This window comes from Papio anubis, chromosome X, assembly GCF_008728515.1.
Source record: "Papio anubis isolate 15944 chromosome X, Panubis1.0, whole genome shotgun sequence".
Taxonomy (NCBI): Eukaryota; Metazoa; Chordata; class Mammalia; order Primates; family Cercopithecidae; genus Papio; species Papio anubis.
The window spans coordinates 93,532,035-93,604,123 of record NC_044996.1 but is presented as its reverse complement, the minus strand read 5'-3'; the positions used below and the strand labels follow the sequence as shown (position 1 = coordinate 93,604,123).

At 41.4% G+C, this 72,089-nt stretch overlaps 2 protein-coding genes across 4 annotated transcripts; one reads left to right on the top strand and one right to left on the bottom strand.

Moving 5' to 3' along the window:
• The first annotated feature begins 41,829 nt into the window (after window positions 1-41,829).
• Window positions 41,830-54,135, top strand: LOC116271840 (P antigen family member 1-like). Its single transcript, XM_031660595.1, has 3 exons — window positions 41,830-41,941; window positions 51,080-51,196; window positions 52,764-54,135. Exons 1-3 carry the CDS (start codon window positions 41,830-41,832, stop codon window positions 53,096-53,098), a joined length of 564 nt encoding a protein of 187 aa, XP_031516455.1. The 3' UTR covers window positions 53,099-54,135.
• A 4,743-nt stretch (window positions 54,136-58,878) lies between these two features.
• On the bottom strand, window positions 58,879-66,646 carry XAGE5 (X antigen family member 5). 3 transcript variants are annotated; one of them, XM_009197632.3, is made up of 5 exons: window positions 65,804-66,646; window positions 64,537-64,616; window positions 63,932-64,037; window positions 61,939-62,064; window positions 58,879-58,992 (listed from the first exon to the last, which is right to left on the bottom strand). In XM_009197632.3, the coding sequence occupies exons 2-5, from the start codon at window positions 64,606-64,608 to the stop codon at window positions 58,970-58,972; spliced, it is 327 nt and encodes a 108-aa protein (XP_009195896.1). In that variant the 5' UTR covers window positions 64,609-64,616; window positions 65,804-66,646; the 3' UTR covers window positions 58,879-58,969. The 3 variants fall into 3 exon arrangements, with proteins under 3 accessions (XP_009195896.1, XP_009195895.1, XP_021788635.1); XM_009197631.3 differs by having other exon boundaries at window positions 65,768-66,645; XM_021932943.1 differs by lacking the exons at window positions 64,537-64,616; window positions 65,804-66,646 and having other exon boundaries at window positions 63,932-64,521.
• Window positions 66,647-72,089: the final 5,443 nt, after the last annotated feature.

Sequence of the window (72,089 nt, the reverse complement as noted above, 5' to 3'; positions counted from 1 at the left end):
ATGCGACTGGAGAGGAAACAGAGCTGATCAGTGAGAGGTGGGGTGAGCACTACATCCGTCCGGTTTGGGCAAAAGTGAGGTGTCCTTCACAGTGTCACACCCTCCTCAGTGCCCAGCCCAGAACTGCCTCTCATGGCCCTCTCCGGACTCACTTCTCATGGCCAGGAGGTGGCACATGATCAGTAGCCAGCATCACTCTTCTGTACAGTTAAATTCTTATTGACTACCGTCTCCTGGTTGTGATATCAAATAGGACGTCTTATTCATTCCTTCTAACTTTCCTCCTAACTATGTTTTTTGTACCCATTAACCATGCACACCTCCCCCAAGCTCCCCACTACCCTTCCTAGCCTCTGGTAACCATCCTTCTACTCTCTATGTCCATGAATTGAATTGTTTGGACTTTTAGATCCCACAAATAAATGAGAACATTTGATGTTTGTCTTTCTGTGAATGGATTATTTCACTTAACGTATTGATCTCCAGTTCCATTGATGGTTTTGCAAATGAGTGACTCTCATTCTTTTTTATGGCTGAAGAGTGCTCCATTGTGTGTATGTACCACATTTTCTTCATTCCTCTCTTGCTGGACTCTTAGGTTGCTTCCAAATCTTAGCATTGTGAACAGTGCTGCAACAGACATGGGAGTGTAGATATCTCTTTGTTATACTGATTTCCTTTCTTTGGGGTATATACCCAGCAATAGAATTGCTTGATCATGTGGAAGCTCTATTTTTAGTTTTTAGACAAACCTCCAAACTGTTCTCCATAGTCGTTGTATATTACATTTCCACCAACAGTGTATGAGGGTTCCCTTTTCTCCACATTCTCGCCAGCATTTGGTATTGAGTCACTGTTGGTTAAAAGTCATTTGAACTGGGGTGAGATGATATCTCACTGTAGTTTTGATTTGCATTTCTCCAAAGATCAGCGATGCTGAGCACCTTCTCATATGTCTGTTTTCCATTTGTATATCTGCCTTTGAGAAACATCCACTCAAATCTTTTGGCCATTTCTTGATCTGATATTAGATTTTTTCCTATAGAATTGTTTGAGCTTCCTGTATATTCTGGTTATCAATCCCTTGTGAGATAGGTAGTTTGCAAATATTTTGTCCTATTCTGTGTGCTGTCTCTTCAATTTGTTGGTTGTATCCTCTGCTGTGCAGAAGCTTTTTAACTTGATGTGATCTCATTTGCCCGTGTTTGCTTTGGATTCCTGTGCTTGTGGGGCATTGCTCAAGAAATTTTTGCCCAAGGAAATCTACAATCTAAATGCCTTGTAGAGTTTCCTCAATATTTTATTGTAGTAGTTTCATAGTTTGAAAGCTTAGATTTCTTTAATCCATTCTGATTTGATTTTTGTATATGGTGAGAGATAGGGGTCTAGATTCATTCTTCTGCATATGGATATCCAGGTTTTCCAGTACCATTTATTGATGAGACTGTCTTTCCCCAGTGTATGTTCTGGACACCTTTGTGGAAAATGAGTTCACTGTAAGTGTGTGGGTTTGTTTCTGGTTTCTCTACTCTGTTCTGTTCTCTACTCTGTTTTAATGTCAGTACTGTGCTGTTTGGGTTACTATCTCTCTGTAGTATGATTTGAAGTCAGGTAATGTGATTCCTCCACATTTGTTCTTTTTGTTTAAAATAGCTTGGCTATTCTGGGTCATTTGTTGTTCCCTATGAACTTTATGATTGCTTTATCCATTTCTTTGAGAAATGTCACTGTCTTTTTTTTTTTTTTTTTAGGGATTGCATTAAATCTGTAGATTGCTTGCTTGTATATGTTTTAGGATGAGTTTTGCTAGCTAGTGTCCTTCAAATAATTCTTTCAGTCAATATAAAGTTTCTGGATAACGTTTCTTGTAAGGTTCCCTGTTGTACATTTAATATCTGAAGGATCTGTACTGACGTAACGAACCTCTGGGTTTACTGATATTGATAATTTGTAGTCTCTGTGTCTCCCTGTCTCATCAGTCTGGATAAAGGTTTATTAATTTGCCTTGTCTTCTCAAAGAAATGATGTCTGGGTTTCACTGATATTTTCTATAGATTTTTATCAATTCTATTTATTCATTTTTCCTCGTGTCGTTTAAATTTTTTCCTTCTTTTTATTCTCCTTTTTTTTTTTTTTAACAGAATCTCGCTCTGTCACCCAGGCTGGAGTGCAGTGGCGTGATCTTGACTCACTGCAGCCTCCACCTCCCAGGTTGAAGCGATTCTCCTGCCTTAGCCTCCCCAGTAGCTGAAACTGTAGGCGTGCGCCACCAGCCCAGCCAGCTTTTGTATTTTTAGTAGAGACAGAGTTTTACCATGCTGCCCAGGCTGGTCTCAAACTCCAGACCTCAGGGAATCCGCCTACCTCAGTCTCCAAGTGTGCTGGGATTACAGGCATGAGCCACTGTGCGCGGCCTAACACTTTTCCTTCTTACTTTGGGTATAATTTGATTTTGTTTTTCTAGTTTCTTAATGTGGAAACTTAGATAATTGATTTGAGACTTCTCTTCCTTTCTGACATAAGTATTGAAGGATATAAATTTTCCTCTATGCTTTAATTTCATCTTGCAAAGTTTGATAAGTTGTGTTTTCATTTTAAAATTTTTTCCTGCAATTTCTTCTTTGATCTCTGAGTTACTCAAATGTGAAGCTTAATTTCCAAGATTTCATGAAATGCACACATCTTTCTACAACTTATTTCCATTTCAATTTTTTTGTCATAGAACGTATTTTAGAACGTTTCATTCCTTTTGAATTTGTGGAGATTTGTTTTTTGGCCCACAATACGGTCTATCTTGGTGATCATTCCATGAGCACTTGAGAAGAATGTGCATTCTGCTGTTGCTCTATGAATATCAATTAGGCCATGTTGTTTCATAGTGTTGTTCAAGCCTTCTGTATTTATATATCCTGATTTTTTGTACACTTTTTCTACTGAATGCTAGGTGTAATGCGGAAGTCTTCTACTAGATGTACATGTGTCTATTTCTTCTTTGTGATGTGTCAGTTTTCCCTCAGGTATTTTGAAGGTGCCTACATATTCATGGTGCTTCTGTCTTCCGAATCAATGCACCTCTCTGTGATTATTATGTAATGTCCCACTCTGTCCCTTATAATAATCTCCACTATAAAATGTGCTTTGTGAGGTATTAATTTGACACTTTGAGTTTATGTGATTCATATTTGCAGGTAATATCTTCTTCCATCCTTTATTTGCAACTTATTTATTTTTAGAGGGCGCTTCTTATTTTCAAGATACAGATGACAGATAAATATACTGTGAAAATCAAGATCTCCTTACAACTGTGCAACAACAATAAAAATACCAAAAAATTACATGCAGAAGTCAATATACAACTAAATTGTTAACGCAGAAATCCACAGAATAATTTGCTAGATTCTTCAAAAGTACCTCAATCAAACTCTTTGACAGTCTTCATAGAAAGATATCTTGACACTAAATGAAAAATATAATTTTATCCCCGTATTTTCTAAGTAGGGTTTTGGATAAAATTTCATTTCACAAAAGTGTTCTTTTGCTAAAAATTCTTTGAAAAACAACTATATAAAACGATCTCTCATGGCTCTCTTAGCTTTGAAATTTGGAGATTCAAATGTCCCTCTGTAGATTGAAGAGGAAAAGTAAATATATATGTAATATAAAATATAATATTATAAATTATATTATAATTATATTATAATATTATAAATTATAATTATATTATAATATTATAAATTATAATTATATTATAATGTTATAAACATAATAATATAAATATATCTCTATCTCTCTCTCTCTCTCATCGGGGAGGAAACATTCATCTCCTACACTTTTCTTTTCTTTTTCTTCCTAGACTAACCAGTCTGTGTTGGTCCTCAGCGGGGCTGTTAATCCAGGGAAGAGTTGCCCTTCTGGAGAATACATGGATTTAATGGAGACGAAGGCAGGTTTGAATCGCTCAGAAACAACAGACAGAACAAATTTTGAAGGGCTGTAAATGAAGAGATTAAAACCCTCTGATTTATGTTACTTTTCACTCAAGTTTCTAAAAGTGCCTTCCCATCAAGAGTTGTTTGGCTAGGCACAGAAACGTTTGTTCAGACCTATTTTTCTCCCTTTCTTTCCTTCTTTCCTTCTTTCCTTCTTTTCTTCCTCCCTTCTTTCCTTCCTTCCTTCCTTCTTTCCTTCCTTCCTCCCTTCCTCTCTCACTCCCTTCCTCCCTCCCTTACTTCTTTCCACCCTCCCTCCCTCGCTCCATTTGTCCTTATCATTTCCCTTCCTCCCTCGCTCCCTTCATGCCTCACTGCCTTCCTTCTTTCCTTCTTTTTATAAAAAGAAATGAACTGATATTTTTGAAGTAGAAAGATCAGAAGAGTTCATGATTTTTTGCGAGTTTTCTTTTAACTTTTAGTTTAGGCTCGGGAGCGCATGTGCAGGTTTGTAATATAGGTAACCTCATGTCATGGGGTTTGTTGTACAGATTATTTCATCACCCAGGTATTAAGGCCAGTGCCCATTCGTTATTTTGTTCATCCTCTCCCTCCTCCTAGCCTCTACCCTCTGATAGGTCCCAGCATGTTGGCCCTCCCTGGGTGTTCACGTGTTCTCAGCAATTAGCTCCCATTTATAAATGACTTCATGTGGTATTGGGTTTTCTGTTCCTACATTAGTTTGCAAAGGATAATGGTCTCCAGCTCCACCCGTGTTCCTGGAAAGGACATGATCTTACTACTTTTTATGGCTGCATAGTACTCCATTGTGTATATATACCACATTTTTAAAAGTGCAGTCTATAATTGATGGGCATTTAGGTTGATTCCAAGTCTTTGCTGTCGTAAGTAGTGCTGCAATGACCATAGATGTGCATGCGTCTTTATAATAGAAGGAATTATGTACCTTTGGGTACCGTCCCAGCAATGGGACTGCAGGGCCAAATGGTATTTCTGTTCTTAAGTCCGTGAGGAATTGCCACACTCCTTTCCACAATGGTTGAACTAATTTATACTCCAACCAACAGGGTGTAAGTGTTGCCTTTTCTACACAAACTGTTACATAAACAGCATCTGTTATTTTTGTTCTTGCTTTTTATCCAGTCTTAGAGACTCTGACTCTGTGTTTTCAGACAGGATCTCTTTCTCTCTGTGAATGTGAATTCCACTGGTGTCTGAGACTTCCCAGGATTGCAGCTCTCTCAAATGCCTGTATTTGAACTTTATGAATTTGTTACATTTTCAGTGGTTTTCTTCTTACCCCCTGTTATGACTGTCACTTCTTCCACACATGCTCTGCCAGAGGTGGTGTAGTTTGTGTGCCTCATCCCTCCTCAGAGGGACTAGTCACCGTTTTGTATCAGTTCCCATGGCTGCCTTGTTACCTCAGGACTCTCATGACCTAAAAACAAAGCAAAACAAAAGATAACATTATAGATTATTAGGCCTTTTCTCATTTTCAGGGCTAAAGTGACTTTCTCTTGAGGCTTTCTAAATCTTACCTGGTAGTAGAACTCTCCTTTGTTAATATTTTGACTTCTGGTACAAAAATATAGCATTTAAACATGTGAAGTAAAACATAATCCAGGGGCTAGCTGACTATGGTTTGAGATCTAAATACAGCCCATGACTTGTTTTGCATAGCCATTGAGATAAGATTTTTTTTTCCATTTGAAAGTATTATTTCTAAGAAACACAACAATACGCCACAGAAACTACATGACCCACGAAGACTGACATAATTACTATCAGATCTGTTAAAGCAAAATTTGGTGACATATTTAATCAAATACCTGTTATTCTGCTTCGCATTATGGCATACATCATTTCATCCGTTAATTAATTTCTTTACACACAGATTGAAAATATGGATGTTACTCTATCCCCTGAAGAAGCATCCAGCTTTATGAAACCATGGTTTCAGTCTGGGAAGCTTGTCCCAGGGATCAGGTCAATACAAAAACATATATTTGAGGTAGAAGACTGGCAGGACTTGCTTTCTGCTCATAACTGAGCCTAGAGCCTACAATCAGAATCTATGGCTATTTCTGAAACATACACTGTCTGAATGACCTACAGATAAATTCAGGGAAATCAGTTACCAGTCCAGAGATTTAAATGTGAAGTAACACAATCTAAAAAGAAAAAAGTAAACAAGTGTGAATGTATTTAGTCTACAGAAGAATTTATTCAATTACATTAATTGGAAGCATGGCAGAAAACCCAGAACCAGAGAACAAACTGATTAATAAAAGCATTTATAAAACTGGCCAAGGTGGGAGGATCGCTTGAGCCCAGGAAATTGAAACCAGCATAGGCAACAGTGAGACCACTATCTAAAGAATAAAGAAACCAATTACCCAGGTGTGGTGTCTGCACCTGTAGTAGCAGGGACTGGGGAGGCTACATCGGGAGGATTGTTTGAGCCCAGAAGATGGAGGCTTCAGTGAGGTGTGGTCATGCCACTGCCCTCCAGCCTGAGCAACAGAACCACACACTGTCTGGAAAAATAAAAATAAAAAAGAATTTATAAATAAAGATATGAAAATAATTTATTTCTTCCACAGAAGGTCTTTCTGAGACACATCCTCCAGTAAGGGACTGTCTGTTCCCAACGTTTCTGAATGCATGAGATTGGACAAAGAGAAACGAAAGCTCTCAAGTCCCTTTTTTCTACTACAAACGCCCTGGGGAGGCGGGTCTGGGAACAGCGGAAAACCCTACCCTGCCCTGCAAAGTCCCTGGCTCAATGTGCATGTCCCTTTCTATGAAAGTTCCTTACTTCCCATGCGCCTTGCTCTCTGCCTTCTGTCCCTGAACAGCTGTCAAAGGAGAGGTGGTGACTTCCTTCTTTTATGCTGACTACGACTTAGCCAGTAGGTCTGCAGATCAGTCCTCCCAGAAGTTGAAGTATGAGTGAGTGTGAGGGGGAGCGGGCGGGCTTCCTGTGCATTGTGCCACTTGGTCCATGGCCTCTGAGGTCGTCATCTTTCTACTAAACCTCAGCAATACCGCTGTGGCCTTATGGCTGTGGGGTCCCGGGCATGGGAAGGAGGAGGGCCGTAGAGGACAGTGGAGGAGGGTCAGGTGAACACGGAGTGACTTTTTCTTTGTTTTGTTTGTTTGTTTGTTTGTTTGTTTGTTTGTTTTCACGGAGTCTTGCTCTGTCATCAGGCTGGAGTGCAGTGGCGCAATCTCGGCTCACTGTAACCTCCACCTCCCGTGTTCAAGTGATTCTCCTGCCTCAGCCTCCCGAGTAGCTGGGACTACAGGCACACGCAACCACACCCAGCTAATTTTTGTATTTTCAGTGGAGACAGGGTTTCACCATGTTGGCCAGGATGGTCTCGATCTCTTGGCCTCATGATCCACCCTCCTTGGCCCCCCAAAGTGCTGGGATTACAGGCGTGAGCCACCGCGCCAGGCCATGGGGTGAGTTGTGAAGGGTGACATTATTTGAGGTATTTGAGTCCTGGGTGGGGTGCAGCCCACACACAGAAAGGAGGCATTCCAAAGTCGTTCATGGGGACCTGGGAAGGAGCACAGGATAGGGCCAGGAGGGATAAGGACGGGCACCATAGCCCTTAAGGCAAGAGGGGACCTTACTGCGCATGCTACTTTGGTGCCCGCCTCTGTGCGCATGTTCCCTAGGCGTCCTCCCTTCGGCCCCTTTGCCAGTGTGGGGAACGCGGCGGAGCTGTGAGCGGGCAAGTCCCGTCCCCTGAGGTCTGGATTCTTTCTCCCCTACTGAGACACAGCGGGTAGGTCCACAGGCAGATCCAACTGGGAGTTGAAGTGTGAGTGAGAGTGAGGAGGAACCAGCGGGCTTCCGGAGGGTCGCATGGTTGGTGACTCAGGGTGAGAAGGGCCTCGAAGTCGTCGTCCCTTTCATGAGGCGCCCCGCCCATGGACCTTCTTGTCTCCTCACAGCCATAACTAGGAAGGAAGGAAGGCTGAGGACTGGAGGGGCTCAGGTGAAGCTGGGGCGATGCTGGGGTGCTGGTGGAGGTATCCGAGTCCCAGATGAACCTGTAACCCCGACAGAAGATTCCAGACTCCCCAGACGGGACCAGGGGAGGGATGGCATGAGCGGTATGGAAGGGTCCTGGAGACGGGGAACGCTGCGGGCTAGTGACCGCAGCCCCGAGGTCTGTAGACTGCCTGATATAGGTGTCCTGTGAGGAGTGCCTACAGCTGTGTAGCAAATTCGCAACTCCACTGTGGAGATTCCAATGGGTGGGGCTCTGAGTTCCTAAAAGTGATTTTGGTGGTGGCGGAAAGTGGGCCTAGCAAATCATTATGTGACAAAATTCGTGGTCACTTCAGTTTTAATTCTCTAGCTGTAATTTCCTACTTATCTCCCTGATGGAGTGAAACCAACCTCATGGGAAATACCCTGTGGTTTTTGCCAGGAGCCTTAAGACATTGCTCAGCTAGATAGACCTACTTAAGTGGCTTTGCAAGGATTCGATTCAAAAGTTGCACACACTTATAATTGCCACGGGACTTTCGGAGAATTTCTAAATAAAATTAAAAAATGACCAAGTTAACATTTGACCATTAAAGTGGTTGAATCTAGCTGTCCTGTCAAGTGCATTTTCCCAATCACAGTATTCTGCTTGCAGAGTGAAATATGTGTTTTTGAGGAAGATCAACATATAGGCCTATACCAAGAAGTTCACAACCTCCTGTGCTCATTGTGCCTCTGCTTATGAATGTCTTAACATTCGATCATTTCTCTTATCAGAAAGTTATTTTTCTGATAGTGTTGTTGGACTATCAGAACGGTAGTCCATTGTTTATGGTCTCCCATTTATAATGATCTGTCATGCTGATAAAAAATGATCATGGCATCCCATGAAGGAAGGATTCGTCCAGAGGATTATATTTGGGTTTTGTGTGGATGGATGATCGTGTGTGCCCAGATTTTGCCCTTAACTTCCTCCTCATGCTTATTCAGAACAGATTACACACGTTCATCCCAACATAGATTAAAACAGCTTCTCAAGTCCTTGAGGATATCTGTTTTTGAGGAACCTCTCTGAGGAAAGAATAATGTTATGAAGAATAGGTATACGGCTTAGTGTTGGATAAATGTCTCTAGATATTTATGTATTCTGTATATTTATATTATTGAAGTCTATTAATAACAAAACTTTTTATCTGCACATACACACACACGCACACGCAGAGCCAGTCCCAGGAGCCCAGTAATGGAGAGTCCCAAGAAGAGGAACCAGCAGCTGAAAGTCGGGATCCTACACCTGTTCCGGAGACAGAAGAAGATCAGGATACAGCTGAGATCCCAGGTGCTGGGAAGGGAAAGAAAGCATGTCTATGAGGTGGGAGAAGGTCTATGTGTGTGTCGAGGCCAATGCCATGAACAGTAACAGGAGGAAAGAGAACATTAGGAAAAGATACAAACATTTGCTCAAAGTTGGCTGGAAAGGGGAGAGTATAGTTTGCAGCTTCATGCTGTCCCCGGATATAAGGAATCTTCTCTTGTTCTTCGAGATGGATTTTCTATGCTTGAAAATACAGTCCTTACTTAATCACTTGAAACCAGTTAATTTGGTGTATAAAAATGTACATTATTTCACTAGTTTAATTTGATCTTCTTAGAATGTTGCTGTATGATCTTCTCGGCCATGGTGTCCACAGTGTTGTAAGCACCGTTAATAACATGTAGAGTGCCAAGTCACCCTACTTTATAACACTGTGGATAAGGCTCATTTGCAAAGGGATGTTAGCCCCATTGTATAAATAAGAAAACCGAGGCTCAGAGATTGAGGCTTGCAAAGAACACTTGACTCATGGAGAAGGAATTCATATTTTGTTCAAGGGTTTGTGTTCTTCCTACAATCCATGTTGTAATAATAAAAAGTGAGCAGTTTGCCTAAGATGCATAACACTCGATTGTGTCTGTACTGTAAGGTACTTCAGTATTGGTTCAGGACAAAACAGTTCAGTGAAGCAGGATAGCAACTCCAGAAAAGAGCTCAATGAATGACAGCCACTCTTTCCTTTGATCGGTCTTTTTTGACAGTATGTTGGATAAAAGTCGGATAATTCAGGACACCAGCATACAAGGAGCTATATTAGTATGATTTTAAGGGGGATTTAACAGTTGTTTTAAAGCTTTCATAATTAAAAACCTCAAAGTATGATAAGATATCCTGAAACAGAAAATGTATCCTCAACAGATAGCATTTTCAAGCTAAACATTGACAGAATTTGAGCCATTGATTATTTTAGCAATTCACTGTTGTTTCCAGATATGACTGTCAGTCAACAATGCCCATTAATTTCTTTGCACTCAGCTTTCCGTACTCTCACTGCAAGACAATGATTTTCCTGTTATTTTTGGTACATTGTTCTAAGTGGGATTTATTAATGTAAAGTTACATATAGGGTTCTTGGACCTAAGCATAGCATAACATTTTATGCTATAGCATAGCAAACAATTTCCAAGTTACCTCAACAAGGGATGGGTGTCACAACTGTAGGATTTGTCAGAGGTCTGCCAATACATTGATCTAATTCTTCGGATAATTACATTTCACTTATGATTAAAGTGGTATTCATGCAGCTGACTTCAGATTTCATAGATGGTTGATACTGGCTGTTCATAATACACATTGGAAAGGTGTGGGAAAGTTATGTGTAGTGTGATTTATCCTCAGATTGCAATTTAAAATAACACATTGGGCCAGGAGCTCACGACTGTAATTTCAAAATTTTGGGAGGCTGAGTTGGGTAAATCCCTTGATCCCAAGAGTTCCAAACCAGCCTGGACAACATTGAGAAATCCTGACTCAAACAAAACAAACAAACAAACAGAAATTAGCCTTGGCGGTGGGGTGCACCCATAGGATCAGCTACTCCAGAGGCTAAAACAGGAGGCTCTGTTGAGCCTGAGAGGTTGGGCTCAGAGTGGGCCTTGATTGTGCCACAGCACTCCAGCCTGGATGACAGAGTGAGACCTAGACTCAAAAAACAGTAACATAAAATAAAATAAAGCAAAATATTATAAAATAGCATAAAACAGGAAAACAAAGGTGTACCATCTTTGCACAACATTCATTACCACGCTGACAGAGTTTTTTCTTTCTCTTTTCTTTTTTCGTTTTTATTATGTGGCACAGTCTCATGTGTCACCCAGCCTGGATTGCTGTGGCATGATCTTGGCTCACTGCCACCTCCAGCTCTAGGGTTCAAGTGAACTCGCCCTCCCAAAGTGCTGAGATTACAGGCATGAGCCACCACACCCGGCTCAGGCTTTATTTCATATCACTAAGGAAAAGATTATCATTTCCTTATTTACATTTCATGTTGGAATGCTTAAATCGATAACCTTTGTATTTTGAAGTGTGTGACATGGAATGTGATCTGCAGGAGCTGCGTCAGTCAAAGACCAGGGATAAATCTGGATTTGGGTGCTGGCGTCAAGGTGAAGATTATACCCAAAGGAGAACACTGTAAAATGCCAGAAGCAGGTATGTTATCCATCAAGATGCAAATTCATGTGCTTTCTCATTTACACAGTATTATACTTTTGGTAATAGAGGGATAACATTACTGCTACTTTAAAAACATAGTGCAAATGCAAACTTTCTTTGAAGCGCCCGTTCGGAACTACAAATGCCAGATTACATAGAGACTTGGCTGCGATCAGATACGAAACAGAATTGGGTCAAGCCATATTGAATCATCAAACATGGCAGCATTTTCTTAGTTTGGTGTATAACCAACAGCTAACAATTTTCAGATTCTTTTCTCATTTCTGCTTTTAACAAATACATAATGCATTTGCCCCAACACCAGTTTTCTGTGAAGTGGTATGAGCCTGGCGGATTCACAGGTACTAAACTCTACCACGATTTGTGAGACTCTGGATGAATTGTATAAATTCCACAAGCATCCTTGATCTTATTGAAAAGAGTGGATGCACATCAGATAAATTAAAATCCATTTCATTGCTGATCTCCGCATGCTGCAGTTCTGTTGGATAGAAAACCAAAATACTCTGATTTTCATTATTTGTTTATCACAACAATCAGCTTCAGTTGAATTATAATGTCTGAGTTGAGATTTCATGGTTCCTAAGAAAATGACTGGGCACTCTGCTTGATGTTTATTTTCCTGTATGGAGCCCTGTATGAGTGTTCTTGGATTTTGTCAAATTCTAAATTCTCTGGCTCTTAAAGAATAATTGCATTTTAAAGCCTTCCCGCAGTGAAGCTTTGAATGACTGAATGATAAAATGGCAAGAGATCATCAGGTTTCTGTGGCCAGTGAAGTAGGGAGAATGCATGTAGGTCAGTGATGCTCAAGGTGGGTGTAAGATGCTTCTGCTAAGCATGCCCCCTGCCCTCCTGTCAGTCTTCATGAGCTACTTCGTGTAATTAGATTGAAGACTTATATAGTAGAGTCACCTCTAACCATAGCATAGGTTACATATTACAGGTTTCTGCCTTGAGACATTAGATGATAGGGTTTAAAGTTCAACAACATCAATGTGTTAATTCCTGAGTTAATTCCTTAGTTGACATAAGTCTGTTTTACACATATTTTCCAAATTGATGACTGTTAATTATAGTACCTCTTGAAGTTAAAGGAAACACCCCGTGTTTAAGGAAGAAATTACCTACATGTTTTTACTCTACTCTGCTGAACCATTCCATTACACTATTTACATTAAAAGATAGTTCTCAGATGATTTCCAGGAGCCTATTGAACAAGCCTCAGTTGTATTCTTAGGGAGATCATAGCTTTAAATGCACGTCTTATTAAAATAAATAGCAAATTACATGATAAAGGAAAAGAATACTATCAAATAACAATAAAAGAGCCACAGAATAAACTAAAAGGAAAAAGAAAGAGGTAATGAATAAAAGACAGGTATGAATGATTAGTCAAAGGAAAAGTAGTTCAAATGTCACAAATTTAAAAGATTGGTGTTTTGAAAATTAGCTATAGATAGAGTATTCAGTAGTTTGCACAATCTTGAAGAAAATGGAAAAAGCACAACATGGAATATGAACAAGACAGAGTGATTTAATATAGGGCTTTATTGAAAGTGAGTACAGTCTTGAACTCTAATATTTTCAGAGTATGCATGAAATGGTTGATATGCTAGGAAGGCACACATTATTTATTTCTGTAATACCTGATTATTTAAGTGTCACAAAGCCTGTAGAAGAAACTGTGAAATTTTCCAGTTGTCCCTCAAACACATTTATTTTTAAAAACAAATTTTGGGTTTTTCAGCTGTCCTACTCTTGTTTTCCATTTCCGTATCCCTCCATTTTTTCATGTGTGACACAGTTCATAACACTATCACATATTGATGACAAAACTGATAGTGATAGCTTAAGAGTAATGAGACCATATACTTAATTATACAAATGGGAATACTTTCAAGTGTAAAAAGAGGCATGATTCACGTTGACATCACGGTAGGAGAACACTGGGTACAAACGGTTACTGTACCTTAAAAACCACAGAAGAGTAAATGAGCCCAAATAAATATTTTTGCCCTTCTGCACAATAGAGTAAAATCAAATGCAGTGCTGGCCTTTCTATTCACTTCACTTATGCAGTTCCTAAGGTGACATTAACTGTTTTCTTCCAAGATAGTATTCAGACCAAAAGAGTGTTTGTCAAAAATTTTACATTTTCCGTAAATTATTTTTTGTTTCTCAGGATTTTTTGTGTGGCTTTCATTATTTTGAATTAAAACTATGCACAATGTTTTGCTTTCTACTTTAAGCCTCTCTTTAGTGGGTTCCACTTCATTTAATGTGTTTGGACCTGGACTGTCTTGCTCCCTTTCGAAAGCAGGTGTGTTTTTGAAAAATATCTTTCATACATCCAGCTTGGTGACTATTGTCAAAGTCTCAGAGGTCTACCTGAATGTAAGCAAAAGGGTGACTCTTAGGCTTCTGGTTTTGTCCATTGTGAAAGCTGAAACTCTGGTCTTTTCCATATCCTTGTGTGTATCCTAAACGGTTCCTTTAGTAATGTTCCCCACCTGTTATGTTTCTGTTACAGGTGAGGGCAACTCCCTGAGTTTAAGCGAAGAAGGCTGAAGCTTGATGTAAACCTGGTTTTATATTAGATATTTGACTGAAACTATCTCAATAGGTTTTGCAGCTTTCACCAAAAGAAGTCTTGCATCTTTTGTTCCACTTCCTTCCCAGGTATTTGATAATATTGAAAATGCATTGGCTGGAGTCACGTTCCACGCCTGTAATCCCAGCACTTTGGGATGCTGAGGCAGGAGGATTGCTTGAGCTCAGGAGTTTGAGGCCACATGGGGCAGCAGAGCAAGACTCTCTCTCTACAAAAGTAAAAGAGTGAATGCATGAATGTATGCACGTCTGTATGTAGCTGTAGTCCTAGCTACTCTAGAGCCTAAGGGTGGAGGATGCCTCGAGCCCAGGAGGTCCAGGATGAGGTTAATTTGTTTTTGAGAAAGAGACTCTATTTTTTAAAAAATTAAGTATGATTTTTGAAATTTTGTATTCTGATTGAGCTGGTGTGCACAGGTGTGAAACTGTGAAATACACATTTGGTCCTAGACCCTGCTTCCTGGCACACAAGTCCTACAATTTTTAGAATCTCCACAAAGTGGTTTCTTTTTGTATGTTAGTGTGTTGCTGGCAGCACCTAGGTAGCTCTAGGCTGGGGAATAAGAGTGTTGGGACTTTCAGCCCTCTGCTCAACCTTCAGGAAGGGAGAGGGGCAGAAGGTTAAGTTGATCCCCAATGGCAGCACAACCATTTAATCAGTCACACCTACATAATGAAACCCTCCATCAAAACCAAAAGGACAGGATTCAGAGCTTCTGGATCACTGAACATATGGAGGGCAGCATGCCCCTAGTGGGCACAGAAGCTCCCTGCCCCTTCCCCCATACCTCGTGTTGTGCCTCATCCTAGGGTATCCCGCTTGCCACAGAACATGTGACAAGTCCCTGAGCTACGGAGCTAGAATTAGGGCCTAGGTAGAAGAAAGGTTCAAGCAACCAGGGCAACTTGCTGAAGCAAGATGACTTGGGTCCTACCTACACTGTCTCTTTACAGGCTATGACATGAAGTAGCCATGGGTTTCCATCCTGCCTCTCACACAGTGCCCTTGATATGGTGGGCAAGATACTTACACCCTTTGGGACTGTTTTTCCGTTTCTAAAGTAGAAATTACAATATGTAAACTAAAAATACTTGCTATGAAAAATAAAGGAAATTACATCAAGCAGGCTTTACATTGCAGATAAATTTGACTTCCTAGATTTCCAATTTTCCTTTAGATTTCAAACTTTTTCATCTCATTTTTCCTTACAACTACATTTCTAGTGTGATAACCTGCTTTTGAATTTTAAGTAAGAATGCCAAGCTAAAGTTTACATTTGAATTCAGAAAATTATTCGATTTAAATATGTTAATTTAGTAGCAGTGTAGTGTCACCCATGGCATAGATTCTGAGGTTGATTTGTAAATAACTGAGGTGTGACAAGGCCAACCATAAGTTAATAGTATGTGCTGAAAACTTAACTTGCTGTGTGTGATGCCATGAAGAATAAATCAATATTCTGTCTTTGCTACACCATGCAACTCAATACAGTAGTGTGTAAATTGCTCAAGCTGTCCCTAAGCAGCACTGTGGTATCTAACAGGGACATGAGGATCACCACTAAAGCCATTAGTTTGCTTTTTCACATATTCTTATTTTCGGCCAACACGGAGACAATGAGCCCAAACACAGATCCAAGTGGCTGATTGCTTGTACACAAAGCAAAAGCGAGATCAGCATTCTGTAAGCACCGTATCCCTATCGCCATAGTGTGACAGTGAATGGGAGGTACTCAGTGATGGACGGCACAGATGGTTGGTCTTTCTGCCGGTGAGGAGCCCACACCTGTGCCCTAAGGCAGTGAGCAATTTTATACCCCACAACTGTACCCTATGATGAAGAAAGGCCTGTGCTTACCTCTAACTAGGGAGATGGATGAAGAATGGCCTGGTGTCAGCCTCAAGGCAGATAGGGAGCTGGTGCCAAAATACCTATGGCAGCTCCCACCATGCTGCCTATCTTTCCTTGTTCCAAGGACATTCAGGATATTCTGCCCAGACTCAGGTTAGCCTGTAGTCTAGCTTTGCCTACTTCCCCTATGTGGTACCTGCAGGAGCTCCAGAGCACCATGTAGAGCCTTTACCGTAGAGTGTCCAGTACGAAACCAAAGACCATATGTAAGGTGTCTAGAAACATATCTCCAACAAAGACTCCCAAACAAGGGAGATGTTTTTCTGTTAGGATCATTACAAAAAGTTAATTCATCAATTCAGTAGACATGCACGAGTGGCCTGCCATGTTACAAGAAATACTTGGGATGCTGGAAATTGGAAGTACAACCAACAACACCTGGTACTTGCTGTGGGGGCTGTCACACTATGGTGGGGCAGAGAGGCCACTAAACAGAAAAGCAGCTGAAGTGCAAAGGGATAAACACAGGGAAGGGACCCAGGGGAATAAAAATCAATCAATGTAGTGGCCAAGGGGCAGGAGGAAAATAACACTGTTTCACGAAAACACACTCTTTCTCCATTACATACCACCTATGCTGAAACAATATATCATGTCTGTGAGTCTATCGGTGAACTCCATTCTGATCTGTGGATTTTTCCAAATTACCACATTCTCTTGATTACTATAGAATTAACATCACTCTTAATATTACGTAGTGTGGGTTCCCCAAAGTTATAATTCAGCATTGTTTCAGCTGTTCTGGTTCATTTTCCTTTCCAGGTAGTTTTGGAAAATGACTCTAATGAAGTGGGTTGTATATGTTGAGGCAGTTTTGCTTTGAAGGGCAGCAGATAAATGTATTTGTAGCTATAAAAGGACATGGGGGAAGAAAGTGAGTTCCCTCCTCAGCTTGGGGAGTGATCCAATATAGAGTGAACCATTGATAGTTCAGGAGAGAAGAATGATCATTGCAGCAGCAAAGCCCCTGGGAAAGTGGGAGTTATGGGATCCTGGGCTGAGGTGAGGGGCTTGCTTCCATTAGGAGCACTGTATGCACAAGGGAGGCAGAGAATGCCAGGCCCGACAGGGGTAGACTGGATTTTGAATGCTCTGAGAATTCCCAGCAGATAGTGTCTGTCTTCTGAATGAATCATTAGGGTAGGTCATTCAAATGGAGGAGGGTTCCTGGGAATTCGTGAGAGTATTGTAGTAGTGGAAGTAAGATGAGTGTGAAAGGGAGAAGCAATTCTGTCATGGTCATGGACTTAAGGTAAAATAATTGCCAAACTTTTGAAGTTTTCTCATCACTGCTCAGTTGCTCAGATACAGGCATCATTACATGCTCATTATATTAGGAGGAGGAGCAGGAGTTCTAGCTCATAAAATAGATAGGATAATGCTCACCTCCTGAGGGGCACTAAAAATATTTCTATTGGTTTGTTAAGGCTGCCATCAAAAACTACCATCGACTGGGTGACTTAAACAACAAAAATGTATTTTCTCACAATTCTGGAGGCTACACGTCTGAGATCAAGGTGTCAGCAGAGTTGGTTTCTTCTAAGGCCTCCCTCCTGCCTTGTAGGCAGCTCTATTCTCCCTGTGTCTTCCTTTGCCCTCCCTCTGAACATGTCTGTGTCCTCGTTTCCTCTTCTTATAAGGGCACCAGGCACATTGCCTTAGACCCCACTCTAATGACCGCATTTCACTTAATTACCTGTTTAAAGACCCCATCTATCTCTCCTTTGGTTACAGTCTGAGGGTTCTAGGTTAAGACTTCACCGATGAATTTTGTGCAGACTGGCTCAGCCACAGTATGACTGTTGGTTTTATATTAAAACTGTTTGTTTTTGACACCAAGTCTCACAGGGTGACCCTGGCTGGAGTGCACTGACTTTGCCATGGCTCACTACTGTCTGGAACTCTTTGCTCAAGGGATCCTGCCATGTCATCTTCCTAGTAGCTGGCAGTACAGGTGTGTGACACCACAGTGGACTAAATTTTGTTAACCTTATTGTAGACAAGGGTGGAGGGTTGCACCATGTTCCCCAGGCTGATCTGGAACTCCTGCGCTCATGCCATCCTCCTGCCTCATCCTCCCTCCCAAAGTGCTGGGATTACAAGCGTGAGTCACTGACTCTAGCCTTCTTTTACTACTATTTTTACTACTCTTATCACTATCATTTATTTCATTCTTGCAAGTACCCCGCAAGGTAGGATGTAGTCACTGAAGTCCAGAAAGCTCATCTCTTGCTGAACCTTACCAGGAATGGAAGTACTAATCAAACAGACAAAACTCATGTGTTTTTGAATGGAGTGTAACTGAGAAAGTCAGATTTGTTACATTTCTTATCATGAATTCATGTGTTATTAAAGTATATGTGTACAGAAAATAGTAGTGAAGAATCATCAGGTCTCATAAAACCCACAGACATAATGGAAATCATACTGGATTTGGAGTCCACTGAAATATACCTGGTGGTCAGGCAACTGGAGGAAACCTCTGCCAAATGTCTCTGCCTCCTGAAATTCTGAGGCAGGTGATTAGTAGTGGAATCCCGTAGCCATAAAAAACACTCGCACACTCATCATTCACACCTGCCTGAACACTTGCACATTCACCATTCACACCTGCCAAAACATTCCGTATTCATCATTTACACCTGCCCAAACATTCCCACATTCACTCTTCACGCCTGCCCAAACATTTCACATTCATGATTCACACGTGCCCAAAAATTCCACAATCACCATGCACACCTGCCTAAACATCCCACATTCACCATGCGCACCTGCCCAAAATTCCCACATTTGCCAGTCCCACCTGCCTAAACTTTCCCTCATTCACCCTTCACACTGCAACCATTTTTGGTAGAACTAAAACATTACTTCTCATTCCCAAACCTTATAATAAGGCATATTATTAGCAACACCTGGTAAACTGTGGCGCACAACCCTCTGTAAGGGATCCCAGGATGAGTAATTATCAACATTCCAGCAGCAGCAGCAGCAACAAGTAGCAATACAGGGGAGAGCAGAGGAGATGGGAGTGGCTGTTGTTCAAATGATTGTGGAGACTATATCTATCAAGAGCTTTCTATGGTGTTTATTGTGAAAGAAGCCTCCTGGACAGTGAGGTTCACATGGAGGTGTTTCCATAGGTGCCCTTGAAGCAGTTTACTGCACAGGAGAAGGTTAAACATTTTTTTATTGTGGCAAAATACACATAGTTTATTTTGTGTTTCCTGAAAAATTCATATGTTGATGTCCTGATCCCAGGTACCTCAGAATGTGACCTTATTTGGAAATAGGGTTATTGCAAATATAATTAGTTAATTTCAGATGAGGTTGGGTGGACCCATAATCTAACATGACTGCTGTTATTAGAGGAGGGAGAAATTTGTACACAGACGTTGCTATGGCTTGGGTATGGTAGGTTTGTCTCCAGGAAAACTCATGTTGAAATTTGACCCTCTTGCCCTGGTGCGGTGGCTCATGCCTGTAATCCCAGCACTTTGGGAGGCCAAGGCAGGTGGGCAGATCACCTGAAGTCAGGAGTTCCAAATCAGTTTGGCCAACGTGGTGAAACCCTGTCTCTATTAAAATATATATATATACAAAAATTAGCCGGAAGTGGTGGCACGCACCTGTGGTCCCAGCTACTTGGGAGGCTGTGACAGGAGAATCACTTGAACCCGGGAAGCACAGCTTGCAGCGAGTTGAGGTCACACTACTGTTCTGTAGACTGGAAAACAGAGCAAGACTCTTTCTCAAAAAAAGAAAAAGGAAAAAAAGAAATTTGCCCCCTGCCCCGCCCCTCCCGTGGCAGTGTTTGGAGGTGGGGCCTAGTAGGATGAGCTTGGTTTACGGGTGTGGATTCCTTATGAATGACTTGATGCTGATCTCTGGGTGAAATGGTAAGTGAGTTCTCAGTTTCACAAGGCTGGAGTAGCTCTTTAGGGAATGGATTCATTCCCTTTAATGTGGGTTGTTGTAAAGCCAGGACACCCCTCAGGTTTTCCCCTCTTCACAAGTGTCCGCTTCCCCTTTGGCCTTCTCCACCGTGTTGTGATATGGAACGGAATTCCTCACCAAAAGCCAGAGGGCTATGCATTCCATTGAATTTCTCAGTTTGCAGAACCGTGAGCTAAATAAATGTGTTTTCTTTATAAATTACCTGGTTCTAGGTATTCTTTCTAGGAACACAAAATGGACTATGACGTGCACACAGGGGAAAAAACCATATGAGCATGAAGGCAGAGATGGGGGTAATGCATCTACTGGTAAATGAATGTCAAGGATTGCCAGGAAGCCAACAGAAACTATGAGAAAGGCGTGGAACAGATTCTTCCATTCAGCCCTCAGGGGTTAACCCTGCCCACATCTAGATTTCAGACTATTAGCCTCCAGAACTGTGATAAAATAAATGTCTGTTGTTGAAGCCAGTGAGTTTGTGGTAATTTGTTACTGCAGCCCTAGAGAACTCTCTCGAAGATTGCGGTACCAGGAAACGAAGTGCTGCTCTAACAAATACCTAACAATGTGAAAGTAGCTTTGGAACTGGGTCATGGAGAGATGCTGGAAGAGTTTCGAGGTACATGACAGAAAAAGCCTACACTTCCTTGATGGGGCAATTGGCAGACATATGGACCTCAAGAGAAAGTCTGGCAAATGCTCAGAAAAAAAACAGAGAGGTATACAGAAAATTTCTGTCATCTTAGAGAATACATCCAACATCAAGAACAGAATGTTGCTAGAAAAATGAATGTTAAAGGTGCTTCTGATGAGGTCTCAGACACGAATGGGGAACATGTTGTTGGAAACATGGACTCACATTCCTTATGAGAAAATGGCAGAGAATTTAGCCAAACTGCATACTCTCAGATGCAAAGTAGAATTTGAAGTGATGAACATGGGTATTTACCCAAGATTTCTTAGCCGAGTATTGAAGATGTTGCCATGTTTCTCCCTGCTGCTGATAGCAAAATGCAAGAGAGGAGAAATAAATCAACAACAGAACTGCTAAGAAAAAGAAATCAGCCTGCTATGATTTGGAAGATTCTCAGCCTATTCAGATAGCATGCCATGAAAACACAGCTGAGGATGTAGCTGGACAATTGATTGCTAAAGAAGTGAGGTATGTGAGTCATGGCTCCATCAACCATCTCAGAATGCAGGAACAGAGATGCAGTTATCCAGTAAAGACCTATGCAGGACTCAGGGTCTGTTTGCCCAGTGTCTCAAAGACACATACCATGACCTGATCCCTCAGGAACAGATGGTGTTCCAGCTTTATGGGAATGACCTTCAAGGTGTGGAGCACTTGGGGTACTTTCAAAATGCCTCAGGCTTCACTTCTCTGCTTGGAATGGAAAGCTGGTCACCCATGGCAGTAAGGGAGGTAACTTTACTACTGGAGCTGACCTGTTGAATTTTTCTGTCTAGACAATGAAAACTTCTGGGAGCACTTCTAGTTTTCCGTAGCCTCTTAGTAATTGATGTCCCTAAATTCCGTATGTCCTCAGGGACCATTCCTTTGATCCTGGGATGGTACCAGCTTTTATGCTTTTATGTCTAATCCGTAAAAGCCTAATTGCTAGTCTACATGAAAATAAGACCTTGTTCACATCACACATTCCACCACATTTTATTTGTGATTCCTGAATGTGGGTTACTATTTAAAAAAAAAAAAAAAAATTAAAAATCTGGTCGTGGAAGTTAGACCCTGTTATTGTACTTTGTGAAGAATTTCCTCCTTCAGGATTAATTACTGATGGGTTCATCAGCACCTTTGTAAATAAAGGGAAAAAAACCATGTGGCACCTATGAATGTGGCAAGATGAGGAAGTATAGGGAGACCACAGCACAACGGCTCTTCTCTTGTTGGAGTGAAGAACCCGCATCCCTCACCCATCCGTCATATTCTCACCCTACTCCTGAGCGTTCCCAGTTTAGGTGGGAGTTTCTAAATGGCTTGTCCACAAGTGTTGGTAGGGATGTTCTAACGCGAGGGTAGCCATCATTGGTCATCGTAAAACAAAGATGAATGGAGAGGAGAGTTTTGTGATCTGTTTTCACATGCACTGCTTTTCGGTGTATTGATGCAAAATCATGTGCTCTCAGCAATCCCACAGCAGCTATCTCAGAAGATTGGTCCTTATGCCAACACGGTTGCTGTTTCAGAGCCAGAAGCTCCTTGTGGTTTGGTGTCTTCTAACTTAGATTTGTGGCCATGACCCTCCTCTGCTCACCCAATTCCCAGTATTATCTGCTGGGTTTCACCGTTTCTTCCAGTGCTCCCTGAGAACCAGTTGTGTAATGACATTACAGATTCTGCCCTCACAACACCAGTTCCTCTACAATGGCCATGTACTTACCTTCTTGGGGCCCCGACGTGTGTCCTCTTCAGTAGGGTTCCGAAGAAATCTGCTTAAATATAGATCTCATTCTGATGCTCATCAGGCTACTTAGAAAGCTGCTCATCTCATCTTAGGATATGTGTACTTTATTCCTTTTGTGTACTTTGAAATCTGACGCTATTTTATTAATGATGTGGACCCTTGCAGCTAGGTACTTTTAAATATCTTGGCGAATTTAACTCTGGCAACAACTTGAAGAAGTCATCTTGTGATTCTCATTTTACGGGTGAGGAAACCGACACTCGTAGAGGTAGAGTAGTTTTATTAACTTCACACAAGCTTTTGATGCATTTCACATCTCAACGTGGAAGTCTTCCTGTAGGGCTGATGCTGTGCACTAACAGGCCCTACACATACTGATGAAAATAAGACTATTACCCTTCTACCAAATGGGAAATTAATGCCATGGCCGGATGAAGACAGTTGTAAAGAAACTGCACTTTAAGGTTGTCTGTCTCAGTATTCCGATGGAAAAACATGGAATTTAGCCAGTTCTTGGAGAGACCAGGAAGCCCAGAGTGTCCTACAAGAATGGGGATTCTTTGGAAGTGAGGTTCACCTTGATACAAGAAAGATGAATCATATGTGGTCAAAGGCAATTGCCCAGGGCCTCAAGAACAGCACCAGGAAGAAGAGCTGTGTCTGGTAGGATTGTGGGGGTCCTCTCTCCCACCTGAAAATCTACTGCTGCCTGCTGATCCCCTCAAGATGGCAACTTCTCTGGGTTCCAGCACCTAAAACAGTCAAAACTGGGAGGATGCAACCTTCTCTATTCTGCAACAGAAGTGTGTCAGAGAAAACCCATATTATCTGAATGACCAAGGAGAACTATGAGAAAAAATGCAAACTCTGTCAGGCCATTCGGTGTTTGGCTGGTGTCCTGGGGAGAGTATGCATTCCAAGAAGACTGAAGGGTGTCAAGTCAACAGGAAATGTCTTTCAGACTTGCCTCTTAGACCTAGAGTATGACTGCCCATCCAGGTTCATGGCACATACGTGCCTTTAAAGGTGACTGCAGATATGGAAAGAGGGACTTCTTTCTTTCTTTACTTTCTTTTTCTTTCTTTTCTTTTCTTTCTTTCTTTCATTCTTTCTTTCTTTCTTTTTTCTTTCTTTCTTTCTTCATTTCTCTCTCTTTTTTTGACAGAGTTTCACTCTTTATTTTCCAGATTGGAATGCAATGGCCCTATCTCGGATCACTGCAACCTCCGTCTCCTGGGTTCAAGCAATTCTCCTGCCTCGGCCTCCCCAGTAGCTGAGATTACGTGCATACACCACCACACCTCGCTAATTTTTGTTTTTAGCAGAGATGGGGTTTCACCATGTTTGCCAGGCTGGTCTCATACTCCTGACCTCAGGTGATCCACCTACATCACACACAGCAAACAAATCTTCAGCACACACTGCTGACATTCATTTGGCCTTGTCACAATTCAGTTATATTCTATTGCTTTGGGGTGGAGAGTTCTGTAGATGTCTATTAGGTCCACTTGGTGCAGAGTTGAGTTCAATTCCTGGATATCCTTGTTAATGTTCTGTCTCGTTGATCTGTCTAATGTTGACAGTGGGGTGTTAACATCTCCCATTATTATTGTATGGGAATCTAAGTCTCTTTGTAAGTCTCTAAGGACTTGCTTTATGAATCTGGGTGCTCCTGTATTGGGTACATATATATTTAGGACAGTTAGCTCTTCCTGATTAATTGATCCCTTTACCATTATGTAATGTCCTTCTTTGTCTCTTTTGATCTTTGATGGTTTAAAGTCTGTTTTATTAGAGACTAGGATTGCAACCCCTGCTTTTTTTTGTTTTCCATTTGCTTGGTAGATCTTCCTCCATCCCTTTATTTTGAGCCTATGTGTGTCTCTGCATGTTGGATGGGTCTCCTGAATACAGCAAACTGATGGGTCTTGACTCTTTATCCAATTTGCCACTCTGTGTCTTTTAATTGGACCATTTAGTCCATTTGCATTTAAGGTTAATGTTGTTATGTGTGAACTTGATCCTATCATTATAATATTAGCTGGTTATTTTGCTCATTAGTTGATGCATTTTCTTCCTAGCATTGATGGACTTTACATTTTGGCATGTTTTGCAATGGCTGGTACCTGTTCTTCCTTTCCATGTTTAGTGCTTCCTTCAGGAGCTCTTGTAGGGCAAGCCTGGTGGTGACAAAATCTCTAAGCATTTGCTTGTCTGTAAAGGATTTTATTTCTCCTTCACTTTTGAAACTTAGTTTGGCTGGATATGAAATTTGGAGTTGAAAATTCTTTTATCAGTGTTGAATATTGGCCCCCACTCTCTTCTGGCTTGGAGAGTTTCTGCCGAGAGATCTGCTGTGAGTCTGATGGGCTTCCCTTTGCGTGTAACCCTACCTTTCTCTCTGGCTGCCCTTAACATTTTTTCCTTCATTTGAACTTTGGTGAATCTGACAATTATGTGTCTTGGAGTTGCTCTTCTCGAGGAGTATCTTTGTGGTGTTCTCAGTATTTCCTGAATTTGAATGTTGGCCTGCCTTACTAGGTTGGGGAAGTTCTCCTGGATGATATCCTGCAGAGTGTTTTCCAACTTGGTTAACTTGGTTCCGTTTTCCCTGTCACTTTCAGGCACACCAATCAGACGTAGATTTAGTCTTTTCACATAATTCTGTATTTCTTAGAGGCTTTGTTCAGTCTTTTCACATAATTCTGTATTTCTTAGAGGCTTTGTTCATTTCTTTTTACTCTTTTTACTCTACACTTCTCTTCTTGCTTCATTTCATTCATTTGATCTTCAATCATTGATACTCTTTCTTCCAGATGATCGAGTCAGTTACTAAAGCTTGTGCATTTGTCACATAGTTCTCGTGTTATGGGATCTCTATCAGTTCTTTTAAGGACTTCTCTACATTGGTTATTCTAGTTAGCCATTTGTCAAATCTTTTTTCAAGGTTTTTGGTTTATTTCCACTGGTTATGTAGTTCCTCCTTTAGCTCTGAGAAGTTTGAATGACTGAAGCCTTCTTCTCTCAACTCATCAAAGTCATTCTCCGTCCAGCTTTGTTCCACTGCTGGCAATGAGCTGCATTCTTTTGGAGGGGGAAATGTGCTCTGATTTTTTGAATTTCCAGCTTTTCTGCACTGCTTTTTCCCTATCTTTGTGGTTTTATCTGCCTTTGGTCTTTGATGATGGTGACGTACTGATGGGGTTTTGGTGTGGGTATCCTTTCTGTTTGTTGGTTTTCCTTCTAACATTCAGGACCCTCAGCTGCAGGTCTGTTGGAGTTTGCTTGAGGTCCACTCCAGACCCTGTTTTCCTGGGTATCAGCAGCAGAGTCTGCAGAAGATAGAATATTGCTGAACAGCAAGTGTTGCTGTCTGATTCTTGCTCTGGAAGCTTCATCTCAGGGTGTACCCAGCCGTGTGAGGTGTGAGGTGTCGGTCTGCACCTGGTGGGTGATGTCTCCCAGTTAGGTTACTCAGGGGTCAAGGACCCACTTGAGCAGGCAGTCTGTCTGTTCTCAGATCTCAACCTCCGTGCTGGGAGATCCACTGCTCTCTTCAAAGCTGTCAGACAGGGACATTTACCTCTGCCAAGGTTTCTGCTGCTTTTTGTTTAGCTATGCCCTGTGCCCAGAGGTGGAGTCTACAGAGGCAGGCAGGACTCCTTGAGCTGTGGTGGGCTCCACCCAATTCGAGCTTCCCAGCAACTTTGTTTACCTACTTAAGCCTCAGCAATGGTGGGCACCCCTCCCCCAGCCTCACTGCTGCCTTGCAGTTAGATCTCAGACTGCTGTGCTAGCAATGAGGGAGGCTCCGTGGGCGTGGGACCCTCTGGGCCACGTGTGGGATATAATCTCCTGGTGTGCCATTTGCTAAGACCCTTGGTAAAGTGCAGTATTTATTAGGGTGGGAGTTACCCAGTTTTCCAGGTGTTGTGTGTCTCAATTTCCTTTGGCTAGGAAAAGGAATTCCCTTCCCCCTTGTGCTTCCCAGATGAGGCAATACCTCACCCTGTTTCAGCTCTTGCTGGTCGGGCTGCAACTGCGGACCAGTACCAACTGTACAACATGCCCCAGTGAGATGAACCCGGTACCTCAGTTGAAAATGCAGAAATTACCCATCTTCTGTGTTGCTCACACTGGAAGCTGGAGGCTGGAGCTGTTCCTATTCGGCCCTTTTCACATTCACTCTTTTATTTTTGTAGAGAGTGTTGCTCTGTTGCCCCATGTGGTCTCAAACTCCTGAGCTCAAGCAATCCTCCTGCCTCAGCATCCCAAAGTGCTGGGATTACAGGCATGGGAAACTGCATCCAGCCACGATTTTCAATATTATCAAATACCTGGGAAGGAAGTGAACAAAAGATGAGGAAGACTTCTTTGGTGAAAGCTGCAAAACTTTATTGAGATAGTTTCAGTCAAATATCTAATATAAAACCAGTTTACATTGTTTTGACTTGTCTTCATTTAAGCTTGTGGTTGCCCTTCACCTATAATAGAAACATAATGGGTGGAAACATTACTAGCAGAACTGTGTACAGGTGACATTAAGGATATGGAAAAGACACCAAAGTTTTAGTTTTCTACAATGGGCAAAAACCAGAAGCCTAAGAGTCACCCTTTTACTTACATTCAGGTAGACCTCTGTAGAGACTTGGACAATAGCCATCCAAGCGGATGCATTAAAGATATTTTTCAAACACACCCTGCTTTCTAGTGCTACAAGGAAAGCAAGACAGTCTGAGGTCCAAACACATTAAATGAAGTGAACCCACTAAAGAGGGGTTTAAAGTAGAAAGCAAACATTGTGATATTTTATTCAAAATACCAGCACCACACAAAAATCCTAAGAAACAAAAAAAGAATTTATGAAAAATATATAATTTTTGGCAAACACTCTTAATGTTCTGGCTTGAATCTGTGGTCTGGATGCCAAATGGGCTCCTGGAAATGGTCTGAATACTATCTTGAAAGAAAATGGTTAATGTCACCTTAGGAACTGCATAAGTGAAGTGAATAGAAAGGCCAGCATTGCATTTGTTTTTACTCTGTTGTGCAGAAGGGCACAAACATTTATTTGGACTCGTTTACCCTTCTGTGGTTTTTAAGGTACAGTAACCATTTGTACCCAGTTTTCTCCTACCATGATGTCAACATGAATCATGCCTCTTTTTACACTTGAAAGTATTCCCATTAGTATAATTAAGTATACGGTCGCATTACTCTTAAGCTATCACTATCAGTTTTGTCATCAGTATGTGATAGCATTATTAACCATGTCACACATGAAAAAATGGAGGGATACAGAAATGGAAAACAAGAGTAGGGCAGCTGAAAAAGTAAAAATTTCTTTCTAAAAGTAAATGTTTTTGAGGCACAACTAGAAAATGTCAGTCTCTTCCACAGGCTTTGTGATGCTTACTCAGTTGTTACAGAAATATAATAAATAATGTATGCCTTCCTAGCTTATGAACCATTTCATACATACTCTGAAAATATTAGCGTTCAAGATTGTATTCACTTTCAGTAATGCCCTATATTAAATCACTCTGTCTTCTTCATATTCCATGCCGTGCTTTTTCCATTTTCTTCAAGATTGTGTAAACTACTGAATACCCTATTCATAGCTAATTTTCAAAACACCAATCTTTTAAATTTATGACATTTGAATTACTTTTCCTTTTACTAATGATTGGTACCTGTCTTTTATTGACTACCTCTTTCTTTTTCCTTTAAGTTTATTCTGAGCCTCTTTTATTGTTATTTCATAGTATTCTTTTATTTTATCCTGTAATGTGCTATATATTTTAATAAGAAGTGCATTTAAAGCTATGATCTCCCTTAGAATACAACTCAGGCTCGTTCAATAGGCTCCTGGAAATCATCTGAGAACTATCATTTAATGTAAATAGTCTAATGGAAAGGTCTAGCAGAGTAGAGTAAAAGCATTTAGGTAATTTCTCCCTTAAACATGGGGTGTTTCCTTTAACTTCAAGAGGTATTGTAATTAATAGTCACCAATTTGGAAAATATGTGTAAAACAGACTTACGTCAACTGCTCAGGAATTAGCACACTGCTGTTGTTGAACTTTAAATCCTATCATCTAATGTCTCAAGGCAGAAACCTGTAATATGTAACCTATGCTATGGTTAGAGGTGACTCTACTATATGAGTCTTCAACCTCATTAAGCGAAGTAGCTCATGAAGACTGACAGGAGGGGAGGGGGCATGCTTAGCAGAAGCATCTTACACCCACCTTGAGCATCACTGACCTACATACATTCTCCCTACTACACTGGCCACAGAAACCTGATGATCTCTTGTCATTTTATCATTAGGTCATTCAAGGCTTCACTGCGGGAAGGCCTTAAAATGCAATTATTCTTTAAGAGCTAAAGAATTCAGAATTTGACAAAATCCAAGAACACTCATACAGGGCTCCATACAGGAAAACAAACATCAAGGAGAGTGCCTACTCATTTTCTTAGGAACCATGAAATCTCAACTCAGACATTATGATTGGACTGAAGTTGATTGTTATGATCAGCAAATCATGAAAATCAGAGTATCTTGGTCTTCTATCCAACAGAACCAGAGCATGTGGAAATCAGCAATGAAATGGATTTTAATCTATCTGATTTGTATTCACTCTTTTCAGTAAGAGCAAGGATGGGTGTGGAATTTATACGATTCATCCAGAGTCTCACAAATTATGGTAGAGTTGGTACATGGCTCAGCATATTATGGTTGAGCTGCTTCAGGACTCAGCATATTTCACACAAACTAGTATTACAAATGAATTATGTATTTGTTAAAAGCAGAAATTAGAAAAGAATCTAAAAATTGTTAGCTGTTGGTTATACACCAAACTAAGAAAATGCTGCTATATTTGATGATTCAATATGGCTTTGACCCAGTTTGTTTCTGTATCTGATCGTGTTTAAGTCTTGCAATCTGGCATTTGTGTCTGAACGGCGTTTCAAAGAAAGTTTGCATTTGCACTGTGTTTTTAAAGAAGCAGTAATGTTATCCCTCTATTATCAAAAGTATAATATTGTGTAAATGAGAAAGCACATAACTTTGCATCTTGATGGATAACATACCTGTTTCTGGCATTTTACAATGTTCTACTTTTGGTATAATCTTCGCCTTGACACCAGAACCCAAATCCATATTTATCCTCAGTATTTGACTGATGCAGCTCTTGCAGATCACCTTCCATGTCACGCACTTCAAAATACAAAGGTTATCGATTTAAGCATTCTGACATGAAATATAAATAAGGAAATGATGATATTCTTTACCTTAGCGTTATGAAATAAAGCCTAGCCGGGTGTAGTGGCTCATGCCTGTAATCTCAGCACTTTCGGAGGACGATGTCACTTGAACCCAAGAGCTGGAGGTAGCAGTGAGTCAAGACCATGCCACAGCAATCCAGACTGGGTGACAGATGATGCTCTGTCACATTAAAAAGAAAAAGAAAGAAAGAAAGAAAATAAAAAGAAAAAATCTCTGTCAGTTAGCGTGGTAATGAATGTCGTGCAAAGATGATACACCTTTGTTTCCCTGTTTTATGACATTTTATTGTTTTCTGAGTCAGGGTCTCACTCTTTCGTCCAGGCTGGAGTGCTGTGGCACAATCAAACAGTGTAGACCAACCTCTCGGAACTCCAACAGAACCTCCTGTCTCCATCCATAGGTGGCTTTGAGCATATGGAGTGCACCCACCTTAAAGGCCCAATTTCTGTTTGTTTGTTTTGTTTGGGGACAGGACTTCTCAATGTTGGCCACAGGCTGGTCTTCAACTCCTCCGGATGGGAGTTTACCCATCAGCCCTCCCAAAATTTTGCGATTATAGTCATAAGCAACCGCTCCTGGCCCAATGTCTTATTTTAAATTACAATCTAAGAATAAATCACACTACAAGAAAATTTCGGATACTTTACCATTGTGTATTATGAACAGCGAGTATGAACTATCTGTGAAATCTGAAGTTAGCTGCATTAATACCACTTTAATCATAATTGAAATGTAATTATCTGAAGAATTAAATCAATGTATTGGCGGGCCTCTGACAAATCCTACAGTTGTGACACCCATCCCTTGTTGAAATAACTTGGAAATTGTTTGGGTCATTAATTAACGTTATGCTATTAGGTCCAAAAACCCTATATGTAACTTTACATAAAGGAATCCGATTTAGAATAATGTACCATAAATAACAGAGAAATCATTATCTTGCATTGAGAGTACAGAAAGTTGAGTGCAAAGAAATTAATGGGCATTGTTGACAGTCATATCTAGAAACATCTTTACAGTAAATTGCTAGAATAATCAATGGCCCAAATTCTGTCAATGTTTCACTTGAAAATGTTATGTGTTAAGGATATGTTTTCTGCTTCAGGATAATCTTATGTTACTTTGAGTTTTCTAATTATGAAAGTATTTAAACAACTAGTAAAACCTCCTTAAAATCATACTAATATAGCTCCCTGTATGCCAGTGTCCTGAATTATCCAACTTTTATCCAACATACTGTCAAAAAGACCGATCAAAGGAAAGAGTGGCTATCATTCATTGAGCTCTTTTCTGGAGTTAATATCCTGCTTCACTGAACTGTTTTGTCCTGAGCCAATACTGAAGTACCTTACAGTACAGACACAATCGAGTGTTATGCATCTTAGGCAAACTGTTCACTTTTTATTATTACAACACGGATTGTAGGAAGAACACAAACCTTTGAACAAAATATGAATTCCTTCTCCATGAGTCAAGTGTTCTTTGTAAGACTCTATGTCTGAGCCTCGGTTTTCTCATTTATACAATGGGGCTAACATCCCTTTGCAAATGAGCCTTATCCACAGTGTTATAAAGTAGGGTGACTTGGCACTCTACATGTTATTAACGGTGCTTACAACACTGTGGACACCATGGCCGAGAAGATCATACAGCAACATTCTAAGAAGATCAAATTAAACTAGTGAAATAATGTACATTTTTATACACCAAATTAAATGGCTTCAAGTGATTTAGTAAGGACTGTATTTTCAAGCTACAAAATCCATCTCGAAGAATAAGAGAAGACTCCTTATATCCAGGGACAGCATGAAGCTGCAAACTATACTCTCCCTTTTCCTGCCAACTTTGAGCAAATGTTTGATATCTATTCCTAACGTTTTCTTTCCTCCTGCTACTCCTCATGGCATAAGCCATGAGCACACATAGACCTTCTCCCACCCTATAGACATGCTTTCTTTCCCTTCCCAGCACCTGGGATCTCAGCTGTATCCTGATCTCATTCTGCCTCCTGAATAGGTGTAGGATCCCGACTTTCAGCTGGTGGTTCCTCTTGTTGGGGCTCTCCATTACTGGGCTCCTGGGATTGGCTGTGTGTGTGTGTGTGCAGATAAAAAGTTTTGTTATTAATACATGTCAATAATATAAATATACAGAATACATGGACATTTCTTATCACAAGTATGTCTAGAGACATTTCTCCAACACTACCCTGTATACCTATACTTCATAACCTTATTCTTTCTTCAGAGATGTTAGTCAAAGACTGATATCCTCAAGGGCTTTGGTAGCCGTTTTAATCTATGTTAGGATGAATGTGTGTAATCTGTTCTGAATAAGCATGAGGAGGAAATTATGGACAAAATCTGGGAATACATGATCATCCATCCACACAAAACTCAAATATAATCCTCTGGACTAACCTTCCCTTCATGGGATGCCATGATCATATTTTATCAGCATGGGAGACCCTTATGAGTGTACCTATACTGGTCCAACACCACTATCAGAAAAATAACTTTCTGCTAAGAGAAAACATTGAATGTTAAGACATTCACAAGCAGACAAGCAGTCTCAATGAGCTGAGGTGGTTGTGAACTTCTTCTTGATATAGGCCTATACATTGATCTTCCTCATCAACACATATTTCACTCTACAAGCAGAATACTGTGATTGGGAAAATGCACTTGACAGGACAACTAGATTTGACCACTTTCATGGTCAAATGTTAATTTGGTCATTTTTTTTTTTTTAACTTAGAAATACTATGAAAGTTCTGGGACACTTATAAGTGTGTGTGACTTTTGAATTGAATGCTTGCAAAGCCCCTTAAGTAGGTCAAGCTAGTTGTGCAATGTCTTAAGGCTCCTGGCAAAAGACACAGGGTATTTCCCATGAGGTTGGTTTCACAACTGGACACTCCATCAGGGAGACAAATAGGAAAATACAGACGAAAATTTAAAACTCCAATAAGCTTGGATTTTGTCACACCCTCATTTGCTAGGCCCATTTTCCCCATAAAATCATGTTTTAGTAACTCAGAGCGCTGCCCATTCGAATCTCCACAGTGAAGTTGAGAAGTTGCCACACAGTGCTGGGCGCTCCTCGCAGGACACCTATGCCAGACACTTTACAGACCTCGGGGCTGCTGTAACCAGCCCGCAGCGTTCCCCACCTCCAGGCTACTTCCATACTGCTCAGGCCGGTCCCCTCTGGGGAGTCCAGAATCTGTCTTCTTTCAGGGTTCCAGGTGCTTCTGGGACTCGGGTACCCCCCAACGTCACCCCAGCATCGTCCCAGCTTCACCTGAGCCCTTCCACTCCTCTGCCTTCCTTTCTCCCTAGTTGTGGCCCCAAGAAGACAATAAGGTCCATGGCCGTGGTGCTACATGAGAAGGACGATGACTTCGATGCCCTTCTCCCTCTGAGTCACTGACCACACTGCCTGACCCTCTGGAAGACCGCTGGCTCCTTCTCACTCTCACTCATACTTCATCTCCCAGTTGGATCAGCCTGTGGACCTATCCACTGCGTCTCAGTAGGGGAGAAAAAAATCCAGACCTCGGGGAGCTGAGTTGCAAGCTCACAGCTGTGCACCTTTCACCATGTGAGCTAATGGGTTGTATTTAGATCTCAAGCCATAGTCAGCTAGCGCCTGGATTATCTTTTACTTCAAATATTTGAATGCTGTATTTTTGTACCAGTAGTCAAAATAGTAACAAAGCAGAGGACTACCATCAGGTAAGATTTAGAAAGCCTCAGGATAAAGTCACTTTAGCCCTGAAAATGAGAAAAAGCCTAATAATCTATACTTTATCTTTTGTTTTGTACTTAGAGAGACCTGAGGTAACAAGGCAGCCATGGGAACTGATACAGAAGGGTGACTAGTCCCTCCGAGAAGAGATGAGACACAGAAACTGCATCACCTCGGACAGAACATGTGTGGAAGACATGACAGTCATAAGAGGGGGTAAGAAGGAAACCACTGAAAATGTAACAAATGCATAAAGTTCAAACACAGGGAATTGAGACAGTTGGAATCTCAGGAAGTCTCAGACACAAGTAGTATTCACGTTCAAAGACAGAAGGAGATCCTCTCTCGAAAAACAGAGTCAGAGTCTCTACAACTGGATAAAAAGCAAGAACAAAAATAACAGATGCTGGTAAGTTTGTGTAGAAAAGACAATGCTTGCACCCGGTTGGTTGGAATATAAATTTTTTCAACCATTGTGGAAAGGAGCGTGGCAATTCCTCACAGACCTAAGAAGAGAAATATCATTTGACCCAGCAATTCCATTGCTGGGACTAAACTCAAAGGTATATAAATCTTTCTATTATAAAGGCACATGCACAGATATGGTCATTGCAGCTCTAGTCAGAATACCAAAGACCTGGAATCAACCTAAATGCCCATCAATAGTGAGAGGTGAAGCCAGCTGGACTTCCTGTGTCGAGTGGGTACTTGAAGAACTTTTCTGTCTAGCTAGAGGATTGTAAATGCACCAATCAGTGCTATCTGTCTAGCTGAAGGATTGGAAATGCACTAATCTGCACTCTGTAAAAATGCACCAATCAGCACTCTGTGTCTAGCTAAAGGATTGTAAATGCACAAATCAGCACTCTGTAAAATGATCCAATCAGCACTTTGTAAAATGGACCAATCAGCAGGACATGGGCAGGGCCAAATAAGGGAATAAAAGCTGGCCAGCAGAGCCAGCTGTGGCAACCCACTCGGGTCCCCTTCCACGCTGTGGAAGCTTTGTTCTTTTACTCTTCACAATAAATCTTGCTGCTGCTCACTCTTTAGGTCCGCACCACCTTTAAGAGCTGTAACATGCACTGCAAAGGTCCCTGGCTTCATTCTTGAAGTCAGCGAGACCACGAACCCACCAGAAGGAAGAAACTCCAGACACATCTGAAGGAAGAAACCCCAGACACACTATCTTTAAGAGCTGTAACACTCACTGCGAAGGTCTGCGGCTTCATTCTTGAAGTCAGGGAGACCAAGAACCCACTGGAAGGAACCAACTCTGGACACATTTTGGCAACCCAGATGGGACACATTTTGGTGACCATGAAGGGACTATCACTAAGTGGTGAGTACCATCGGACCCCTTTCACTTTCTATTCTGTCCTATTTTTCCTTGGAATTCAGGGGCTAAATACCAGGCACCTGTCGGCCAGTTAAAAGCAACTAGTGTGGCCACCAGACTAAAGACACAGGTGTCAGGCTTTCTGGGAAAGGGCTCTCTAACAACTGGTATGCCTGGAACCAGCTTCTGCCTTTCCTGTACTTCCAGGCTGAGCCGAGGGTCAACAGAGAGGAAAGCCATTCAGCTCCAGGTTCCCAACAAAAAGGTGGTTGACCCTGCGGCCATGAGTGGAATTCTTAAAGTTACGTCGCCCAATTGTGAATGGAAGTTCATTCATGATTTGGCTCTCTGTTTGTCTGTTACTGGTGTATAAGAATGCTTGTGATTTTTGCACATTAATTTTGTATCCTGAGACTTTGCTGAAGTTGCTTATCAGCTTAAGGAGATTTTGGGCTGAGACAATGGGGTTTTCTAAATATACAATCATGTCATCTGCAAACAGGGACGATTTGACTTCTTCTTTTCCTAACTGAATACCCTTGATTTCTTTCTCTTGCCTGATTGCCCTAGCCAGAACTTCCAACACTATGTTGAATAGGAGTGGTGAGAGAGGGCATCCCTGTCTTGTGCCAGTTTTCAAAGGGAATTTTTCCAGTTTTTGCCCATTCAGTATGATATTGGCTGTGGGTTTATCATAAATAGCTCTTATTATTTTGAGGTACGTTCCATCAATACTGAATTTATTGAGCGTTTTTAGCATGAAGGGCTGTTGCATTTTGTCAAAAGCCTTTTCTGCATCTATTGAGATAATCATTTTGAACTTCCATTCACAATAAACTATGGAGCAATAAAATGTCTAGCAATCCAACTTACAAGGGATGTAAAGGACCTCTTCAAGGGAGAACTACAAACCACTGCAACCAGTGAAATAAAAGAGGACACAAATGATAAGGAAGAGACATACCATGCTCATGGATAGGAAGAATCAATAGTGAAAATGACCATACTGCCCAAGGTTATTTATAGATTCAATACCATCCCATCAAGCTACCAATGAGTTTCTTCACAGAATTGGAAAAAACTGCTTTAAAGTTCATATGGAACCAAAAGAGCCCATCTCCAAGACAATCCTAAGTCAAAAGAACAAGCTGGAGGCATGCACTACCCTGACTTCAAACTGCTTACTACAAGGCTGCAGTAACCAAAACAGCATGGTACTTGGTACCAAAACAGAGATCTAGACCAATGGAACAGAATGGCTCAGAAATAATACCACACATCTGAGCCATCTGATCTTTGACAAACCTGGCAAAACAAGAAATGGGGGGAAAGGATTCCCTATTTAATAAATGGTGCTGGGAAAATTAAACAATATAAGTAGAAAGCTGAAACTGGATCCTTTCCTTACTCCTTATATGAAAATTAATTCCAAGATGGATTGAGACTTAGAAATGTTAAGACCCTAATACCATAAAATCACAGAAGAAAGCCTAGAGTAGTACCATTCAGGACATGAGGCATAGGCAAAACTTCATGTCTAAAACACCAAAAAACAACGGCAACAAAAGCCAAAATTGACAAATGGGATCTAATTAAACTAAAGAGCTTCTGCACCTTAAAAGAAACTATAAGTGAACAGGCAACCTACAGAATGGGAGAAAATTTTTGCAATCTACTCATCTGACAAAGACTGTGTCTAGAACCTACAAAAGAACTCAAACAAATTTACAAGAAAAAAAACAAACAACCCCATCAAAAATTGGGCAAAGGATATGGGCAGACATTTCATAAAGAAGACATTCATACAGCCAACAGACACATGAAAAATGCTCTCATCATCACTGTGCATCAGAGAAATGCAAATTAAAACCACAATGAGATACCATCTCACCAGTTAGAATAAGTCATTAAAAAGTCAAGGAAACAACAGGTGCTGGAGAGGATGTGAAGAAATAGGAACACTTTTACACTTTGTTGGTGGGATTGTAAACTGATTCAACCATTGGCAAGAAGAAACAGTATGGCGATTCCTCAAAGATCTAGAGCTAGAAGTACCATATGACCCAGCCATCCCATTACTGGGTATGCTTTAAAAGTTATAAAAATCATGCTGCTATAAAGACACATGCACACATTTTTATTAAAGGCACTTCTTCCTAATAAAGACTTTTGAATGGCCCAGTATCCACCAGTGACAGACTGGATTAAAAGAAATGCTGCTTTTATATACCATGGAATACTATGCAGCCATAAAAAGGATGAGTTTGTGTGCTTGAACAATTTGATAAAGAACAAAGAATATTGGAGGACTCATTACCTGTTTTCAAGGCATATTTCATAACTGTGGTAATCAGGACAGTGTGATATTGGCATAAGAAAACAAATAAGGGGCCAAAGCTAGACCTATACAGTCAAGTTAAGTGGATTTTTTCCATAGGCACCAAGATAATTTAGTGGGAAAAGGTGTTGTATTCAGAGAATGATGGTGGAACAATTGGACATTGACACACAAGCAATGAACCTCACCCTTTATCTCACACCATCTACAAAAGTTAACTCAAAATGCATCATAGAACTTAATGTAAAAGCTAATGTTATCACACTTCTAGAAGAAAATGTAGGAGAATCTATGGCATCATGTAAAACGAAGACAGGCTACAAAAACAGAAATTACAAAATAGAAAATTCATAATCTTTTAAATATTTACATACTTATGTGCTATCCTTATCCAGTCACTAGATACTTTTCCAAGCATTATACAAATCACATGAAGAGGTCATCAGTGTTTCGATTTCCTAGATAAATTTCCATTCAAATTTTTCGCACAACCTAATGATGATGAAACTCCAGCATTACAATTAGGCTCCATAACACCCTGTAAGGAGAGCTGAATATTCATTATGCTCATAAAAATATGACCTCCTCCTGCCCCACAGACTCAGTCCTTGAGTCCCTGAAGAAATGAAGTGATAATCAAAAGATCATCGAAGGGGTCAAAGGTAGTCGTGACATTGTATCTCTGGAACATGCTCCAGGGAAATGTGGGAACAGCAACAATATTAACAGCAAAACAGTAACAGCTAGAATTGATTGGAAACTGACATATGTCAGGGACTGTCCTGACAACTGGGCATGTCTTCACACAGTCATTGCTCTAACTGTCCCAAGAATGCTCCATTATGCCTGGATGTTTTTAAAATTTTTTGTCGAGACGTGGGGTCCCTATGTTCCCCAGGCGCTGGCGTGAGCCACCATGCCTATCCCTGAACCACTTTCTTATCACAAAAAGCACAAGACAGAGGAGGAAGGTGCCTGTAATCCCTTCTGGGGAACATTATGTCCTCCTGCTTGGTGCCATGTTATTTCCTTTGTACCGACCTCAATATTCCTACTCTTTTGACGTAAATAAGAAGTTTGACGATAGTTTTCTTCAATCCTAAACTCGTGATTTGTAGCCAGAATATAATCGCCTACTTTGGGACATATTGGACGTTTCTGAGTACAGCTGTGGTTGTTGGAATGATTGGTAGGGGCTACTGGCATTTGAGGACTGAGTATTACAGGGATGCAAACATCTTTTTCAAGAGCATTCAATAAACTGGATTTTCCATACATGTCACTTCCCTGTAAACTGAGGGAGCCTAGTATGTTGCTACATCTGGGAAGTTATGAAAGACTTATTGACTGCTTTGGAAAATCACATCACTGCAGACCATTCCATTCTTGGATCCCAGTCTGACACAACATTCCAGTATCAGTTTTCTCTGTAGCTCTGTGTGCCTGGGGAAAAAAATGAGGGGAATCCAACTTACCTAGCAACAGGATCTTTTCCGGGATAAGCTTCACCGCACACCTCAGCTGGCCGCAAAGCACTTGTTGCTGTTTCAGATGGGGTCTGTCGCTCAGTCTGGGGTGCAGTGGAGAAACCATGACTCACTGCAGTCTTAACCTCCCAGGCTCAAGTGATCCTTCCATCTCAGCCTCCCAAGTAGCTGGGACAACATGCAGGTTCCATCATCCCTGGCCAATTTTTTTTTTTTTGGTAGGTGTGGGGTGTCCTTATGCTGTCCAGGCTGATCTCAAACTCCTAGGTTCAAGCAATACTCACGCCTCGACCTCCCAATGTGCTGGGATTAGAGCCATGAACCACCCCACCTATCCCCAAACTACTTTCTTATCACAGAAAGCAGGACAGAGGAAGAAGGTCCCTGCAAGCCCTCCTGGGGAAAATTATGTCCTTCTCCCTGCTACCCTGCTATTTCCTCTGTACCAACGGCAACATTCCTATTCTTTGGATGTCAGTAAGAAGTTTGAGGATACTTCTTTTCAATACTAAACTTGGGGTTTATAGCCAGAATATCTTTGCCCACTTTGGGTCATTTTGGAAATTTCTGAGGGCAGCTGCAGTTGTTGGAATGAGTGGTAGGGGCTACTGGCATTTGGGTACTGAGTGTTACAGGGAAGCAAGTGTCTTTTTCTAGAGTCTTCAATAAACTGGATTTTCCATACATGTAACTCCCTGTAAACTGAGGAAGACCTGTATGTTAGTCCATCTGGGAATGTATAAAGACTTATTTTATGGCTGCATAGTATTTCATGGTGTATATGTGCCACATTTTCTTAATCCAGTCTATCATTGATGGACATTTGGGTTGGTTCCAAGTCTTTGCTATTGTGATTAGTGCCACAATAAACATATGTGTGCATGTGTCTTTATAGTAGCATGATTTATAATCCTTTGGGTTATATACCAATGTGGGATCACTGGGTCAAATGGTATTTCTAGTTCTAGATCCTTGAGGAATCGCCACACTGTCTTCCACAATGGTTGAACTAGTTTATACTCCCACCAACAGTGTAAAAGCATTCCTATTTCTCCACATCCTCTCCAGCACCTGTTGTTTCCTGATTTTTTAATGATAAACCATTCTAACTGGTGTGAGATGGTATCTCATTGTGGTTTTGATTTGCATTTCTTTGATGGCCAGTGATGATGAGCATTTTTCATGTGTCTGTTGGCTGCATGTCTTCTTTTGGCGTCTGTTCATATCCTTTGCCCACTTTTGATGGGGTGGTTGTTTTTGCTTTTAAATTTAAGTTCTTTTAGCCAGATTCTGGATATTAGCCCTTTGTCAGATGGGTAGATTGCAAAATTTTCTCCCATTCATGTAGGTTTGCCTATTCCTCTGATGATAGTTTCTTTTGCTGTGCAGAAGCTCTTTAGTTTAATTAGATCCCATTTGTCAATTTTGACTTTTGTTGTCATTGCTTTTGGTGTTTTAGTTATGAAGTCTTTGCCCACATCACCTAGGTCCTGGTGTATTGCTGGTTTCTTCCAGGGTTTTTATGGTTTTAGGTCTTACATTTAAGTCTTTAATCCATCGTGAGTTAATTTTTGTATAACGTGTAAGGAAGGGATCCAGTTATGGCTTTTTACATATGGCTAGCCAGTTTTCCCAGGACCATTTATTAAATAGGGATTCCTTTCCCCATTTCTTGTTTTTGTCAGGCTTGTCAAAGATCAGATGGTTGTAGATGTGTGGGGTTGTTTCTAAGGCCTCTGTTCTGTTCCATTGGTCTATATCTCTGTTTTGGTACCAGTACAATGGTGTCTTGGTTACTGTAGCCTTGTAGTATAGTTTGAAGTCAGGTAGCGTGATGCCTCCAGCTTTGTTCTTTTGGCTTAGGATTGTCTTGGCTATGCGGGCTGTTTTTTGGTTCCACATTTTGGGTCCGGTTTGGGGGTGCGGGGCTGGGGGAGGGATAGTGTTAGGAGACATACCTAATGTAAAAGACGAGTTGATGGCTGCAGCAAACCAACATGGAACATGTATACCTATGTAACAAACCTGCACCTTGTGCACGTGCACCCTAGAACTTAAGGTATATATTTAAAAAAAGACCTATTGACTGTTTCAGAAATCACATCACTGCAGTGCATTCCACTCTTGGATGGCACTCCAATACAACATTCCAGTATCAGTTTGCTTTTCATGTGTGCATTCCTGGGGAAAATAGAATAAGGGGAATGCAACTTACCTATGAATCTGATAACTTCCAGGATAAGCTGTTAGTTGATGGGGAATCTTAAGTGGGACATGTTGGTAGTGTGATCTCTCATGAGTTGGTGAACATACTGCCTATACCCATTGCTGTTACCACTGTTGCAGATGTATCACCCTCACCAGGCTCCCAGGTCCTTCCTGGAAGAATGGAAACATACCCAGTAGATATCTGTGTCCTCAGGATGGAACAAAGGACCTCACAGGCAGATGGAGGGCAGGGAACACCTGTGGAATTGTAGTGATCTCTATATGGTTGGATGACCAAACCCAAAGTCACAGTGATGAGCCACATGGATGTCCCTGTGCAGAGGGTGGGAGGGGAACACCACAGGCGTCTGCCTTAGGAGCCCTGCAGCAGAGTGAGACCAACCTGCACTACTGATCTCAGTGATGCCCTTCAAGGGTCCCAAATGTAACCAGCCTATTGGTTGGGGTTCCTCGGTGTGTGTGTGCATGCACATGTGTGTGGGTGGGTGGGTGGAGAGAGAAAGAGAGAGAGACTGAGTTTGAAGACCTAGCCCATGAAGTGTTGCAACTGGCAAGTCCAAATCTCACAGAGCAGGATGTCAGGCTGGAGACCCATGGCAGAGGTGATAGGAGAGCTCAAATCTTTGGGTGCGCACCTCAGTGCACATGTTCACCAGGCATCTTCTACTCTACCTTTTCATCCACGTGGTGAATGCCTCTGAGCTGTGAGGTTAAGTTCCTAAGGTCTGGATTCTTTCTCTCCTACTGAGACACAGCAGGTAGGTCCACAGGCCAATCCAACTGGGAGTTGAAGTGTGAGTGAGGGTGAGGAGGAGCCAGTGGGCTTCTGGAGGGTCGTCGGTGGGAGGGAGACTCAGAGGGGAAGGGCCTCGAGGTCTTCATCCTTTACATGTGGCACTGCAGCCATGGGCCTTCTTTTCTGTCGGGGCCACAACTAAGGAGGAAGGAGGGCCTTGACGTGGAGGGGATTGGGGTACGATGGGGTGCGTGCTGGGGGTGCTGTTGAAGGTATCTGAGTCCCAGAAATGCCTCAAACCCCCGACAGAGGACAGATTGGAGACTCCCCAGCGGGGACCCAGGCATGGACAGCGTGGGCAGTAAGGAAGGGGCCTGGGAACTGGGAGTGCTGCGGGTTGGTGACCTCAGCCCCGAAGTCTGTAGAGTGCCAGGAACAGGTGTGCAGTGAGGAGCACCCAGTGCTGTGTTGCAACTTCCCAACTCCACCGTGGAGGTTCGAATGGATGGGACTCTGTGGTCGAGCAAAACTTGATTTTAGGGAGGAACTGGGCCCAGGAAATGGGTGTGTGACAAACACTGTGGTCACTCCCAGTTTAATTCTCTAGCTCTATTTTCCTACACGTCTCCATGATGGAGATTCCAGTTGTGAAACCAAACCACATCAGGGATATCCAGTGTCTCTTGCCAGGAGCCTTAAGACATTACTTTGCTAGCTTGATCACCTTAAGTGACTGTGCAAGCATTCTATTCAGAAGACACACAAACTTATACTTGCCCTGGGACTTACCTTCAAAGTATTTCCAAACTTCAAAAAAGTGACAAGTTAACATTTGGCCATGGAAGTGCTCGAATAGAGCTATCCTCTCAAGTGCCATTTCCCAATCACAGTCTTCTGTATTCTCTTTGCAGAGTGAAATATAATTTGGCGAGGAAGATCAACATGTAGGCCTAGACCAAGACGAAGTTTACAACCTCCTGAGCTGATCGGGAGTATGTGTGAGTGCTTTAACATTCGTTGTTTTCTATTAGCAGAATGTTTGGTGTGTGATAGTGTTGTTGAACTAGTGCAGGGGCCTTTGAAAACAGTATGCTGAGAATAGATAGGGCTCAAGGACAGTATCTCCAACCGAACTTTTAATGAACTCCTGTAGGCGCCAAGAAGGCGGGTAGATAAGTAAGAATATAGAAACAAGGTACTGAGTTGAAGGTTACATGTGGGAAAAGAAAGTTTGTTTTGCATTGCATTCTTTCTGCTGACGTGAGGTTTATGGAGTATAAATAAAGTGAGGCGGAGGCTCTGAGTGCGGCCGCCATGTTCTCTGTGTGTCTTTGTCTTTGTGTGTGTTCTTTCATTCTCCACCACCCCCGGTGTGGCCCCCAACAAGTGGCGCAGCGAGCAGGGTCAGCACAGGTGAGTAGGGGAGAACAAGAAGGGGAACCCCCTAGGAGCGGGTAAGGCTCAGATATTGTTAAGGGGAACCTTCTTAAGCTTTCATTATGGGAATTCCATCTCTCTGGCCTCAGAATATTTATGGCTGTTTCAAGGACTGTTGCTGTCTATGGGAGTAGAAGTGAAAGAAAAAGACTTTGAAGTGATTGTTTGCCCATGTTGAATAACATTGTTACTGGTTTCAGTATCAGACTAAAGTGCAGCTGAATCGGAAAAAATGGTTACAGGTGGTAAAAGCTTTGCTTAGAGCTCTCCAGTTAGGGGATATTATGCCTCTAAAATTGTGGACCTTGTGTAACTCTATCACTCAGACATTAGAGTTACTTGAGACTGATTCGGAGTGTGGTAATGTAGCCACAGGAGGAAAGGTATCTGAGGATTTGGAAAAATAAAATAAAATAAAATAAATCTGAAATGGAGCCCATTTGTGCCAGGGTAGCAAAAGGGGGAGAAGAGAAAAAGCCAGCTCTTCCTTCTTCTAAGGGAAATTCTGACATGCAGTGTATTATGGAAATGCTTCAACAAATATTACAGATACATTCTTCTAATTCACCTTTGTGAGCTTTCCCTGTTTCTTTTCCTTCTGCCCTGTTAAAAGAGAATTTTCCAGTGCCTCCAACCCCCGGGCTTCCTTATCTTTACCTTTGTTTGGCAAAGTTTTCTCAGTGCCTTGCCCGCCATTGGGGGAGGGAGAAAAGGATAAGATTTAAAAAAAAAAAAAAAAAAAAAAAAAATTTAAGGAGCTGGATCTGTTTCCAATTATTTGTGCTTCTTTTGCTCCTAATGCTCAGTTTTCAAATGGTGGCAATAATGTCCAATTTAATGCCTTACAAATTAAATTTTTAAAAGAAATGAAAGCTGCCATTTCTAACTATGAACCCCTATCCTTGGTCTTCTTGATATTTTTTTATCAGAAAATTTGATAATTTCTATAGACTGGAAGACTTTGGGGAAGGCTTTTCTTGATCGTTCTCAGTGGTTACAATTGCACAGCTGGTAAATGAACAAGGCGCATGTACAGGCTAGAAAAAATGTTATGTGTGATCCCCCAGGAGCCACTGAGGAACAACTCACAGGCACGGGCCAATATGCTACTCTTAGTGCTCAGGCTGGTCTAGAGGATGTTGCCCTTACTCAAATCAAGACTTTGTTTTTAAGGGCCTAAAATAAGGTAGAGATAACAGGAAAATCTTCCCTTTCCTCTGTGAAGATTTTACAGGCCACAAATGAACAATATTCAGATTTCGTAGCCCGTCTTCAGGATGCTGTCTTGAAAATTGTGGGTGCTGACCTTGCTTCAAAAATTTTGTTACAAACGTTGTCTTTTAAAAATGCTTATGCTGACTGTCAAAAATTGTTAAAATTATTAAAGGCCAATGGGGCCAACTTAGATAAATATATTAAAACTTGTGTTAGTGTTGGAGGGGCTATTTATAATGCTCAATTATTTGCTGGAGCTTTGTCTAAAGCCTTAAAAGGAAATAACAAACAAGGTGTTTGCTTTCAGTGTGGTAAACCTAGACATTTCAAAAAAGAATGTCATAAAAATTGAACACTTTTATCCCTCAAGGCAGAAAGCTGCCTTTAGAGGTGTACAAATGTTGTGGTAAAGGTCGACATTGGACAAATAAATGTCGTTTCAAAACTGGTAAAAGTGGAAATTTACTGTCTCTTCTCCTGGGAAATGGGAGCCGGGGCCCACAGGCTTGGGGCCCCAACAATTTATGTCACCAGGTCTGAAAGTGTAGTTGGTTTATCAGTCTTTACAAATGAGAAATATAAGAAAGGAAAAGAATGCACAAACTAACTAGGTTTCTTGTAATAAATCACTAAACTAGTCAAAGGACCAAAAAATACAAGATCAGCGTGACTCTGAAGGATGTGAGATTATGGTTCTGCACTTGTTACATTAAAGAGCTAAAATAAATAGACGTAATATTAACAATAATAACAGTAATAATAGCCATAGCATACTGAGTACTTACTATGTGTCTACTACTGTGAAAAAATCTTCACTTGCATTTAGTTCTTCCAACATCCCTTTAAGACTGACAAATTTTATAATTATTACCATTTTGTAGACAGGAAAACAGAGTTAAGACAGTTTTATAAATATATCCAAGGTCATATAGCTATTATATTTTGAAAATATGACTTTCTGTCCCCAGAGCTTGCATGCTTAACCCTTTCCTCTAGACTGCTCTATAAAGTACAAAAATAGTAGTCACCCTCCTTGGAATAATCGGAGGAAAGAAAAACCAATAACTAAGTAAAAGTTGTATCTCAGCACCAGATCCAATCCCAATTTCAAGTATCCATTTAGCCTTGGATAGCATTACTGTGTTTTGAAAACCAAAATCCGTTGAGTATTTTGTGGTCCACTATCTTTTACAAAACAGATACTCTATTGAATAGTAAGCTACGAACTGAATTTCTGTACCTGTAATCACCTTATTTGTTTACAAATATTTGTTATTGACTAAATCTGCATACAATACCCAGTGAGCAATGGCCTACAACATCAAGGAATAAATTCAAGTCCTCCTTAAGGATCCCACACCTTACCCCAGTTTCTCAGCTTTATGTGGCAACTAAGTAGAGCGCCGCTGCTGACTTAGTTATTACTCAGCCTTATACTTTGTCTCCTAATAGAGGAGTATATAAATCAGCTATTAGAGTGTGTGGCCCTTTGCCAAAAGGACATGATGTTACTAATAAAATTCTTATTATGGTTCAAGTCTCACAATTTATATGCCTAGAGGCAGGGGAACGTATTCTCAATAGGGAGGGTTTGGTAGCACAGAAAAAACTGTTTTTTGGGAAACTTTAGTTTCTAATCAAAAGCCCTTATGTTCATTGCACGTTAATGAAATAGTTTTTAAAGGGTTAATTGATACGGTGGTGAATATGTCTATTATTTGTTTAAATTAGAGGCCTATACAATAGGAAAAAAGACAAGTTTCAGTTATACTCACTGGCTTGGGTGCTGCTTCTGTGATTTATCAAGACGTAGAACCTTTAACCTGTGTCGGTCCTAAAGGTCAACAAGGTCAAGTGTTTTTTTTAATTATTTTTATATTGTTCCTATCAATATTAATTTTTGGGAACAAGATCTTTCACAACAATTTGCTGCTTTTTTAAACATTCCTCATATTTCCTCAGCTGCCAAAAATATGATGTTCAGAATGGGCTACAATCCTTTAAACTCATAGCCACCACTCCTATTTAGGTGAAACAGTGACCATTATTTAAAGAAATACTTAGGACTCTAAAAGAGTAAGTCAAAAAACAAATGGCCGAGAGGAATATAAAGCCACGTATTTCTGCATGGAATTCCCATCTTTGTCTTGTCTTAAAACTATAAATGTTTACATTAAACCTAGGAAAAGTTTACAGCCTGGTCTTCCTAATCCTGCCCTTATCCCACAAAGTTAAAAATTAATGGTCATAGATCTCAAAAATTGTTTTTTCTCTATTCAGTTACAACATCTTTTTTCTATTCTAGAAGGAGACAGTCACTTGGACAGCTCACGTCATTTAACTCCTTTGGCTTTACAGGAACTCCAGCTTGTGGAAGAGCAACTTCAAAAGGCTCATTTACATTATATCCTTCCCGATGTTCCCCTTTCCCTTTGTTTATTTCATACTTTACATTCTCCTACAGGAATGATTCATCAGACCAATCGGCCACTAGAATGGATCTTTTTGTCCAATAAAACATCTAAACGCTTGGTTACTTATATAGATCGTTTAGCTGAACTGATCATCAAAGGACGGCATCACTGTCGACAACTTTGGGGAGGAGATCCTTCCTTAATTATCTCTCAATTCACTCATAGTCAGATCATTTATCTTCTTGCAACTTCTGATTCTTGGCAAGAAGCTTCATCAATCTTGAGTTACAGTTTATCCTTATCCTTCCGTGCAACAGGGAGAATTGTTTGCTATTCTCATGGTCTTACTTGATTTCCCTACTACTGGTTGTAATATTGTTAGTGATTCTCAATATGCCGTTTATGTTACTTCTTATATTTCTCAGGCCACTTTACTTCTTTGTGCTACTTCTTCTCTTCAAAAACTCTTTTCCTTGTTATTTTCTACTTTGAGCCAACGTCGAGCTCCTTTATTCATCACTCATCTTCGTTCTCATTTTCAACTGCCTGGACCATTAGTTCATGGAAATACTCAGATTGATTCACTTCTAATTGGCCACTTGCAGGCTGCAGAACAAGAACATGCTCTATATCACACTAATAGTTCTGGCCTTCAACGACGGCTTCATTTAACTCGTAGATAAGCTCGTTCTCTTATTCGAGCTTGTCCTTTCTGTGCTCCTTTGAGCATTCCATCCTTCCATCCTGCAGTTAACCTGAGAGGTACTCAAGTTAATCAAATTTGGCAAATGGATGTTATACATATTCCTTCTTTTGGACGATTAAAGTATGTTCATCATACCATTGATACTTTTTCTCATTTTCAGTGGGCCACTCCGTTGCCATCTGAGAAAGCTGATTCTGTTATTACACATCTCTTAGCTTGTTTTGCCATTATGGGCATTCCTTTTATACTTAAAACTGATAATGCCCCTGCCTATGTCTCTCATAAATTACAAGTTTTCTTACAGCAATACAATATTCAACATATCACCGGGATCCCGGGCAACAGTCAAGGTCAAGCCATCATTGAGCGTGCAAATTTAACTTTAAAAACTCAACTATTAAAACAAAAAGGGGGAAATGAGCCCCCCCCAAAAAAACCAGATTTTTTTGAAGGTTAACCTTTCTACCTTAATTTTTTTGATTTTGAAGGTTCTTTTTACCTTAATTATTTTTTGAATCAATGGAGACAATTGCAAGACTCCGCTGTCGTAACCCATCTTTCCTCACCTCCCTCGGTGATAGTCCCCGCTGACAATTTAAAGATTTGGTGTCCTAATGAAGAAGGTAAGTATGTTCAAGGGCAAGTTGTAAAACAGGGACGGGGCTATGCTCTTGTCCTTACAGGGAGCGGACCTAAGTGGTTTCCTACAAGATGATTGAAACCCTGTTGAAAAGAAAACTGGATTCAGCATGCATTTCTTCCTTTGTTGGATGTGCCTCGGCGGGGGACTTATATCCCTTAGTGAGGCTTTGTATGAATATTGCACTTATATTCCCTTTCCACCCTTGTATCAGGGAGTCACCTGGGGAGAGGCGGAAATTAAGGTTTTCACCAATGACACTACTTGAATGCCGTCCCCCTATATAGACAAGGACAATATAGAACGGGAAACGGAAATTATAAACAACACATACCAATTTGGAGTGGAAGAACTTCCAATATGCATGGGAAATAGTTCTCATTGTCTCCAAAAATCGTATGAAGCCTGGGTTGTTCGCTATAATCATAGTTATGTGGCTGCTAATACTGTTATTATAATCATACTGTATATAGTAATGAAACTATTCCTAGTTCTTTACCTTTTTGTCCTATTCCAGAGGTTTCTCCTAATATTGAGGTGCTGGAGTGGCAACTATGTCGGGGAAATAAAACCCGGATTTTATTAGAATACAATGGGATGCAAATAACTGATTGAAGTGTGCACGGTGATTTTCAAACAAAATTTAGTCACATACCTTTGAAATGGCACCGGGTAAATAAAAGTATTGCTGCTAACAATAATGAAACCTTGGTATGGTGTGAAGGAGGCCTAAGTACAGAGTCATCTTTGGAAGTTGTTAGCTGCAGGCGATGCCATTAGCACTTTTGTGGGGAATATGTCCCTTAATCTTTCTAACCCAACTAATTCCTTTCATATTCAGTTATATCGGAATACCTCTCGATATATTATTGCTTGTGTCTGTAAGCCCTACCTATTATTAGCAGGGAATTTGACATGGGATAATAATACGGGAATTGTTAATTGTACAAATACGTGTACATTTTTGTCTTGCCTCAATCATTCTTGGTGGCACAACTTTGCTGGGGATATTTATATCCTCAGGGCTCGTAAGGAAATTTGGCTACCTGTTAATCTTACACGACCGTGGGGGGCATCACCTCTTGAAACTTGTATTTGGACTTCTCTTCAGTGAATCCGCCGTGCCCTTGGACTTATAATTGCCTCGGTGATGAGTCTTGTTGCCATTGCCTCCACTGCGGCTGTAGCAGGGCTCGCTCTTCATCAAAGCATACAAAATGCTGAATTTGTGCAGCAATGGCATGAACAATCTCACCGGTTATGGCTTCAACAACGAAACATTGATTCTCAACTTGCTGAAAGATTGGACAACATGGAGCAAGCATTGACATGGCTTGGAGATCAGCTCACTGTACTCAGTACTCGGGTAACATTACAATGTGATTGGAATTCCACTCAATTTTGTGTAACACCTGTGCCTTTTAACATCTCTCAAAATTGGACTGTAATCCGAAAATTATTAATTGGCCATAAAAATATTAGGTTGGACATTCAAGAGCTCACTCAGAACATTTCCGAAGCATTTCGACAACAATTACATGTGCTGTCTGGAACTGTAACCTTGCAGGAGCTGGGGCAGCGCCTTGCTGCCTTTAACCCATGGACTCAGATAAAAACATGGATTTCTACAATCTCTGGAAGTATATTGCTTTGGGCACTTGGTTTGGGTCTGCTTCTTTTGGTGATTCGATGCTCCCTCCGTCGCCACCAAAAACAAAAGAAAACACAGGAACAAATATGGGCTACCTTTTTAGGATTGAGGCAAAACAAAATTAAAAGGGGGGAAATGCAGGGGCCTTTGAAAACAGTATGCTGAGAATAGATAGGGCTCAAGGACAGTATCTCCAACTGAACTTTTAATGAACTCCCGTAGGCGCCAAGAAGGCGGGTAGATAAGTAAGAATATAGAAACAAGGTACTGAGTAGAAGGTTACATGTGGGAAAAGAAAGTTTGTTTTGCATTGCATTCTTTCTGCTGACGTGAGGTTTATGGAGTATAAATAAAGTGAGGCGGAGGCTCTGAGTGCGGCCGCCATGTTCTCTGTGTGTCTTTGTCTTTGTGTGTGTTCTTTCATTCTCCACCACCCCCGGTGCGGCCCCCAACAAACTAGTATACATACACTGTTAAAGGTCTTCTGAGCTGATAAAAAATGATCATGGCATCTCATGAAGGAAAGACTGATCCAAGAGGATTACGTGGTGTGTGTGTGTGTGTGTGTGTGTGTGTGTGTGCGTGTGTGTGTGTGTGTTTTGGAGATGGAGTCTTGCTCTGTCACCCAGGCTTGGCTCACTGCAACCTCCGTCTCCTGGGCTGAAGCAATTCTCCTGCCTGAGCCTCCCGAGTAGCTGGGACTACAGGTGCACGCTGCCACGCCCAGCTGATTTCTTTTTGTATTTTAGTAGAGACGGGGTTTCACCGTGTTGCCCAGGCTGTTCTTGAACCCCTGAGCTCAAGCAATCCACCTGCCTCGGCCTCCCAAAGTGCTGGGATTACAGGCCTGAGCCACTGCGCCCAGCCTACGTTCCGGTTTTGCCTGGATGGATGACCTTGTGTTCCCCAGATTTTGCCCATGACTTCCTCCGTATGCTTATTCATAACAGATTGCACACATCCATCCCAACATAGATTAAACCACCTTCCAAAGCCCTTGAGGGTAATTCTGTCTTAGAGTAACCTCTCTGTGGGAAGAATAACTTGATGAATAATAAGTATATGAATAGTGTTGGAGAAATGTCTTTAGACTTACTTATGATCAGAAATATCTATGTATTCTGTTTATTTGCATTTTTGACATGTATTGATAACAATTTTTTTTTTTCCCGAGACAGAATCTTGCTCTGTCGCCCAGGCTGGAGTGCAGTGGTGTGATCTCGGCTCACTTGCAACCTCCGCCTCCAGGGTTCAAGCGATTCTCCTGCCTCAGCCTCCCAAGTAGCTGGGATTACAGGCATGCACCACCATGCCTGGCTAATTTTTGTATTCTTAGTAGAGACAGGGTTTCAGCGTGTTGGCTAGGCTGGTCTCGAACTCTTGACCTCGTGATCTGCTCGCCTTGGCTTCCCAAAGTGCTGAGCGTGAGCCACTGCGCCCAGCCAAAACTTTTTATTTGTACACACACAACCACGGTCCCAGGAGCCCAGTGATGAGGAGCCTCAACAAGAGGAACCACCAACTGAAAGTCGGGATCCCACACCTGGTCAGAAGAGAGAAGATCAGGGTGCAGCTGATATTCGAGGTGCTGGGAAGGGAAAGAAAGAATGTCTATGCGGGGAGGAGGCCTATGTGTGCATCATGCATTATGCCGTGACCAGTAACAGGAGGAAAGAAAACATTAGGAAAGGCTCACAAACATTTGCTGAAAGTTGGCTGGAAAATTGAAGAGTATAGTTTACAGCTTCATGCAGTCCCTGGATGTAATGAATCTTCTCTTACCTTTGAAATATATTTTGTACGCTTGAAAATACAGTCCTTGCTAAATCAGATGAAGCAGTTTAACTTTATGCATAAATATGCAGTATTTCACTAGTTTAATTTGTTCTTCTTAGAATGTTGCTGTATGATCTCCTAAGGCATTGTGTCAATAGTGCTGTAAGCACCCTTTAACCGCATGTGGAGTGCCAAGTCATCCCACCTTGTAACACCCTGAATAAAGCCCATTTGCGTAAGGATGTAGCCTCATTTTATTAATAAGAAAACTGAGGCTCTGAAATGGAGGTTTACCAAGAACCCTTGTACTCATGGAGACAGAATTCATATTTTGTCCCAAGGTTTGTGTCATCCATGTTGTAATAAGAAAAGGTCAGTGGTTTTGCTTAAGATACTTATTATTTGAATGTGTGTGTACTCTAAGGTAGTTTAGTATTGGCTCAGGACAAAACACAGTTCAACGAAGCAGAATAGAAACTCCAGAAAAGAGCTCAATAAATGACAGCCACTCTTTGAGTGGTATCCTTTGATCGGTAATTTTTCAGGATGTTTGGTAAAAGGTGGATAACTCAGGACACTGGCATACAGGTAGCTATATTAGCATGATTTCGAAGGGGCTTTTAAAAGTTGTAGAAACACTTTCATCATTAGAAAACTAAAAGTAACATAAGTTGTTTACTCACTAGATAGTACTTTTGCGTTCAACACTGGCAGAATTTGGGCCATGGAGTATTTTAGCAATTCGCTGTTAAGAGGTTTCCAGAATATGACTGTCAACAGTGACCACTAATTTCTTTGCACTCAACTTCCTGTACCCTCACTGGAAGACAGTGATTTTCCTGTTATTTTTGGTACATTATTCTAAATGTGATTCATTTATGTAAAGTTACATACAGGGCCCTTAGACCCAAGCATAATGTTAATTTATCTAAATAATTTTCAAGTCACCTCAACAAGGGATGGGTGTCACAACTGTAAGATTTCTCCTAGGCAGGCCAATACATTGATCTAATCCTTCAGAAAATTACATTTCATTTATGATTAAAATTCTATCCATGTGGCAGACTCCAGATTTCTTAGATAGTCGATATTCACTATTCATAATACACAATGGTAAAGTATGGGATATGTAGGTGTGGTGTGATTTATCCTCAGATTGTCATTTAAGATAAGAATTCGTAATACAGGAAAACAAAAGTGTGCCATCTTTACATCACATTTATTACCACACTGGTCTACAGGCTTTTATTTCATAACACTGAGGAAAAGAGTACTATCTTTTCCTTATTTGTCCTTCTTGTTTGCCTGCTTCAGTCAAGAACCCCTGTATTTTTTAGTGCCTGACCTGGAAGCTGATCTCCAGGAGCTGTCTCAGTCAAAGACTGGGGATGAATGCGGAGATGGTCCTGATGTTCAGGGGACAATTCTGCCAAAAGCAGAGCAATTTAAAATGCCAGAAGGAGGTATGCTATCCATTAAGATGCAAAATTACGTGCTTTCTGTTTTTCACAATATTATACTTTTGATAATAAAAAGAGAGAACGTTACTGCCCCTTTAAAAACACAATTCAAATGCAGGCCTTCTTTGAAAAGTTGTTCAGACCCCAAATGCCTGACCGGAAGACTTAAACACTATCAGATACAGAAACAAATTGGGTCAAAGCCGTATTGAATCATCAAATATGAAAGCATCTTCTTACTTGTGACTATAACCAATAGCTAACTGTTTTCAGATTCTTTTCTAATCTCTGCTTTAAACAAATACATAATGCATTTGTAATACCACTTTGTGTGAAATATGCTGAGTACTGAAGGAGGTTCTAGTACCAGATCTAACATAATTTGTGAGATTTCAGATGAATTCCAAAAATTCTACATCCATCTTTTTCTATTGAAAATAGTAAATGCAAATCAGATATATTAAAATCTGTTTCAAGATTGATTTCTGTATTTTCATGTTCTGTTGGATAGAATACAAAGATATGATTTGTTTTTCATAACAGTTTCACTCCAGTTATAATATCTGAGTTGAGATTTCATGGTTCCTAAGAAAATGAGTGGGCAACCTGCTTGATGTTTGTTTTCCCGTATGGAGACCTAAATGACTGTTCTTGGATTTTGTTAAATTCTGAATTCTCTGGTTCTTAAAGAATAATTGCATTTTAAATCCTTCCCGCAGTGAACCCTTGAACGACTGAATAATAAAATGGCAAGAGACAGACAGGTGTCTGTTACCAATGAAGTAGGCAGCATGCATGTAGGTCAGTGATGCTCAAGGTGGGTGTAAGATGCCTGTGCTAAGCATGCCCCCTGCCCTTCTGTCAGTCTTCATGAGCTGCTGTGTGTAATTAGATTGAAGACACATATGATAGAATCCCCTCTAACCATATCATAGGTTACATATTACAGGTTTCTGCCTTGAGACATCGGATGATGCGATTTAAAGTTCAAAGACTGTAACGTCCTCATTCGTGAGTAGTCGACATAAGTATCTTTTACACGTATTTTCCAAATTGCTGACTGTTAATTAGAAGAGCTTCTGAATTTCAAGGGAGCACTCCATATTTAGGGAAGAAATTACCTAAATGTTTGTACTCTACACTGCTGAACCATTCCATTAGACCATTTACATTCAAAGACAGTTTTCTTTGGAAGGCCGAGGCGGGCAGATCACGAGGTCAGGAGATTGAGACCATCCTGGCTAACACGGTGAAATCCCATCTCTACTAAACAAAATACAAAAAATTAGCCGGACGTGGTGGCGGGCGCCTGTAGTCCCAGCTACTCGGGAGGCTGAGACAGGAGAATGGCGTGAACCCGGGAGGCGGAGCTTGCAGTGAGCCGAGACCAGGCCACTGCACTCCAGCCTGGGCCACAGAGCGAGACTCTGTCTCAAAAAACAAAACAAAAACAAACAAACAAACAAAAAGACCTTTTTCAGTCTGTTTCCAGGAGCCTACTGAAGAAGCCTCAACTGTATTCTTAGGAAGATTATAGTCTTAAATGCATAGAAAACACATTACATGATAAAGGAGAAGAATAAAAAATAATAAAAGAACAATAGAATAAACCTAAGGGAAAAGGAAAGAGGAAATGAATAAAAGACAGATACGAATCATTAGTAAAAGGAAAACGAATCCAAAAGTAACAAATTTAAAAGATTTTTTGGGGGGGAATAGTTATGAATAGAGTATCCAGTAGTTTACACACTCGGAGAAAATGGAAAAAGGTCAACATGGAACATGAACAAGACACAGATATTGAATATAGGTTATAATTGAAAGTGAATACTCTAATATTTTCAGTGTATGGAAGAAATGGTTGATATGCTAGGCACATATACATTATTTAATATATCCCTATAATATGTGAATACCTAAACATCACAAAGACTGGAAGAACTTCTGAAATTTGCTAGTTGTCCCTCAAAAACACTTACTTTTAGAAACAAATAGTTGGCTTCTCCAGATGTCTTACTGTCCTTTCCATTTTCCTTTCCTACCCCTCTATTTCCGTTTCTTGTTTTGTTTTGTTTTGTTTTGTTTTTTTGCCACACTGTTCATGATATATAACGGTTTCACGTTTTGACATCAGAAATGATAGTGATAGCTTAAAACTAGTGTGACCATATAATTAATTACACAAACGGGAATACTTTCAAGTGTAAAAAGGCAGTATTCATATTGACATTAGCACTTTAGGTGAAAATCGGAGGAAAATGATTACGGTACCTTAAAAACCACAGAAGGGTAAACCAGCCCAAAGAAACATTTTTGCACTTCAGATACAACAGATAAAAAACAAATGCAATAAAATGTTTTCTTAAAAGATAGTTTTCAGACTATTTCCAGGAGTCTATTGGACATCCAGAATGTAGTTTCAAGCCAAAGCATTAAATTAAACATTTTTTTTTGTAAATTCCTTTTGTTTCTTAACATTTTTTGTGTGTTGGTTATATTTTTAGTAAAAGTATACACAATGTTTGCTTTCTGCTTTGACCACTTTTTAATAGGTTCACCTGATTTAAAGTGTTCTGACCTCTAACTCTCTTTTGGTTTCCTTGTAGCACTGGAAACCAGGATGTGTTTAAAAAGTATTGATAATGTATATGCTTGGAAATCTATCTTCAAAATCTCTACAGAGGCCTAACTGCATGTAAGCCGATGGGTGACTCATAGGCTTCTGGTTTTAGTCTACTGTATGCAACTAAAACACTGGTGTCCTTTGCATACCTTTAATGTCACCTAAATACAGTTCTGCTAGTAATGTTGTTCTTCTATTATAGGTGAAAGGCAACCACAGGTTTAAATGAATACAAGCTGAAAGAACGCAAACTGGTTTTGTATTAGACATTTGACTTAAAAATATCTCAGAGGACCTCACAGGCAGAAGGAGGGCAGGGAACACTTGTGGAATTGTAGTGATCGCTACATGGTTGGATGACCAAACCCTGAGTCACAGTGATGAGCCACGTGGATGTCCGTCTGCAGAGGGTGGGAGGGGAACGCCACTGGCCTCTGCTTGAGGAGCCCTGCAGCAGAGTGACACCAACCTGCAGTACTGATCTCAGTTATGCCCTAAGGGTCCCAGACGTAAGCAGCCTATTGGTTAGGGTTCCTCGGTGTGTGTGTGTGTGTGTGTGTGTGTGTATGCGTGCACACGTGTGTGTGGGTGGGTGGAGAGAGAAAGAGAGAGAGAGAGACTGAGTTTGAAGACCTAGCCCATGGAAGTGTTGCGACTGGCAAGTCCAAATCTCACGGAGCAGGATGTCAGGCTGGAGACCCGGGGAAGAGGTGATATGAAAGGTCAAATCCAAGGGCAGTGTGGAGGCAGAATTTCTTCATCTTGTGGAGGACCCCAGTCTTCTTCTCTGAAGGCCTTCAAGGAACTGGATGAGGCCCACCCACATTGGGGAGGGCAATTAGGTTTACCAAAAGTCTGCTGATTTAAATGCTAGTTTTCACGTAAAGAAAACCCTTCACGGAGACATCTACCCTGGTCAAAGTGAACATTTCTCATGCATCGTGGCGTAGCAAAGTTGACACATCAAATTTCCCATCACATTCATCTTATACGAATCCTATTAATGCTGAAGGTCTATCTGACAAAGGCAGGTGACTTCCTAACTAACATTCTGTATTAACCATTTTTATCCAACTCAAGCCAGCATTTCAGGCTCAGCACAACTATGGCCAGGAAGCTGAAGTTGATGTGCACGCCTTCCAGGGATGAGGCAGTGATGGGATATTCAGGGCACACAGGTAAGAACAATCCCAGAGGGCACAGGTGATACCCCTGGACTACAAGACTTTACCCTTGTTAGGACACCCCCAGCAGGACATACAGTCATCAGGCAGAAGCTGGCCAAGGCCTCCATTGTGCCATCCCACAAAGAAACCTTTCCCTCTAGGGTTCCCCGTTCAGTCTAAACAACTGATTTGCATCTTTGGTTTAGGGGAACTGTCAGCAGGCAAGTCAGTTCAGGGTAGTCACTGACACAGGTTCCTCCTCTTCACAAGCATGGATGACATCCCTGAGGTGTTCTGTGCGAGATGTTCGGGAGCTGGGTCACCCCTGCTGTCCCATAGTCGCAGCTCGGTAAGGTGTGATCTTGGGTTCAGGATTCAGTGTGGTTTCAAAATTGGCCTTAGGGTATGACTGTGGGCTCCTCGCAGGCAGAGAGACCCACCATCTGTACTGTCACTGAGTTTCTCCAATTCAGTGTGGTACCCTGGGACTAGGGACACAGTGCTGACACAATGCTAATCTTGCTTTTGCTGAGTCTGCAAGTAAATCAACCACTTTGATTCATTTGGGCTCATTGTCTTCTTACCCGCCAAATTGATGAATATATGACAAGCCAAAATAACAACTGCACTGGTGATCCTTGTGGCCCCGTTAGCCACCATAGGGCTGCTTAGGGACTGCCTGAGCTCTTGACACACTGTGATATTGAGTTGTGTGGTGTTGACTGACTGGAATAGACTTATTCTTCATGGCATCACACACATCAAACAAGTTTTCAGCACATAGTACTGACATAGGGTTGGCCTTGTCACACCTCGGTTATTTACAAATCAGCTTCAGAATCAATGCCGTGTCTGATGCCAGCTACACTGCTATTTAACTTACATATTTACATGAAATCACCTTCTGAAGTCAAATGCATTTATAAAGGTAGACTGATATTCCTACTTGAAATTCCAAAGCAGTTATCACATACTAGAGATGTAGTTGTAAAGAAAAATGGAATGAAAATATTTGAAATTTTAAAGGGATTAAGGAAAGATAACCAGTAAATTTATCTGCAATGTAATGCCTGCATCTTGTTATTTCATTTATTCTTCATAGCAAGCATTTAGTGTAAATATTCTAATTTCACTTTAAAAATGGGGAAACTGTCCCACAGGATGTAAGTATCTTGCCCACCATCTCAAGGCCAGTGTGTAAGAGGCAGGATGGAATCCCATGGCTATGTCATGCCATCGCGTGTAAGGAGACAGTGTAGGTAGGATCCAAGTAATTTTGCTTCAGCAAGTTGCCCTAGTTGCTTTCCCCTTTCTTCCACCTAGGCCCTAGTTCTTTCATCCAGCTCGATAGCCCGGGGAATTCTCACATATTTTGTGGAAAATAGGATATCCTAACAAAGGATGCAGATAAAGAGATACGTAGGGGAAGGAATAGAAGGAAGAGGCAGGGGGCTTCCGTGGCCTCTACGGGCATGCCACTCTCCATGTGTTCAGCTAGGCAAGAAGCTCTCTGAACCCTGTCCTTTTGGGTTTTGATGGAGGTTTTCATCATATAGGCATGACTGACTAAACTGTTGGCCCGCCACTGGTAATCAACTTAACCTTCAGCCCCTCTCCCTGTCCTGAAGGTTGGGGATGTGGCTGAAAAGTCCCAACCCTCTAATCCGCCATCCTAGAGCTACCTAGGAGCTGCCAGCAAATGGTCAACTCACTAGCATACAAAAAGACATCACTATGTGGAGATTCCAAAACCTGTAGGAGTTGTATGACAGTAAGCAGGGTCCAGGACCAAATATATATATTCACAATATCACACATGTGCATACCAGCAGAGTTGCAAAAATGATACTATATTTTATTCAGACAGAGTCGCATTCACCCAGGCTGGAGCTGCAGTGGCGTGAACATGACTACCTACATCCTCGACCTCCTTGACTCAAGGGATCCTCCCACCTCAGCCTCCAGAGTAGCTGGGACTACACCTACATACATATGTGCATATATTCATGCATTCATTCATCTATTTTTGTAGAGAGGGGGTTTTGCCATGTTGCCCAAGCATGTCTCAATCTCCCAAGCTCAAGCAATCTTCCTGCCTCAGCATCCCAATGTGCTTGGATTACAGGAATGAGCCACTGCACCCGGCCAAAATGTTCAATACTGTCTAATATGTGAGAATAAATGAACAACAGGTGTGTGATACTTCTTTGGAGAAAACTGGAAAACTTTATTGAGATTTTTAAAAGTCAAATATCTCGGATAAATCCAGTTTGCATTCTTTCGGTTGTCTTTGTTTAAAGCTGTGGTTTCCCTTCCCCTGCGATAGAAACATAACAGGAGGGAACATTACCAGAAGAACTCTATTCAGATGAAATTAAAGGTATGCAAAGGACACCAAAGGTTTAGTTTTATACAACGGACTAAAACCAGAATCCGAAGAGTCTCCCTGTGGCTAAGATTCAACTAGACCTCTGTAGAGACTTTGAGGATACACTTCTAAACATATACATTAGCAACATTTTTAAAACACACCCTGCTTTTTGTGCTAGAAGGAAACCAAAAGACAGTCTGACGACAGATCACATTAAATCAAGTGAACCTATTAGAAGGGGCTTAAAGTAGATGGCAAACAATGTGTAGAGTTTTACTGAAAATACAACCAGAACACAAAAAAACCTAAGAAACAGAAGGAATTTCTGAAAAAATTCCTCCAGAAAAAATGCATAATTTAATGTTTTGGCTTGACAGTATAGTCTGAATGTCCAATAGGTTCCTGCAGACAGTCTGAAAGCTATCTTTTGAGGAAACTGTTAATGTCACATTAGGAAATACATAAGTGAAATGAATAGAAAGGCCAGTATTGCATTTGTTTTTTCTCTATTGTGAAGAAGTGCTATGATATTGCTTTGAGCTAGTTTACCCTTCTTTGTTCTTTTTTAACATGCACTAACCATTTGCATCCAGTTTTCACCTATAGTCCTCACGTCAATATGAATAATGACACTGTTTCCACTGGAAAGTATTCCCATTTGTATAATTAATTAAATGGTCATATAAGTTTTAACGTATCACGATCATGATTGATATTAAAATGTGAAAGAGTTATACATCATAACCAGTGTGGGGAAAAAAAAAATGGAGAGGGAAATGAAAACGGAGAGTAAGACATCTGGAAAAGCTAAATATTTGCTTCTAAAAGTAACTGTTTTTGAGGGACAACTAGCAAATTTCACAAGTTCATGCACAGTCTTTGTGGTGTTCAGATATTTAGTTATTGCAGGGATATGTTAAATAATGTAGGCATCCCTAGTGTGTCAACCATTTCATCCATACTCTGAAAATATTGTGTTTAAGAATGTATTCGCTTTCAATTATGCCCTACATTCAATATCTGGGTCTTGTTCATATTCCGTGTTGTGCTTTTTCCATTTTCTTCAAGATTGTTTCATCTGCTGGATGCTGTCTTCCTAGCTATTTCTCAAAAGAACGATCTATTAAATGTATTACTTTTCGATTAGTTTTCCCTTTGTTAATGATTCATACCTTTCATGTACTGCCTGTTTCCCTTTCCCTTAAGTTTATTCTGTGACTCTTTTATTATCTTTTATGTCTCAGTATTATTTTCTTGTATCATGTAATTTGTTATCTATTTTAATAAGATATGCATTTAACGGTATGACTGTCCTAAGAATACAACTGAGGCTTGTTCAGTAGGCTCCTGGAAATCGTCTACACACTATCTATTAATGTAAATAGTCTAAGGGAGTGGTTCACCAGTGTGGAGTAAATCATTTAGATAATTTCTCCCCTAAAAATGCAGTGCATCCTTTAAATTCAGAAGTTCTTCTAATTAAGTCAGCAATTTGAAAAACGTGTAAAAGATACTTATGTGGACTACTCAGGACTTAGTACGTTATAGTCTTTGAACTTTAAATCATATCATCTGATGACTCAAGGCAGAAACCTGTAATATATAACCTCTGATATGGTTAGAGGTTACCGTATGTGTCTTCAATCTAATTACACACAGTAGCTCATGAAGATTGACAGGAGGGCAGGGAGCATGCTTAGCACAGGCATCTTTCAACCACTTTGAGCATCACTGACCTACATGCAGGCTCCCTACTTCATGGGCCACAAAACCTTGACTGTCTCTTTCCATTCTATTATTCAGTCATTCAAGGCTTCACTGTGGGAAGACTTTAAAACACAAATCATTGGGTCCAGCGAGGGAGGTGGTTCACACCTGTAATCCCAGCATTTTGGGAGGCCGAGGCAGGTGGATCACTTGAGGTCAGGAGTTCGAGCCCAGATTGGCCAACATGGTGAGCCCCTGTTTCTACTAAAAATACAAAAATTAGTTGGGCATGGTGGCATGCACCTGTAATCCCAAATACACGTGAGGCTGAGGCATGCGAATCGCTTAAACCCGGGAGGCGGAGGTCACAGGGAACCAAGATCGGACCACTGCACTCCATCCTGGGCGGCCGAGCGAGACCTCGTCCGAAAAAAAACAAAACAAAACAAAAGCAAAAATAAAAATAAAACAATCATTGTTTAAGAGTCTGAGAGAATTCAGGATTTGACAAAATTCAAGAACACTCATGAAGGTCTCCTTACGGAAAGACAAACATCAAGCAGAGTGCCCGCTTGTTTTCTTAGAAGCAATGAAATCTCAACTCAGATATTACAATTGGACTGAAGCTGATCGTTATGATAAACAAATCATGAAAATCCGAGTATCTTTGCATTCTCTCCAACAGAACCAGAGCATGTAGAAATCAGCACTGAAGTGGATTTTAATCTATCTGATGTGCATTCACTACTTTCAATAAAAGCAAAAATGGGTGTAGGATTTATGTGATTTGTCCAGAAGCTCACAAATTATGTTAAGAGCTGGTACGAGAATCTCCTTCAGGGATCAGCATATTTCATACAAAGTGGTATTACAAGTGCATTATGTTTTTGTGACAAGCAGAAATCACAAAATAATCTGAAAATTGTTAGCTGTTGGTTATACTCAGAAGTAAGAAAATGCTTTGCTATTTGATGATTCAATATGGCTTTGACCCAATTTGTGTCTGTATCTGATAGTGTTTCAGTTTTGCAGTCAGGCTTCTAGGGTCTGAATTACCTTCCAAAGAAAGTCTGCATTTGAACTGTATTTTTAAAGGGGCAGTAAGATTCTCTCCTTTTATTATCAAAAGTATAATATTATGGAATACAGACAGCACATAATTTTGAATCTTAATGGGTAACATACCTCCTTCTGGCATTTTAAATTGCTCTGATTTTGGCAGAATCTTCCCCTGGACATCAGGACCATCTCCGCATTCATCCCCAGTCTTTGACTGAGACAGCTTCTGGAGATCAACTTCCAGGTCGGGCACTGAAAAATACCAAAAGGATGTCAACTGGAGCAGCCAAACAGGAGTGATAAATAAGGAACTGATCCTTTTCTTTTCCTCGGTGTTATGCAATAAAAGCCTATAAGCTACTGTGGTAATAAATGTGAAGCAAAGATGTCCCACGTTTGTTTTCCTGTATTGTGATACCTTATCTTAAATGACAATCTGAGGATAAGTCTCAGCACACCTACATTGCCCATACTTTACCATTGTGTATTATAAACACACAGCTACCTAGGAAAACAGGACAGCCTCACGGAGAGCATTGTAATCGTAACTTCAATGTAATTTTCTGAAGGATTAGATCAATGTATCGGTGAGCCTATGACAAATCTTATGGTCCTGACACTCATCCCCTGTTGAGGTATCTTGAAAATGTTGGGGTTAAACTTTATTAAAGTAATTCTTAGATCCAAAGGCCCCTATATGTGACTTTCCATACATGAATGTCATTAAGAAAAAAAGTACGAAATATAACAGCAAAACCACTGTCTTCCAGTGGGAGTACGGGAACTGAAGTGCAAAGAAATCAATGAGCATTGTTGACAGTCATATTCTGGAAACCCCTTAACAGTGAATTGCTAAAATAATCCATGGCCCAAATTCTGTTTCTGATTAGTTTGAAAATGCTATCCGTTGAGAAAACAATTTCTGTTTCATGATAATCTTATCGTACTTGGAGCTTTCTAATTATAAAAATATTGAAACAACTTTTCAAAGCCCCCTCCATATCCTACTAATAAAGTTACCTGTACGCCAACATCCTGAGTTATCCACCTTTTACCAAACATACTGTCAAAAATATACAAAGGAAACAGTGGCTGTCATTCATTGACCTCTTTTCTGGAGTTGCTATCCTGCTTCACTGAACTGCGTTTTGTCCTGAGCCAATATCGAAGTACCTTATAGTACAGACACATTTGAGTATTAAGCATTTTTGAGCAAAATATCATTCACATTTTCTAAAATAGATGGTAGGAAGAATGCATACCTTGGAACAAAATACGAATTCCTTCTCCATGCGTCAAGTTTTCTTGGTAAGTCTCTATCTCTGAGCCTCAGTTTTCTTATTTATTTATTTTTATGTTTTGAGACGGAGTCTCGCTGTGTCACCGAGGCTGGAGTGCAGTGGTGTGATCTCGGCTCACTGCAACCTCTGCCGCACGGGCTCAAGAAATTCTCCTGCCTCAGCCTACTTAGTAGCTGAGATTACAGGTGTGTGCCACCACGCCCAACGAGTTCGTATATTTTTAGTAGACACAGGATTTCACCATATTGGCCACGGTGGTCTCGAACTCCTGACCTCAAGTGATCCGCCCACCTCGGCCTCCCAAAGTGCAGGGATAACAGGGGTGAGGCACCACGCCCGGCCTCCGTTTTCTTATTTATAGAATGAGGCTAAGATTCCTTTGCAAATGGGCTTTATTTGGGGTGTTATATGGTAGGGTGACTTGGCACTCCACATGCTATCAAAGGGTGCTTACAACACTGTGAACACCATGGCTGAGAAGATCTCACTGCAACGTCCTAAGAATATCAAGTTAAACTGGTGAAATAATGTACATTTTTATACAACCAATTAAATGGTTTCATCTGATTTAGGAAGGACTATATTTTCAAGCATACAAAATGCATCTCAAAGAAAAAGAGAAGATTCATCATATCCAGGGACTGCAGGAAGCTGCAAACTATACCCATCACATTTCCAGCCTCTTGCAAAACTCTCAGCAAATGTTTGAGATCCTTTCCTGTTGTTTTCTTTCGTCCTGTTACTGGTCATGGCATAAGGCGTCATGCACACACAGGCCTCCTCCCCCCATAGACATTCTTTCTTTCCCTTCCCAGCACCTTGAATCTCAGCTGCACCCTGATCTTCTTCTCTCTTCTGACCAGGTGTATGATCCTGACTTTCAGTTGCTGGTCCTTCTTGTTGAGGCTCTGGCACACTGGGCTCCTGGGACAAGGGCGGGGACATGGTGTGTGCATGTGCAGAAAAAAAATTCTTCTTATCGATGCATGTCAATAACATGAATATACAGATTACACAGATCCTTCTGATCATATGCATGTTTAAAGACATGCTCCAACACTATCCCAAAACTATTCCACATACTTATTCTTCATTAAGTTACTCTTCCCATAGAGAGGTTACTCTGAGACCGTTACCCTCAATGGCGTTGGAAGCCATTTTAATTCATGTGGGGTTGAATGGGTGTAACGTGCTATGAATAAGCATGAGGAGGAAATCACCAGTCAAATCGAGGAACACAAGTTCACACATCCAGGCGAAAACAGTGTGTAGTCCTCTTGGGTTACTCTTTCCTTCATGAGATGCCATGATCATTTTTTATCAGCATGGGAGACCTTTATCAGTGTATCTATACTAGTTCAACAATAACTACCACACAAAAAAACTTCTGCTATTGGAAAAAATCGAACGTTAAGTTACTCACAGGCATAGGCCCAACCAGCTGAGCAAGTCGTAAACATCGTCTTGGTCTATATCTTCTTCCTCGCCAACTCATATTTCAGTCTGCAAACAGAACAGTGTGCACTTTGCGGAGGCTGAGGAGGATGGATGACCTGAGGTCAGGAGTTCGAGGCCAGCTTGGCCAAAATGGTGAAACCCCGTCTCTACTAAAAATACAAAAACTTGGCCGGGTGTGGTGGTGAGTGCCTTAATCCCAGCTAGTCGGGAGGCTGAGGCAGGAGAACCGCTTGAACCCGGGGGCGAATGCTGCAGCCAGCCGAGATCGCGCCATTGCACTCCAGCCTGGGCAACAAGAGCAAAACTCCATCTCAAAAAAACCAAACCAAACCAAACCAAACCAAAAACCAGAATACCGTGACTGGAAAAATGCATGTGAGTGGATACTACATTTGAGCACTTCCATGGCCAAATGCTAACTTGCAATTTTTAAAAATTTGGTAAGACATTGAAAGGTAAGTCAGAGGGCATGTATAAGTGCGTATGCCTTCTGAATCGAATACTTGCACAGCCACTTATGTTCGTCAAGCTAGCTGAGCAATGCCTTAGGGCTTATGGCAAGAGACGCACGGTATTTCCAATGAGGTTTGGTTTCACAATTGGACTCTCCATCGCGAGACATTTAGGAAAATACAGCTTGAGAATTAAAATTAAAGTGCCCATGGCTTTTGTCACACACCCTTTGCTAGGGCCATTTCCCCCCTAAAATCGAGTTTTGTTGGAATGCATAGCCCCTCCCACCCATTCGAACTTCCAAGATGGAGCTGAGAAGTTGCCACATAGCACTGGGCAGTCCTCACCGGGCGGGCACCTCTGCGGTTCATTATACAAACCTCGGGGTGGCGGTCACCAGTCCGGAGTGTTCCCAATGTCCAGGCCCCTTCCTTACCGCCCACGACATTCCAGGCCTGATGCCCCTTGAGGAGTCTGGAATTTGTCCTCTGTTGGAAGTTTCAGGCGTTTCTGGGACTGGAATACCACCAACAGCACCCCAGCATCGCCCCAGCTTCACCTAACCCCCGTCCCATTCCGAGGCCCTGCTTCTTCCTTCGTTCTGACCCCGACAAGACAAGAAGGCCCATAGCTGCGGGGCCGCACGAGAAGGACGACGACATCAAGCCCCTTCTCACTCGGAGACACCAATCATGCGCCCCGACCCTCTGGAAGCCCGCTGGCTCCTCCGCACTCTCACTCACGCTTCAACTCCCAGCTGGAGCGACCTGTGGACCTACTGGCTGCGTCTCAGCAGGGGAGAAAGAATCCAGACCTCAGGGACCCGAGCTGCAGGATCACAGCTCCCCGGCGTTCACCATACGCGAAGGGCCAATGGGAAGACGCCCAATGAATATGCGCACTAAGGAGGCACCAAAGGAGCATGCGCAGTGAGGTCCCCTCGTGCCTTAAGAGCCGCACTGCGCTTCCTTGTCTCCGCATGCCCTGTCCTCTGCTCCTTCCAAGGTCCCCACTAAGGACTTTGGAATCCATCCTCTCTGTGTGGTATTTTTTATGCCTCTGAGACTGAAATACTGCAAATAATGTCACCCTTCAACTCATTCCGTGTTCATCTGACCCTCCTCCCCACTATGCCCTTACTTCCTCCCCTGCCCAGGACCCCACAACAGCAAGGCCATGGTGATGTCGCTGCCTTTTAGTAGAAGGATGAGGATCTATATGAGGCCATGGACCGAGTGGTCCAACCTACGGGAAGCCCTTCTGCTTTCCCTCCCACTCACTGACACTTCAACTTCTGGGAGGACTGCTCTGCTGACCTACCAGCTGTGTCATAGTTGGCAAGAAAGAAGTCATGACGTTTCCTTCCACAGCTCTGCAGGGATAGAAGACAGACAGCAAGTCACATGGGCAGCAGGAACTTGCTTAGCAAGGGGCATGCCCACTGAGTCTGCCACTTGCAGGGTCGACCATGGTTTTCCTGCTGTTCTCATACCCGCATCCACAGGGTGTTTGTAGTGGAAAGAAAGGCACTTAAGAGAGCATTTGTTTTTCTTTGATCAAACAATCTCATGCATTGAGAAACGTTGGGAACACAGAGTCCTATGTCACCCTTAATGGAGGATGTGTCTCAGAAAAGCCTGTTGTGAAAGAAAGAAACTATTTTTATATCTTTATTTATCAATGCTTTTTTTTTTTTTTTTTTTCTCAGACAGGGTGTGGCTTTCTCTCCCAGGCTGGAGGGCAGTGAGATGACAATACCTCACTGAACCTGGAGTCTGGATCTCTTGGGCTCAAATAATCCTCATACTGAAGCCTCTCAAATGGATGGTACTACAGGTGCGAACACCACACCTGAGCAATTAATTTATTTTTTAGAACATTGTCTCAGTCTGATGCCACGCTGGTCTTGAAGTTTTGGGCTCAAGCGATCATCCCACCTTGACCAATTTTTACACATGCTTTGATTAATCACTTTTTTCCTCTGGTTCTCGGTTTTCTGCCATGCTTCTAATGAATGGAATGGAATAAACTCTTCTGCAGACTAAATATATTCACACATGCTTAATTTTGGTTTTTTTTGGGGGGGGGGGTGTTATTGCACATTTAAATCTCTGGGCTAGTGACTGATTTGCCTGAATATACCTGTAGGCCATTCAGATCGTGTATTTTGATTCAGAAATATATGTACATATTGATGACAGGATCTAGGCGCAGTCTCCTGTGACATGATGCAAAGCAGTGGTGACTAACTGGATCATATACTGTACTCTCCAAATATCAACTAAATAGCCTGTTCATAAGACAGGGCTGACATTATTTGCATAGTGCTGTAAGGGAGAGCACTACCTCGACAGAGGCACTAGTGTGTCAGACGTCGAAGGGATTTCAGTATATTTATTCTGATTTTGAAATCTAGTGTAAAGTGGGTCTTTTAAAGTGGGGGATTGTTTGGTTAGAGTTAGGTAGGAATCATAATGATGTAGGATTGGTGGAGCCAAGAAGACAAAAATGTTTAGGCAACGGTTCAATGAGTTTTGGGATTGAAAAATGTCATTTGACACTTTTGACTGAAGAGTTGATGAATCTTTCAGGCAGTTGCTGAAATGAACAGTAAAGTTCTTTGCATCTTTTATTTTCCTAGGCAACAGATTGCTGTATTAGTAAAGTTATGTTGATGAAGCCAGTGGAGTATAAGCGCTCCTTAATGTAGACAGTAAGCTGTGGGCATGATTCCTGTTCTTATTACTCATGTATTCTTTGGCAGTTTAATGTGGGAAACACTATATGGAAGGGAAGGATAGGAACGGGGCCCTGACCGGAATGCAGCCTTTTATAAATAAGATACATTGCTGAAATGACGCCTATATATATCATGCAGCTGGCCTTCTTTTAGGGCAATACCTTGAGTTGGAAAAGAAAGGTGGCGCAATCTCTCTCTGTCTCTCTCTCAAAAGCAACTTGAGTAGGAATCGTGGTGTTTTAAATATTTTTTTTAAAAAACGAGAGCAGTTATAATCATGATCTCTTATTTAATTTACCTTTTATATTTTTTATCCTTTCTTGGCATGGACACTATTATTATTAAATTTTACTTTCTTTTTTTCCTTACTAAGTCCAGTTTTTAATATAGTGCACTCGGAAGTGCTCAAAGAATGGGAGATAGTGATTTCTGGACTCAGACTTTTTGTGAGCAACTATGGCTGTTGGTAGTGTTTCACGTTGTACTAGTTAGGGATCTGTAGAAGGACAGAACTAATAGGATAGATGCATATATGAAGTAGGGTTTATTAAGGAGTATTGACTCACACGGTGACAAGGTGAAGTCCCACAATAGGCCATCGGCAAGCTGAGGAGCAAGGAAGGCAGTCCGAGTTCCAAAACCTCAAAAGTATTGAAGCCAACATTGCAGCCTTTAGTCTGTGACCAAAGGCCCGAGAGCCCCTGGCAGATCCTGGTGTGAGTTCAAGAGTCCAAAAGCTGAAGAACCTGGAGTCTGTTGTTCGAGGGCAGGAGGCATGCAGCACCGGAGATAGTTGGAGGCCAGAAGACTCAGCAAGTCTAGTTTTCCATGTTCTACTGCCTGATTTATTCTAGTGGCACTGGCAGTTGATTAGATGGTGCCCACCCAGACTGAGGGTAGGTCTACCTCTCCCAGTCCACTGACTCAAATGTTAATCTCCTTTGACAACACACTCTCAGACACACCCAGGAACAATACTTTGCATCCTTCGATCCAATCAAGTTGACACTTAATATTAACCATCACATGCAGACCTGGACTTTAGTGATTCCTGAGTGGCCTCACTCCAGCCTCAAAGAGCAGGCTTGAATTTCTTGCCAAATTTGAACTTCCCGCTGCCATTCCTGTGGGCCATAACTCCGGACCTGCTGGATGAGTTCAAAGGATCATATTAGGATTGGGATTGGGAAAGTTGTGAGGGAGCCCTTGTGACAAACAGGAAGCAGCGGAAAGTATGAAAGACATTGTAGAGACAAGAAGAGTTGCCTGATACGTGACCCTACAGCAACTCTCTAGCTGTTAAGGGAGGAAACAGAGCTGGGACCAACACAACCAGTCTACCTGTGAGGGGGCTCAATTTCCCACATGACCAGAGCTTCCCATCCTCCATGCACGGGAATCTATGACCAAACTTAGATTTCCACAGGATGGTGGGTGGGTGGGACAAAGTCTACAGATTCCGAGCAGCTGGCAAGTTTCAGGGTACCAGAGTAAACACTGTCACCTGAGCTCAGATTGCTTGGTGGTTGAGGTCAAATTATTTGCTACCTACCACGTTCAGTGTAGCTCTCCCACTCGCCTCATAAAATGGGAGCACAGTAGGGGAATGGAGGTCCCTGTGCATTCACAGGGAGGTCCCCGCGAACGCAGGCAATGCATGGCGTTCACCTATGCTGCAGCCCAAGCAAAGCCTCCACATGATATCAAGAGGACAAGAAGTCACATGTACTGTCTGTCCCTTTTGCCTGTGAGTTCTCATCTCTCCAAGTAAGACTACACCTGTGCAAAACAGACACTGATATCTGCAGATGAAACACATATTTCATCAGTAATTCTATATTTTGTAGTAGCCTTTGTGGCCCATATCGAAGATGGGATTTTTGTCTAAAAACACTGAATTGCAAAGGAGGTGGACAAAATTGGGTTCTCATGTATATTTGCATATATTCTATAGCAACATTTATCAACCATTGGGGATGTTCTCTGAAAAAGCTGTAATCATTTCTAAACTGGTTTTTAATCCATGGTGGATCATAAGAATAATGTTGTCAGCCACAAACGGCATTTTAAAGAATAGAGATAAAATAAATTACTAAATAGCGTTCGCTGCATGTAGAATATACAAATACACTGCACATCCCCATGCACATACATATATTTACTTGCCTAGTCGACTACATGTAAACTGTGTATTTCTCACACAGTGTCATAAAAGAGTTTGAACGTCACCACTTTAGCGGTTATCAGACAAAATGTTTACAGGCCATTTCTATAGACATCTGTGAAGATGATGGATTAAGACGTGCTCAGAATAAGTTCACTGTTGTCTGTAGCTTTCTACGTAATGCTTGAAATGGCGCTCAGTGATGTTTAAATTGCTCAGTTTTACTGTGGGCATTTGACCCTCAGCAAACTCACTTGTGAACTCATGAGCTGGTGAGAAGGAAGGCTGATGAGTTGTGGGGCTTTACTTCCTACCATGTCTTTCTGTAGCTGCAGGGTGTGTTCATGTGTGTGCTTCTGCACTCGTCTGATGGTGCTTTGATATGTTCCCTTTTATTTCCCCCTTTATCATTGACTGTGTCTTATGGTTCCTATTATGCACTTCATTGGCATCCAGTGACAGCGACATCTGTGGTATTCAGTGTTGATCCAATTTACACAAATTTTAAAAATATTTTCAAGCATGAATATTTTTTCTTACCAACTTTCCTTAAGTACTTCAAGGAGTCAAATGCAATTCAATATTAGTAGTTGATGTTAGATCATACTGAGCTATAATCCTGGAAAATTGCTGATCATACTAATTGTTGTTATGCCTGAGCTTTTATGTCACCATAACGCTTAGATAAATGACACAATGACCAACACATGGAAAGAAGGATTCTGAAATACTGACATCTTTAATTTCCAAACTTTACTTTAAGTTCAGGGGTACATGTGTAGGATGTGCAGGCTTCTTACATGGGTCAATGTGTGCCACGGTGATTTACTGCACACATCATCACATCACCCTGGTAGATCCACGAGCTACTGCATCCGCGTCCACGAGCTACTCTTCCTGACCCTCTCCCTCCTCCCACCCCTGCACTTCAGTAGGCCCAGTGTGTGATGCTTCTCCCATGTGTCCATGTGTTTTCATCATTTAGCTCCCACTTATAAGTGAGAACATCCGGTATTTGGTTTTCTGTTCCTGCATTAGTTTGCTGAGGATAATGGCTGCCACCACCATCCATGTCCCTGCCAAGGACATGATCTCATTCTTTTTATGGCTGCATATATTCCACGGTGTATGTGTACCACATTTTCTTGATTCGGTTTATCACTGATGGGATGGACATCTCAAATATCACAAAGACACGTGGTACTTGCTGTGAAAAATATCGCACTGTGGTGGGGCAGACAGACAGACAGAAGAGCAGTTGAAGTGCAAAGGAGAAACACAGGGAAGGAACCTGAGGAATAAGAAACAATTAATGTAGTGGCCATGAGACAGGAGAAAACAACACAATGTTTTAAAAAGAAAATCTTTCTCCATTGCCTTTGCCACTTATCTGAAAATCAACTTATTAGGTTTGTGAGTCTATTGCTGGCTCTATTTTGATCTGTAGATTTTCCCCCAATACCACACTGTCTTGAATACTGGAGAAGTAACACAATTGCCATATGGGGCTGGATGATTAAGCATCATAATCAATAACTTCATGCAATGCTTCCTAACTCAAGGCAGCGCCCTCACCTCAGCTGAGGATCCCATGCCTCCCACCTTCTCAGGGGCATCGCTCCTGCACTGATCACTCTTCTCTCCTGAACCATCAATGGCTCCCTCTACATTGAATCAATCCCCAAGCCAAGGGGGAAGTCACCTTCTTCCAATGCACTGACAACATAATCAATCGATAAATATAATAGAATTAATGTGAGTCTTGACATCATGTAGGGTGAATTCCCCAAAGTTAAACTTCAGAATTGTTTTGAATATTCTGATTCATTTTCCTTTGTAGATAATTTTGAAAATGGACTCCAATGAAGTGTGTTGCACAAGTTCAGGCAGTTTTCCTTTGCAGGGCAAGAGTTTAATGTATTCGTAGCTACAGAAGGATCCAATGGGGTTAGAGGGTGCAGTTGATGGTTCAGGAGAGAGGAGTGATCACTGTAGGAGCAAAGCGCGTGACAAGGTGGGAGGCATGGTATACTGACCTGAGGTGAGGCGGCTGGCTTCAGTTAGGAGTATTGTATGCAGGAGGGCAGCAGAGAATGTCCATGAATCACTGAAGGTGAGGGTGGCCTTGGGGGTCCCTGACACTGTCAGCAACTGTGTGATT

Bases quoted from the DNA above. Each gene is read 5' to 3' on its own strand.
- LOC116271840 (XM_031660595.1), top strand. From the start codon at position 41,830: ATGGGGTGCGTGCTGGGGGTGCTGTTGAAGGTATCTGAGTCCCAGAAA. The intron at 41,942-51,079 runs GTGGGCAGTAAG...GCTGAGCGTGAG, and splicing joins GGGACCCAGGCATGGACAGC to CCACTGCGCCCAGCCAAAAC. The intron at 51,197-52,763 runs GTCAGAAGAGAG...TGTATTTTTTAG, and splicing joins AAGTCGGGATCCCACACCTG to TGCCTGACCTGGAAGCTGAT.
- XAGE5 (XM_021932943.1), bottom strand. From the start codon at position 64,163: ATGTCTTTAAACATGCATATGATCAGAAGGATCTGTGTAATCTGTATA. The intron at 62,065-63,931 runs GTGCTGGGAAGG...GGTATTTTTCAG, and splicing joins GGGTGCAGCTGAGATTCAAG to TGCCCGACCTGGAAGTTGAT. The intron at 58,993-61,938 runs GTATGTTACCCA...TTTCTATCGCAG, and splicing joins ATTTAAAATGCCAGAAGGAG to GGGAAGGGAAACCACAGCTT.